This window comes from Magnolia sinica, chromosome 7, assembly GCF_029962835.1.
Source record: "Magnolia sinica isolate HGM2019 chromosome 7, MsV1, whole genome shotgun sequence".
Lineage (NCBI taxonomy): Eukaryota > Viridiplantae > Streptophyta > Magnoliopsida > Magnoliales > Magnoliaceae > Magnolia > Magnolia sinica.
In genome coordinates, this window is record NC_080579.1 from 84639058 (window position 1) to 84700116 (window position 61059).

The 61059-nt window shown below is 39.8% G+C and overlaps 1 protein-coding gene and 1 long non-coding RNA gene across 4 annotated transcripts; one reads left to right on the top strand and one right to left on the bottom strand.

Annotated features, from left to right (window-relative positions):
* Positions 1–6576: 6576 nt before the first annotated feature.
* Positions 6577–51927, bottom strand: LOC131251587 (nicastrin). Of its 3 annotated transcripts, none has more exons than XM_058252361.1 (16): positions 51473–51927; positions 47750–47863; positions 46961–47078; positions 40699–40790; positions 40521–40597; positions 40297–40374; positions 38307–38378; positions 38101–38174; positions 35738–35870; positions 35500–35571; positions 32560–32679; positions 24442–24513; positions 11936–12076; positions 11135–11219; positions 9898–10336; positions 6577–7157 (listed from the first exon to the last, which is right to left on the bottom strand). In XM_058252361.1, the coding sequence occupies exons 1-16, from the start codon at positions 51792–51794 to the stop codon at positions 6893–6895; spliced, it is 2274 nt and encodes a 757-aa protein (XP_058108344.1). In that variant the 5' UTR covers positions 51795–51927; the 3' UTR covers positions 6577–6892. The 3 variants fall into 3 exon arrangements, with proteins under 3 accessions (XP_058108344.1, XP_058108346.1, XP_058108347.1); XM_058252363.1 differs by having other exon boundaries at positions 40708–40790; positions 51473–51926; XM_058252364.1 differs by lacking the exons at positions 38101–38174; positions 38307–38378 and having other exon boundaries at positions 35738–35875.
* Positions 15909–16239, top strand: LOC131251588 (uncharacterized). The gene is made up of 2 exons (XR_009173975.1): positions 15909–16103; positions 16135–16239. It is a non-coding gene; the product is annotated as an uncharacterized LOC131251588 (long non-coding RNA).
* Positions 51928–61059: the final 9132 nt, after the last annotated feature.

Sequence of the window (61059 nt, forward strand, 5' to 3'; positions counted from 1 at the left end):
ACATATACAAGGTTAACCCAACCTGGTGGATGGATTGGATCTTGCATCCATGTGTCATACTGGCTCAAGTGTACAGGTGCATGCACCAACCAAAGCCTACAATAGCTTATAAAATAAATAAGGGCATGTTTGGTGGACGCCTAACATTCAATTCAGCTCATTTATGTTGATTTCCCCAACAATTTTTTCAAAAATGGTATGTTTGGTTGTCTTTTTTTAGGAAATGTATTTTTCCAAACTTCTAAAATCGGCTTCAAGACATAAAAATAGTGGAAGGACTGTTTTTTAAGGACATTTCTTATTTTGGAATCCCGGATACTCGTGGGGGCCACGGGTTTCGGAGCCGATTAAGTGGGACCCGAGGTGGGTGGGACACCTGACTGTGGGGCCTACTGTGATGTATTTGACCAAATCCATACCACCTATCTGTATTGAAAGCTCATTTTACAGTGTGATCCAAAAAATGAAGCAAATCCAAATTCTCGATGGACCATAGTACAGGAAACATTGGTGATTGACCATTAAAAACTTCTTGTGGGTCACAAAAGCTCTGAATGAATATGATATTTGGGAGCTCCCTTCATCTAGGTGTTTGTGACCTTATTAATGGATTGGAAGGAAAATACACATTTAGGTGGAATCCACCAGGTTTTTAATGGTGAGGAATCAATCACAACTGTTTCCTGTTGTGTGGTCCACCTAAGATTTGAGCAAGCTTTATTTTTGGGATAATACCCAAAAATGAGCTTTCAAAATGGTTGGATGGTGTGGATTTACGGCACATGCATCACTGTGAGCCCCACAGTCAGGAGTCCCATCCACCTAGGTAGATCCGTGGGTCTCACCTAATCCGCTTCCGTACTTACACGCATTGCACGTGTAAACCACTGTACGGCCATGCCCTTGTGATGTCCGTGTGACATTCCATCCATCCATTAGTTTGGCCAGTATACATTAAGACGTCAATCTAAAAATATGGCCGATCCAAAACTCAATTGGGCAAATCACAAGAAAAAGGACTAATTGAACATCCACCGTTCAAACCTTCTTTGAGCCCAATAGGCTGATATTTGCCTTTTCCCTTCGCCTTGGGCGGACTCACCATGCGCCCTTACCGTGGGGCCCACTTTGATGTATGTATTGTATATTCAGGCAGTTCATCTGTTTTGCCAGGTCATTTTAATGGTGGATGTTTATTACTTTTCTTATGATGTGGTCCACTTAAAATTTGAATATGCTTTATTTTTGGGTTTGTGCCCTAAAATGAGTTGGACTAATGGTGTCGATATACAATACATATATTAAGGTGGGCTCTACGGTCAAGGCTGCACAACGGTAGGTGAGGCTGGTAAGGCCCAATCCACTCCCCTTGCCGAATAATATAAAAGATTTTAATAGATGATAATCATTTCTAACACAAGAAAGTAAATCATCAAACATATAGTGTTGAAGAGAATTTTTTCTAACACAAATCCACCTTGTTGGAGATAATAAAAATATAATCATCAAGAGAACAACATTTCTTAAGTATACAAATACATTACTCAAAAATAGATTTTAAGTAACAATTAAAAAATTGACTTCTTTTTTTCACCAATTAGAAATTATACACTAAAAAAATGATTTTTTTCACCTGCACATATTTTGAAAAAGATTATTGAAAAAACAGGTGTTGTGGACGGAACCTTACAAATTCAATAATGGAAAGCTTTTCTTCTGCAAAACCGGTACTCTTATTATTACTCATCTTTTTCTCGCTCTCTATTTCTTAGAATGTTGTAAGAAGACTTTTGTTTTTTTTTTATAAAGATAAAAAGCCAATTTTCTCTCATTTTTCTTTGGTTTTTTTTTTTTTTTTTTTTTAAAGTGTGGGGGGCCCTCACATGTGTGCCTTGTTAGGCCCACATGTATGGGTCCCACCTCCAGATGAGGAAGAAGGCCCAGTGTCTAAATAATATCCTAGGGAAGATATATAATATGAAAAGCATCATCCATAAATATGATTTGCAAAATCTTTTTTCAAGTGTGTCAGCCAAACAGGAACTAAAATAATAATTAAAAATTTTTTAAAAAAAATGGCTGTTATAACAGCTGTTACCATCTTAACGGCTTATAACAGCCAAAAACGAAAGCCAGTTTTCAAAAGCTTTCATCATAGAAATCCACTTGTGCTGTGAGTGGGATTCCATTCATTTATTTATAACACTTTTGGATTATGAATTATGAATCAGGAGAAATGCTCCAGTGCTCTCACACCACACTAAGTTATAAAAGCTCCTTGTTGCATTGGGACCCTTATTGATCCAGACCGTTCATCATATCAGTGCACATTTCATGGGCTACCATGCAAAATCACACCAATCTGAAAAATATTAACCATTTAATATAAGGTCTTTCATATGGGCCCATCATGGATTACTTATGATTCTAAAGAGTTGCTTTTGTTAGACAATCACAACCATACAATCCATGGCTTGGAAAAAGGATGGCTAGAGAAAATAAGGTGAAATTAAGGATGCGTAGGATCATCTGATCAGTGAGATATTTGTATTAAAAGTCCTCTAGGATGCTACTGTACTTATTAAGATATTGGATATTCGCTTATGATTTAAGATTTAAAAAACACGCATGCACTATAAACTTAAAATATTAAAATATTCTAATATTAAATTTTATAGTAGACAAAAAAAAAAAACTTTAACTTTTCTTCAATATATATATATTGTATAGTTTTATGCTATTTTAAATTAAATACACTAAAGAAAACAACCCTTTTACTGTTGTTTTTAATCCATCACGCGCCATTCGAAGCTAAAATTTATATGTAGAATGAACCAAATGTTAAGCTTCTTTGTTATTTGATTATTAGATTGGTGGTTGTTTTTCAGACAATTAAAATTGAAAAAAAATATATACGATAGTCCTATTTCAACGTGTCCACAAATGGGTGGCTAGGATTGTTCAACTAATCTAATTTTTTGGATTATTACTTAAGGACAATGACTTTCACAATTTACTAGGTTTAATTTGATTTATTACTTGTCATATGCTCACATGCGCAATTTCTAAGCTCTTGCATACCAAGCACCATGTATAACCTAAATATCAAATAAATCATTATTTTCTCACGAAACACGTCAAATGTAAATTCTACCTGAAGACTTGATTCGGTAAAAAAATTCTACATGGTCTTTGATGTAGAGCGGGTTGCGGACAGTTTCATGGCTAAGATGGATTAAAAAGGACCGGTCAACGACGAAAGTGATCCGGACCATCAGATTCTGGACCTCGTAATCCAGAATGAATTATCAAGCGTAAAATATATGATTTTGGGATAGAACAAGCTACTTTAGCCACCAAACCTTGCTATGCCAAGTTGCACAAGCCAGATTTATGAAATACCATCCAATCTACTTTCGTTTCCCTATTTTAATTCCATTTTTACTATAAATAATAAGTTTTAATTTGATTATAACTCTTCATCCATTGGAGTTTAGGAGTTGCGCCCAACGTGAAAAGTGCTTAGAATAATTAAGAGAATAGCATGGTAAAACCAAATAGGGCAATTACTATTTTTGGCCGAAAACCTTGCTCACTAGTAGACTTCACGACCATCTATAAATAGTAAGTTTACTATTTATAGTAAGTTGCGAATTCTAGGAGTTTTAGTTGTAGTTTGATTCTAAAATTTCTCTCATTGCTTAGTATCCTTATTTAAAGGGTTGTGAACTCATTTATTTCATTTATTAATTAAACTACGAATTTTATAGAATTTATTTCTATCTTTTTTTGTTTTTTCCTCATGAATTCAAGAAGTCCCTGGAGTCTAGAGAAGCTACATGATTTGGAGTACTTATCCTTGAGGAAGACGGTGATCCACCTCATCACGTTCATCCCTATGTCAGTCCTCCACAATCACCTTATGCGGCCCACATGTCTATGTCAATCTAAAATATAATCTATTATTTATTTATATAATTGGGTTCGTGCGGTTTTGATTTGGAAAAAGCTAGTCTCATGCATTATGCATTGGAGAGTATGTGATAGATTCATGCCTGAATGTCATTCTCCCACACCTAATGGACACAGATTATGGCCTTTTATTCAATAGATATAATTGTCAACCGGCCATACAAAAAAAATAAACTCTCCAATGTATAAAATTTAATGAGGATGAGTTCCACTGATTAGATGGTCAAGATATTAATCAATCAATGGTGGGCTCAACAAAATGCATGGTTCAGATCATCATATACATGTGCCACATGTGTGTTACACTATGGAATTTGGATCTCTTCCCATGAATTCAACACCTTGTTATTTTTTTGTACTAACTAAACTTTGTTTGAGCTCCAATGGATAATATGTCTTATCCATCCATCTATACATTTATGTAACACTTCCCTTTGTTTCATTCAGTATGGGCAAACACATCACGTGCAATTCACGTGGGTGGAAACTGGGCTTGAAAGTAGGCCCAATGCCCAAGCTAGGCAGAGCCCAGGTTAAAAATATTCATTGGGTCCCACTTTATAACATCCCTATTTTCCACTTGAATATTGCCAATCCATCCATTGATCATGTGGGCCATACACGCATAAAGAAGTAAATTACAAGAGGAATGAAATGAACGGTCCATATAATTTTATGGACTGGGCCAGGTCATGCTAAAATCTTAGTCGGAGTCGTCGGGTCTGGTGGGCTACCTGGCCCATTGCTACCGTTAGTAACGTTGAACGGTCCATACAATTTTATGTAACATATATTGTATCCAAGCCCATTGCCAGTCATTGGACGGTCAGGATCATTTATCTAGTGAAATTTAGTGAGGAATATAGGCCATTTTTAACCTTTTGTTAAAGCATGTTGTCTACTTGTAGGAAATTGATGTTGGGCTCATAAGATTTTTATGGTCTAAACTGATGGTGATCGGTGCATTGACCGTGTAGTCCAACCTCACCCAACAAGATGAGGCCCTGACCGTGTAGGGCCTACCTAGACGTTTTTGTAGTAAATCCATGCCGTCCATCCATTATTCTATCTCATTTTAAGGCACCAGACAAAAAATTATGGAGCAGATCCAAGTCTCAATGTAATTTTAAAGGGCCCACAGGCCAAGATATTAATCAATCAGTGGTGGGCCCACAGGCCTCACCATGCTTCGTTTGAAGTATTTGGCGTCCAATGTAATTTTTAAGGGCCATCTGACCCGTCTATTAGATGTGTCATCACATTTTAATCTTAATCTCAAAATTTAGACTGATTCATACCTAATGTGGGCCACGCAAGTGGTGGAAATCGGGACCCTTCATTCAGTAGATCCAATAGTCAACGACCCATACACCATAACTTAAACTCTTCTTATTAGGGCTGTCAACGGGCCGGCCAAAACATTTTGATTTTTAAGCTTGAGCCCGGCCCATTGACACCCCTACTTCCGATGATCCTCACCCTCCAACCGGGCACTAAAAGACATCAATCTCCAACGGATCAACTTTAATGAAGATGAGTTCCACTAAAATACACGTAATTCTGAATGCGGCCTAGAAGGCACTTTCGATGAGACTTCAATTCATGGGGAGAGAGAGAGAGAGAGAGAGAGAGAGAGAGAGAGAGAGATAAATTCCACATGTAATTCTGAAGGCGCGCTTGAAGGCACTCTCGATGAGACTTCAATTCATGGAGAGAGAGAGAGAGAGAGAGAGGTGGAAAATCTTGATTTGTGACCCATCTAATGTGGAGCCCATTGGATAGAGATCCAGACCGTTGACGTAATGGGCCCCGAATGGGTGGACCATGCCTCAAGATATAGTCCGATAAAAGAGCCCATCCATCCATTTCTTGCCCTTCTTTGGTTTACAAACTATGTTTTTGCGCAGCACCGGTAAAAACACCCAAGCTCTTTGGGGCCACCATCTTCTACTTGTGAAATCCAATCCATACATGAACATGTGGAGTGGACCCATATAGAACTGACCGTCAGCATTCCATCTCAACACTTCCAGTGTGGGATGACTAGTCCTAGCCGGACTAGAGCGGTTCGTCTTCTTTTTAGTCGTCCATTTTTCTCCAAATATTCAACATATGACGTGTACTGGTCTGATTTTTCACCGGGCAAGTTATTGCGGGACCCACAATATATGATTAAACCGATCTGGGATGTTCTTGGCCTAAAGAATCTTCCAACGGATCCACCCAAAGTTTGTGCATGTTTCAGTTGAATGTGCTCCGTCCCTGAATCTTTTCTGAACTCTCCTCTTGGATGTAAGATATCCAAAAATCAGGACCGGATAAATTTCAGCATGGTCCATCATTACAGATAAGCAGATCAACGGCTAGTACAGGACCCACTTATATAAACTGAAAAACCAAGTACCTGTTGTGCATACGAATCGCCTCATTCTAGATTGTATATTTCCCCACCCTTGATCCTAGGACAAGCTAACTTAACTCCCTTCAAACAAAAACTACATTTATGAGCTAATCCATAACCCAAGGTGGGGCCCATCAGATTGCAGATTTGGGTCGTGATGCACCAATCAGGACTAATCACACTTTTCTTAATCACCGTCCAACTAAAAAGACAGAAAACAGTCCTCACATTGATATTAGTAGATTTTTTTGCTAAGCTGGTACAAATTTCCATGAATCACCTCAGTACTTTCTTTATGTAACATTGCATTGCAAAGCATTGTACAAAAATTACTCAGCCATGAATGCCCAAATATACCACTCAAATGACGAAACCGTCCCAACTACATCAGCTCAATCCAGTTCAACAAAGGCCAATCAATTTCGCATTTGAGGGGCAAGTTGGTCAACAACATCCTTTCAATATATTGCCCATCAAGAGAATCGTTCCAGTGACTTACCCGAAAAAATAGACGGATATTCAGTCGTGCTTGAGGGCCTTCGTAAAAAATGCTCTAGCGGCTATTATTGCAATGTAAGCAGCAATGGTGACAGCGACTCCCCCAAGAAGGATGAAACGATCGTAAGCTGAGCTCTGCACGGTGTAAACCCGCAGGCTGATGGTATCCCAAAAGCTTTCTGTCCAAATGGGATCAACCATCCCCATTGGATCAGAAGCATTGGCAGGTAATACATGCCAAGACTCAGCTTCAAACTTCAACCGTGTCGAATACGCCGGAACATACCTGCAACGATCCAAACAATGACATTAGAACCTTTGGGCATGACTGCTGTGATAGGTTTTTACGACTTCACAACCATTAAGGCTCATCCGAGTCGCCAGTGTCGTACTAGTTGTTGACTATACAACAGGTGACTTTTTCAGGATCTTGAAGTTCGAAATAAACCCTACAATTGGAGGGTATCAAAAGCAATTGCAATAAGTGGACATTGATATTACTATGTACTTGCGTCATCAAACATATAACCATGGTCAATTCAACACAATTGTTTAATCTTAAAGGCTGTGTTAGATTGGTGAAAAATTAAATTCAACCATGGAAAGGAAATTGATTTCCTCAGATGTGATGTTTTCAATCATTTGTGAAAGCATAAGCAGCTGAGGGAATCGGTTTTCCTTTCCATGGTTTTTTTCAGAGGGTCATTTCATTTGCTCAAGAAAACCTAAACACTTTGTGATTTCCACATTTTTTGAAAGACACCTCTCACTTTCCGACCAATGACCTTTCCATTTTTGCATGGAAATCGTGTATGCAAAACAAACAGGTTATTTGGGATTCTTTTTCACAGAATTCTATTTCCATAAATTTCTTCAGATGTGATGTTTTCCTTTTCAACTACTATTGGATTCCACCAATTTTCTATAGCATCTGCACATAGGGGTTATTTCTTGTCTCCAAACAGTACAGCTAGTTACAACAATGCCTACTCTTCATGAGCATGACCTGAGACCGAGTCTGCATGATGAGGTAAGGCCTTGAAGAAGCCCAGACAGACAAAAGGGCTAGGTTTTTTTTTTTTTTTTGAAGGTCAAAAGGGTTAGTTTTGGTTTTGTCTGTGGTCATTAATAAGAGGTCTCTAGTCCAACCAGTTGGACGGTAAGCTATGGTTCCATCCTTTGATGTGTGCACGACATCCAACTGGTCCAATTGGTTGCCCCCATCATTAGGACAACCTTATGCGAAGATCTGCCATATCCACTCAGAGAGAGGACCACAATTGTATTTTTCTAGTTACGAATGTCTACACATTTTTTCCATGGTGTAGCCCACCTGATGACTGGACAGGATTGATTTTTGCACCAGATGATCCGAATGGTGGGTCCAACCTATTGGAACAGTTGCATGTCACATTCACTTAAAATGACGGAAGTTATCAGCTGGGTGGACCGTACCTCGTGGTCAATTAGTTGGACTTACCTCAGTATATAAATAACACTTGCTAGGAGTCCTAAGCAAACCAAGAAATAGGGCTGAAGAAGAAATCAAGAGAGAAAAAATGCTAGTGGAGGCCTAGAGACGAGACATAGGGCTGAAGAAAGAGTGTCCATCAACATTTAGCCATATCGGCTCGAGTCCCCTACAACATTTAGCCATATCAGCTTGAGTCCCCTACCATGGTTTTGTTATGAGAAGTCAACAGAAGGTACACGGTAGAAACCAAGTTTACAAAAAATATACACACAGGACATAATGATCCTCAACCTAATGATGTGGAAAGTATAATTGGGTTTTCAGTTTCTACAAGTGAGACCCATAGTTCAGCAATCTAGACCATTGGTTTGACATGAATGGACTATCCCAAAAGAGTTTTCCAGATTGGAGATACAGTGCACGCTTTTCAACTGAATGCAGACAACTTTTCTCAACTGTCTATTTGAGGGCCACAAATCAGAAGGTTAGGATGGTCCCATGGTGGGGTGCTTAATACCAATTGTCTGAAACTGCACAATGGGCTTGCAGAAACTGAAATTCCCGCGTATACAGTACAGTATATATCCTCGGGTGGAGGATCATATAACTTAACTCCCCTTTATTGCATGCAATTAGGATTTTTATGGACCCAAACATTTTAAACACCTGACTCGACGAGTTCAATCACACTGTATCTGTCCCATATCTGGGTATAACATGGCCATCATGATCAAAATCAATGCCCTCAAATCTGTTGTATCCATTCCTAAACACCACTTGACCCGGAGAGTCAGAGAAATTCAACCATGACTGAGCCACTGGCACCAAGTCCTAAAGCCTTGACTATCATACCAACAATGCTCAGATACTTCAAAATAGGCAAGGCATCCATGTTTTTTTACTAAGTGGAGCCTATGTGTTGTATCCATCCCATATCCGAATGAATCAGGTCTCAATTTCTAAACTATGGCAAAAAATAAAATAAAATAAAAGAGTTCTAGTTTTCTAATACAAGAACATTGCAATTGACCCCAGTTTGGAGAACAAACAACAAATGCTTCACTTGTACTACCAGAATCAGACATCCAATTTATGCGAATGATACGTGAAATAAGAATACCGAGGTTCTTGAGAAGGCAGACAGTAGGAGTTCTGCAGCACACATGTGCGGGATACCACCCATTCATCAGGTGGACCCTACCATGAACATGCCCTGGGCAATGAATCAGGCTGATAAACTCATCAGGTGGGCCACATCAGCCCATCTACGCAAGTTGAATTTAGAGTGTTGTTCCTTTTTCTTCCCCATCTGTCCATTTTTCTCATACACGTGTCAGCACACTGATGAGGGGACCACCCTGACTTTTGAGGCCACGGCATGTTCACGGTGGGCCCCATCTCATGGATGGCCCAACCTCATGCATGCTTCCATGTGTACTGCAAATCTCCTCTTCAAAGTCTGCCTTCACAAGAATCTCCTCAGAGTTTTTCACATTAGAGGTAAGAATGGCCATAAGATAAGCAGCAGTGAAAATCAAAATAAGACTTGTACCTGGTTGTCGAGATCACACAAATGCCTTTCCCATCCCTTTCTGGCCTTATGCATACTTCACCTGGATTACTGCACTCTCCTGTGCAAGAGCTCGAATTATCGGTCGGGATGGAGGTCCTATCAGCCAGAAAATTCCAAACAAACCGAGATGTGTCATCCACATATGCAGGATACAGCAAGGCTGAAGGTGGTCCAAGGAAAACTCCAACATAATGGTTTGGGCAGATGCTACTCGGTGTAATGAAATCCTTCACTAGGCCACAAGAAAGCCCAGGTTCACAATTCAACAGGCATCCCACCAATTCCTCGACCAAAGAGACATTAATTTTGATAGAGTTAAGAACTGGTGTGCTTGATTGTGAGTCACCGGCCGCAAGAACAAGGAGGGTGCGAGCAACAAGAGATGCGGCCGCAACTATTGATGTAGAATTAACATTCGCTGCAGTGTAGTAATGAAATATATAAATAAATAAAGGAGGAATAATATGAATTGCAAATAGCGATAAGCAGCGTGTGTTGACCCATAGGACTATTTGCAAAATGGTTGGATAATTAGAACCATCCATCTTCTAGGCGTATTTTGAATGTCTTATATTCCAATGATCTGCTGAAAAGATGATCGTTATCATTGATTTGGTGAGTGGAATTTGAATCACTGGGAGTTCTCTTTTCAATTGTCCATATTTATCTACACGTCAATTGTCAGAATCTTCCAGTCAGCAACAGTTTCTCATGGTGGCTCATCTAGAGGAGCACAAATAGTTCTGATCATCCAACCATCTCTACATGTGTGCCCCAGTGGGGTGAGACATGTAGTGATCCTACACCACGACATAGGCAAATGAAGCTCTCTTTTTCTTTCTCCAACCTGACAATGGGATAGGTGGGGCCCACCTTATGGTAACCTAAGATCTTGATCCTGTGGGTAGCATGATGAGATAGGAATGGCCCCAACATCTCGTTATTGAATGACCCCAGCCATCCTTGAAAATTGATGATTCAACCATTAGTTGACATTTAACAAGGCCCAATTGGATGGTTAGGATTACTCAATGGGGAGACTTTTGAGTGCAACTCCCACCCACCATGGGGCCCACCATATGAACGATTTGGATAACCAGAAGTTGGCCCACATGTACAGTACATTGAACCAAGCAAATGCTGAACTGAACATTGCAAGTTTCCTCGAATGAAATTATTTAGTAGTAGTAGATCTGTTCAAGAAACATTGGCTTACATGAATCATCAAGATGGCTGTGGTAGAAGTTGTTCATGAAGGCCGAGTTAAATTCTTCCAAAACAACCCCAGATGCTGACAAATTCTAGAGAGAGAGAGAGAGAGGGAAAAACTCAAATGAGAAACACCAACTGACATCAGGACATGAGGTTAGCACATACCAGAATTGGAAGACACTAAAGGCAAAAGTTTTTTAGTACCAAACCAAAAATGGCATTAATGAGTACAACATTTCAACTTAACACCCACAGACAAACATGCACATGCACACAATGCACAAACGCATGTGCACCAGAGCCCACGCACTCAAGACCTGCAGGCACATCCGTGTGCATGCATAGGCACAAACAAAAGAGAAAGGGAGGGCTGAAACAGGACAGGAATAGAACAGCCAGCTTGAGTTTCCACCTCCTATGATAGGGCACACATACCAAACCAAGCAAAACCTTGGTTGTAAATGCTCATACATTTGGAATGATTACACAGCCTACTTGTGTGAAAATCAAAGTCTCAAACCAATGTCCAGAACTTTCAAAATAAATGGCATCAAGCACATAACATATTCATGATACCACTAGGCAATTACTTTTGAATAACTCAGTATCAAATATCAGTACACAATTTTCTGAGATCCAAAATGGAAATGGCCATGACTACACCGAATGCTGAATCACTCTGTGAAAGTCAGGCTCAATTTAGGTAATATTGAGGATAAAGGATAATCTAGCCATTTCAATACCATCATGAGCATTTGGCTATTTCCTGAAAAATTAACATAAAGTACTATTTACTTTCCCTAACCTTTCTTATAAATGTCATCAATGACGATGGGGGTATGCCAGGATTTGAATTGTTTGCCACTTTGATCTTTATTCTCTCCGAGCCAAGAGAGTCACAGGCACCTTGTAAGGCATTCAACATTTCTTTTGCACCAGATGACTCCTACAATAAACAACTGAAATATTAAGTAAAATTCATAAACTTACTTTTACGAGAAATTTACAGAAAATGAACCATTCTGCATGATAGAAGTTAGGGACAGGCTAAGCGAACAATTTATATTACAAATTTACATTTGTATATGATCTCAAATCATAAATGTGGCACATGTGAGTTGAACGATCGACTGGAAACTGTCGCGCCCCCGCTCGTGTTCTTTGGGAGGCTAACTGCCTTTAAGGGTTGAGGATCTAAAGCCACTGACCTCCACTTCTCTCCCTCCCGGGGGTTTGTTGATGGATTCCGGAATAACTTGAATGAAAAGCTTGCTCCCACCAAAGCCGGGTTGATGGTAGGTGGTGATGGCTTGAGCAGCCTCCTCAGCAGACTCAATTCACACTAAGGCAAAGCCATGACTGGAAGGATGTCCTTTCTTCTTCAGGATGAACACCTCCTTCACCCACCCTGACTTCCTAAAGACTCTGGTAAACTGGTACTCGTTCCAGTCTTCCAAGAAGTTAGTGATGAAGAGAGTAGGGTATTCCCTAAGGGGGACGACTGGGATTTCTTCTTTCTTTGCTAGAGGTCATTGCCTAGAGACCACAGTCCAGTCACCTCCGACAGTGGGCTCAGGGACAAGGCCAACCACCAGAGGCTCCTTCCCACGGTTTATAACTCCAGGGTGAGCTCCCCGGCTGAGAGAGCCATAGCCGGATCTCCTACTTCTTCTGGAAGGGTCTCTACCTTTCAGAGAAACTCTCCTCTCCGAGACTCCAGCAAGAGAAGGCTGGGCATCTCTCGCATCTCGCACAGAGAGAACAGTTCCTCTGAAATAGGGCCTCTCTCCCAACTTATCCTCGAATCTCCCCTTTCATTTTTCCTTCAGCATTAATCTGACAGCCCAAGCTCCTCTAGCTCCTGATCTACCTCGCAGTCGAGAGCATGAAGGCTCCCTCTTCCTTGAGGTTGCACTTGATATTCTCTTGTTGTTGCTTAGCTTTACGTATGGTTTTCTACGATATTTTCAATATTTATGAAAAATGATTTATCCATTTGAATGGTAGTAAGCTCATAATCATGTTATGATTCATTTGAATGACCTGAATAATTAGTAGAATTCTTCTAATGATTGTGGTTTTTTTTTTTTTTTTTTTTGGGGCGGGGAATTTTAATGTAGAATGAGGGAAAAAGAAGAAGATGAAGAAGAAGAAGAAGAAAAGAAGATGATAAGGAGTCATCCAAGAACTACAACGAATTTTTATTTAAAAAAAGAAGAAGAAGAAATAATGAGGTTTGCAAACCATTATCCCAAGGAGGAGTGGGGCTACAAAAATTGGAGGTGATGAATATGGCATTGTTAGGCAAATGGGTGTAGAGATTTGGGGTGGAGCCGTGGAGGAAGGTAGCTTGTGGAGGGAGGTGTTTTTAGAAAATATGGTGTAGAGGAGGGTGGCAGATGGACAAAAGATTCTTCATTGTATAGGGCCTCATCATTATGGAAGTCAGTAAACAAATTAAAGGAGAAGGTTTCGGAAAGTGTGGGGTTGTCACTAAGGAATGGGAAGAGGATTCGATTCTGGGAGGACATGTGGGTGGGAAATCAAAAATTGGGTTTGGTTTTTCCTCACCTAGCTCGTATTGCTACATATCCAAATATCTCGGTTGAGAGGTGTTATTCCATTCATGGTGAGGAATTTTTGTGTCCTCCAAGTAGAAGAAATGTGACTGAGAGGAACCGCCGTTAAGGCTGTTGGATTTTCTCTCGAATTACATCCCATCAGTTTCAGAGGTTGATGCCATGGTGTGGATCATTGAAAAAATTGGTAAATTTTCTCTTAGTTCGTTTTATATTAAATTAGATGGGGTTTTCTCTGAGCAAGTTGCATGTCATACAGCGTATGTTTGGAAATATGGTGCTCCTTCCAAGATGACGGCATTTGCATGATTGGTGGGTAGGAGAAAGGTTCTTACAATTGATAACTTGCATAGGCGCAATATGGTAATCCCTAATATGTGTCTCCTATGTTATAGCGAGGAGGAGTAAGTTGATCATTTGTTCATTCACTGCCTTTTGGCATCAAAGATGTGGGTTAGCTTCTTCAAACTATTCGGAGTCTCATGGGTTCTTCCAGGATTTATCAACCAGTTTTTCTTGGCTTGGCAGTAAGAGTAAGATTGGGAATCACATGTGGTGATTATACTTACTGGTAGGTCTTTGGAGTATTTGGATGGAAAGAAATAGTCATTTCAGATATCAAAAGGAAAGCTTCCTTGAAGTTTTTAATAGGGCGAAAATGTAAGTTATTGAGTGGACAAATGCAGCTAATGTGTTCCCGGCTGCCCAATTTCCAGTTAGCTGGTTAGATTTGTAGGAGGAAACTTTTGTTTTGACTGTTGTATTTTCTTTTCCTTTGTATTCTTTGGCTTTGGCCTTTTTGAATAAAATTTTATTATCATCGTCAAAAAAAAAAAATCTTCCCTTTTACCTCCCCTAAACTGGGGAAGCCCCAAAGGCTCTCCCCCCCCCCCAAAAAAAAAAAAAAAAAAAAAAATTCACCTAGCCCTTAATTCTCAAGAAGACTGCCTCAGGAGATTCCAATTTGTTGTTAAGAGTCTCGTTGTTGTGCTCTTTCACACTAACCAGAGCACATGAACAGGGGAAAGACGCCAAAGAATAGACATCTTTTTAACCCTCATCCCCTAATTCCATGCTTGGACGAAAGTATCAACAGCCCCTAGAGATAGCCACACCATTTCAAATAGGCCAAGGAGCTTGCTCCATCTAACCAGGATGAATTCACGATGTATGAAGAGATGACTTCAGATTTTACATCCTTGAAGCACATTAGACACATTCATGATCATAACATCCCTGTTGTGGAGGTGGTCAATGATTAAGGTTTTTATCTTTTGCCACAAACCAAGTGAACGCGACAACCCTTGGTGGGGCTGGATAATGCCATAATCAAGCCAACATCAATAAATCACTAGTGGCAATGTTGCATAAATTTGAGAACACGATAGAATGATTGCATTGAAATGTTCCCGGCTTCCTGCTGAAGTGCCGATTCGAATTTCCAGCACCGAGAATTTGTTTTGATGAGTCAAGAGTAATAAGATGGATGTGAACCTGCAAACTAGTAAACTCGTCGATTAGCTCATCTAGAAGGTTCCTACAAAATCGAGGAGACCACAACTGAGTTCCCCTTTGCCGAAGATGATAAGGACATCGTGCGCACACCGCGTACACGCACGCCACCCCCCCTACACACGTACATACGCAGAAGGAGGGCCCCACCATCGATCTGGTTCGATGACGACGTCCAAGGAGGGCCTCCTAGCTAAAAGACGAAGTTTTGGTTCAAAAGGGTGGGCCCGATAGTCAAGAAAAGCCCATCATGGGACCTCATGATCATGGCCCACTCGTCGAATTGATGTCATATTTTAAGTTTTACTTATTGTTATTATTTAGAATATCGTGAACGCTTTAGATTTCTTTATTTGGTTTTTATTTTAGTTTACTTCACCGCCAAGTAATAGGTTGCATACATGGTTCGAGTTTTATGGTATAGGATTTTCCCTATAAATAGGCACCCCTTGTAGTTCTTTTCATCATTCAAGCTTAATAAAAAAAAAATTTCTTGCTTTATTTTTCTGCTCTCTTCGTGAGTTGTGGAAGAATTCAAAAGTGGGTGCGAAGCCCTCCCTTTTCGAATGGCTAACTACGTGATGTGAAGTCACATCTATCATCATCCGTCCCTACCCTCTCCCATCCATATACATAATCTTTTATCATCATTATTGCTTTGAAATTCCTAGCCTTTGCAGTTATTCCTCCCCCTACAGCCAGTTTCCATAATCTGGACCTGTATGAGGGTTGAAACTTCGGCGGAGTACTACGCCTCGACCTTACGTCAGATCGTCGTCAAACTTGGAGGGATTGGAGGTCTCCCCTGGCCGACCAAGGCCTAGGTGTCACTTTAGGAAGGCGGGCTTCCATCACACGTGCGGCCAGCCCACCCGCGCACGTGTGTCAGATCCAGGTCACCATCTGCATGCAGGAGCTTTGTCCGGGTCAGGTTTTCCTCTGGTTTTCCTCTTTTCATTCCTATTTCCTAAACCCTAGCCTTAGTTTGCATTAGCCCTAATTTATTTGCCCATTTTTTCACCCTAAGGTTCCTTGAATTGAACTTTGGGAATCCCTTGGATTAGGGACTGATTCTTATGCATGTGTGGTTGATTTCTATTTCCCTTTAACATCGTTTGGCTTATAATTTTTATTGGTCCAGCCCTAGCCTGTGTCGGCCTGGACCCGCATAGATTCCCCTTTCATTGAATGTTTGGACTATCATGTGGGATGTGGAATTTGTGTAATTGTTTCTGAATTGGTATGATCTAAGCCTGAATTCTTGCACATCATACTTGAATTTCATGTCCTGCATCAAATTTGGTATCAGAGCCTAGGGTTCTTGTAGGGGAATATATCACATATCTAGAGTTTTAGTTTGTTGAAGTCTTTCATGCATCCAGTTCATCACATATAGTTGTTTAGAATACCGTAGTCCCTAATATTAGTTGCTGAAATTTCTGGTAGCAGGAAGTTAACAATTTACATTGCTGTAACTTTCTTTTAATCCCTTATTTCGACAACTATATTGCTGGATTTTCCGTACCTCTGCATAGTTCTCTCATATAGAGTCTCATAGGATCATTTAGTCCTATTTAGTTACATATAGTCGTCCTAGAAAGTCCTTAGGTGAAGTTAGCAAGTGTATGCCCACACGTACGGGTCGTGGTTTCGGTTTGCACCCCATACTAAACATGGAGCAACTGCAAGAAACGATGCCCAAATTAGCCCAGCAGGTTGAGTCCTTGAGTAAGCACTTGGAACAACGCATAGATAGACGTCTTGAACAAATAGATGCCTCCTTCAGGACAAACCCCACCACTGGGGAGGATGCCCAATCACAGGCAGTTGGTCAGGATGTTAGACCAAGGAATGGAGGCCGCCAAGGAGCTGGTCATGGGCACGCACCTGTGCACCCACCCCGTGAGGGACATCATGATCAATATGACCCAGATGCACAACTCCTCAAGGGAGTTAGGGTAGATGCCCCTACATTTGATGGCCACTTGGACCCTAAAGCCTTCCTAGACTGGTTGGCGGATATAAACCATTATTTTGAGTAATATGACATGTCGGATGCTCAACAAGTCCGATTGGCCAAGATGAAACTTGTGGGCTACGCAAAGAGGTTTTGGGCGACGGTTAAGCTAAAGAAATAAAGAGCGAGGGAACTCCCAATAATCCATTGGGGAGAAATGAAAGAAACACTTAAAGAAAAGTATCTCCCTTTCTCTTATCGCTTACAGTTGATTAGGAAGTAGCAGTCTCTTCAAAAGGTTTCCATGAGTGTTGCGGACTATATCGAGAAGTTCGAAGAGTACCCAACCCGCTGTGAGGTTGAAGAGGACCCAGTACTCACCCTTGCTGTTTTAAAACGGACCTTCATCCTGATATTAGGAGAATTGCTCGCCAAAGACATAGACACTATTGAATAATTGTACCAAGTAGTGTTAGACATCGAGCAATACCTTAAAGCATCTATGGGAAGGCGGTTTGACTTTCGTGAATCTGGTGTTAAGGCCAACCCCTCAACCTAACACGGGATTTCAAAACAAACCTTCCACTAATATTCAGTCCAGGCCCAAGGATGATAAGGGTAAAGAGATTGTCAAGTCTAGTTCGTGTGGAAGCGGGGCCACTAGGTGTTTTAGGTGTCAGGGGTTTGGTCATTTTGCTCACCAGTGCGGCACGAGAGAGGGCACCAAAATACTCCTTATTGATGGGCAAGTATAAGTAATGCCCCCAGAGAGTGATCGTGAGGAGGAATACAAGCCAGTCGAAACCCCTAGTGATGAGGAAGAGGGAACGCAAGAGTCTGCGACTCTCGCGATTATGCGTTGCGCTTTGGCTCAAGCCAAGAGCACCGATGACTGGCGCTGCAACACGATCTTCTACACTAATGCAAAATGTGGGGAAAAGAGCTATAAGATGATTGTGGATAGTGGTAGCTGTGCCAACGTGGCATCAACTAGCACTGTGAGTCGTTTGGGTTTGAAGCTGGAAGCCCATCCTCAACCCTACAGTCTCTTGGGTTAATGAAACATCCATTCCAGTCTCGCACCGTTGTCTTGTCCCTATTTAGTTTGGATTATATAAAGACACAATTTGTGTGATGTTGTTCCTATAGATGTGACCCATATTATTTTGGGTAGATCGTGGCTCTATGACAAGGACGTCACCATATTTGGTCATTCAAATATGTGTACGTTCTGGTTTGAGGGCAAGAAAGTCAAGTTAAATCCTTTGTCACCCAAGAATACGACTGGAAAAGAGTCCACTACACAAAGAAGTGCGAGCTGCCCAAAAGAAGTGGAGTCGAAGTCCAAGTCCAAACCGCTCCATATTTTGAATGTCAAAGACTTTGAGCGAGAAATGGAGGCGGACTCGACGATATACGCCCTCGTGGCTAGGCAGAGTTTACCAGAGACTAACGTAGAGTTACCCACTGAGGCCATTCAGGTAGTACATGAGTTTCGTGATGTTTTTCCTGATGATCTACCGAATGAGCTTCTCCTTATGAGGGATATACAGCATGCTATTGATTTAATCCCTGGGGCGACTCTACCAAACCTCTCGCATTACAGAATGAACCCAAAGGAGCACGCTGAGTTAAAGAGGCAGATTGATGAACTCATAACTACGGGTTTCATTCGAGAGAGCATGAGTCTGTGTGCTATGTCCGTCCTTCTTACACCTAAGAAGGATGGCACATGGAGGATGTGTGTTGATAGTAAGGCCATTAACAAAATGACAGTCAAGTATCGGTCTCCCATACCGCGTCTTGATGACATGCTAGATATGATGGCCAATACTACTATCTTCTCAAAATTTGACCTCAAAAGTGAGTATTACAAAATCCGTATACGCCCTGGTGATGAGTGGAAGACGGCCTTCAAGACGAAGGATGGGCTATATGAGTAGCTAGTTATGCCTTTTGGGTTAACTAACGCCCCAAGCACTTTCATACGTGTGATAACCCAAGTGTTGAGGCCCTTCATGGGAAAGTTCCTGGTTGTATACTTTGATGATATCTTGATTTATAGCATGACCAAGGAGCAACACCTCAACCATTTGAGGCAGGTTTGTGGGATCCTTAGGGCCGAGAAATTGTACGCCAACCTAAAGAAGTGCGCGTTCTTGTCTAGTAGTGTGATCTTCTTAGGATTTATTGTGTCAGCTGAGGGCGTATCGGCGGATCCCGAGAAGGTCAAGGCCATCGTCAATTGGCCTGAACCCTGCAATATTCATGAGGTGCGCAGCTTTCACGGCTTAACCACCTTTTATAGGCAGCTCATTCAAGGCTTCAGTTCCATTATGGCTCCCATCACGGATTGTATAAAAAAGGGAGAGTTTCAATGGACAAAGGCAGCTTCAAAGGCCTTCAAGGAAATAAAGGTCAAGATGACCGAAGCTCCAGTCACGTGACTTCCAGATTTTTCAAAAGCTTTTAAAGTTGCATGTGACGCGTCAGGTGTCGGCATAGGAGTACTTAGTCAGGAAGGGCACCCTATCACCTTTTTTAGTGAGAAACTGAATGAGGCGAAACCAAGATATTCCACCTATGACAAGGAATTCTACGCGGTAGTGCAATCACTACGCTATTGGCGTCATTACCTATTACCGCAAGAATTCGTCTTGTTCTCAGATCACGAGGCCTTGAGATACTTGAACTCTCAGAAGAAATTAAGCCCCAGGCATGCCAAGTGGGTTCAATTCCTTCAAGAGTACACTTTCGTGCTTAAGCATAAGGCCGGTGTAGAGAATAAGTCTGCCAACGCGTTGAGTCGTCGAGTCGCATTACTCAACTCCATGAGCGTTGAAGTTACAGGCCTTGAACGCATCAAAGAAGAGTATTCTGCATGTCCAGATTTCGGAGTTGTGTACGCGTCGTTGTTAGAGAGTCCGTCAGGAGCTAACAGTGAATATTTGATTTTGGACGGATATTTGTTTAGGAGTGACCACTTGTGCATACCACACACCTCCCTCTGCGATTTTCTTGTCTAGGAATTACATTCAGGAGGGGTCACAAGTCATTTCGGTCGTGACAAGACCATTGCCCTAGTGGAGGATAGGTTTTATTGGCCAAGCCTCAAGCGAGACGTGGCCAAAATTATAGGGCAATGTCGTACTTGTCAACTGGCAAAGCAAATGAAACAGAATACAGGATTATACACACCTTTGTCAATCCCATTCATCCCTTGCCAGGACATCAATATGGACTTCGTGCTTGAACTTCCCAAGACTATTCGGAAACAAGATTCCATATTTGTTGTCGTGGACCGTTTCTCTAAAATGGCCCACTTCATTCCTTGTTCTAAGACCTCCGATGCATCTCATGTTGTTAAGTTGTTCTTTAGTAAGGTCGTCAAACTGCATGGGTTACCAAAAACCATAGTGTCTGACCGCGACGTGTGCTTTATGAGTTACCTTTGGAAGACACTATGGCACATGATGAATACTAGACTCCAATTTTCTTCTGCCTACCACCCTCAGACCGATGGCCAGACTGAGGTGGTTAATAGGAGCCTAGGGAATTTACTTCAATGTTTAGTAGGGAAGCATACCAGAAGATGGGACACCGTACTACCCATAGACGAGTTTGCATACAATAGTTCTGTCAATAAGTCCACATGTCTAAGTCTTTTTGAAGTCGTTACTGGTTACAAGGCTAGGAAGCCTATTGATCTTATCCCCATGTCAGTCTCATAGGCCATCAGAGTGCAGAGTCTTCCGCGCATCACATACATTCATTGCATCAAGAAATCAGGTGAAAGATCACTACTAGTAATGAACATTATAAATCTTCTGCAGACCAACATAAACGTTTCAAAGGGTTCAATATTGGGGACTCTGTGATGGTCCACATTAGGCCCGAGCGGTACCCTACAGGGGCCATTGGTAAGTTACACGCGCGTAGCGCTGGGCCCTTCAAAATTATAAAGCGAAACGATCTCAATGCGTATGAGGTAGATCTTCCACCTTCCATGGGAATTAGTTCCACATTCAATTTGGAGGATCTAGTTACTTTTCAGGGATCCACTGATACTTTGTCTAGCCCTTCGCCCACCCATCCTGATTCTCCAGATTTACCCCTTGATCCATGGCCTTTTCCCGACCTTTCATCTCAGTCTCTGCCTCCCATACCTAGCCTTCACACACCCAGAGAAGAAATTGAGGACAGCCTAAACCATGAGATAGTTTCCACTTCGGATGGCGGATTTCAGAAGTACCTAGTTAAATGGAAGTCACGCCCAGCTTCAGACAGCACGTGGCTCACTGAGGAGGAGCTTTAGAGACTTGATCCTGACACCCTGGAGCAGTTCAAGAGTTTTATTTCGCCAGTGGCAAAATCTTCGCAGCCGGGGAGATTTGATGAGGACATCGTGCTCACACACGGCACCCCCCTACACATGTACGTACGCAGGACCCCACCATCGATCTGGTTCGATAACGACGTCCAGGGAGGGCCTCCTAGCTAAAAGACGAAGTTTTGGTTCAAAAGGGTGGGCCCGATAGTCAAGAAAAACCCATCATGGGACCTCATGATCGTGGCCCACTCATCGGATTGATGTCATATTTTAGGTTTTGTTTATTGTTATTATTTAGAACATCGTGAATGCTTTTAATTTCTGTTTGGTTTTTATTTTAGTTTACTTCACCGCCAAGTAATAATTTGCACACATGGTGCGAGTTTTGGGGTATAGAATTTTCCCTATAAATAGGCACCCCTTGTAGTTCTTTTCATTCATTCAAGCTTAATTAAAAAAAATCTTGCTTTATTTTTCTGCTCTCTTCGTGAATTGTAGAAGAATTCAAAAGTGGGTGCAAAACTCTCCCTTTTCGAAGAGCTAACTACGTAGTGTGAAGCCACATCTATCCCCATCCGTCCCTACCCTCTCCCATCCATATACCTCATCTTTTATCATCATTATTGCTTTGAAATTCCCAGCCTTTGCAACTATTCATCCCCCTACAGCCAATTTCCATAATATGGACCTGTAGGAGGGTTGAAACTTCAGCGGAGCACTACGCCTCAACCTTACGTCAGATCGTCGTCAAACTTTAAGGGATTGGAGGTCTCCCCTGGCCGACCAAGGCCTAGGTGTCACTTTGGGGAGGCAGGCTTCCATCACACGTGCGGCCAGCCCACCCAGGCACGTGCGTCAGCTCCGGGTCACCATTTGCATGCAGGAGCTTTCTCTAGGTCAGGTTTTCCTCTTTTCAATTCTATTTCCTAAACTCTAGCCTTAGTTTGCATTAGCCCTAATTTATTTGCCCCTTTTTTTCACCCTAGGGTTCCTTAAATTGAAATTAGGGAATCCCTTGAATTAGGGACTGATTCTTATGCATATGTGAATGATTTCTATTTCCCTTTAACATCATTTGGCTTATAATTTTTATTGGTCCAGCCCTAGCCTGTGTCAGCCTAGACGCGCATAGATTCCCCTTTCATTGAATGTTTGGACTATCATGTGGGATGTGGAATTTGTGTAATTGTTTCTGAATTGGTATAATCTAAGCCAGAATTCTTGCACATCATACTTGAATTTCCTGCATCAGAAGAAGTACTATGAAATGAATTTCCCCTATGGAGACACTGAAAACATCCATATAAACATCTTGAACTGGGGTATTGGCACGCTACAAGTCCTCCAAAATTTTGATACAAGTTTCGTCCCCCACCACATGCAATCCCTTAAATGAACTCCTCATATTCATGTATTTTACACTCCAAATCCCTACTTGCAGACCATAACATTTTCCAAATGCTTACATTTCCATCCCGTGTCGCTAGAGCCATTTTCCGAGAAGCACCCTGTTCATGGATCTTGAATCTTTAATGCCAATGGTAGATTTTTATTTTTATTTTTCTTCTCATCCAATCCTTGATGCAAATAGAATGTGAATGGTTTTTATTGGAATAATGACTTGATTTTATGGAATCTTTGAGTGGATGTGATTTTCAGGAATTAGTGTCTACCAATCCAAGTATATAATACATACAATAATTTTAAAGTGAGTGTTAATTTCTTAGTGTTATAATTAGTTCAAGAGCTAAAATTATTAAAAATCAATACGTAGCTATATATCATGTGTGGTATAAAATACATTAAAAAGAATATTCCTAGAGCCTCCGGGCATGCACCCAGAAGTCGCCTAGCACCTCAAGCATTGCCCCCCCGGGGGGGGGGAGCTCCTTTCACCAACTGTGGGAACCAACAGCTCGCTTGATAACCAGTTGGATTGCAGGGCCCACTAGTCTAATCATACACTTTTATAAGGCCTGTCTACAAATTGCAGGCGCCTTTAGAGGGTTTGGCCAAACTATATACCCAAAACAGTCATACGGTTCATGTGTATAGAGGCATAGATTGCATCGTCTCATTTCTCAGTTGGATTGGACCTTAGTTCCCCTTACTTTAAGTATTCTTTGTTATTGCAACTTGAGTGGGGTTAGAATATTCTAGAGATCCCTTTCTAGATTATTCTAGATTGTATTTGTAGCATTTTAGAGGCAAGAGATCCATATGTATGGAAAATATTACGTGATTATATGACTGAGTGGATAAAGTTATTGTTTAGTTTCCTGCAATTGATTCTAGCCTAGGAGAGTGATTCTTCTAGAACATAGCACAGTAATGCCTATAGATCCCTCTGGTGTGACTCCTTGGGTTTTCCTTGTGGTGTGACGCCACACATATATCCCCTTTCCTCCCTGTATTTTATTTTCTATTCTGCTGCAAGAAGATAGATCATCAATTTCGGGGCAACAATTGGAGGATTGGATCACCTACAAGGGGTACATATTCAATCAATTCAATTATAGTTTGATTTTTCAATTGTGCTACATGAAAATAGCTGTGGGGCTGAAGTCTGCAGGCTTCGATGACTGCCAATTAGGCTGACATTGTTTGTTACGTAAAGGAGATTGGAGAAGAACCAGGTCTGACAGTTCTTCACATTTCCAAACATATTAGAAGTTCATGTAAGTGGACCCTTTGTTGCACTGTCGTGAAATTTGGCACTCCAAAGCGCAGAAATGAGCTTGGGAGAAGTATTCAATGACATAGGATCATTCGTGTAGGAGAATAAACAACAATTCTCTTCGAGGCATAAGCAGGATAATACTCAATGTGAGACATAAACTTCACAATGACGACTCATATGAGTTTAATAAACACACTCAAGCAGGAAATTACGCAGAAACAATGATATGGAATAAGTAATTGCAGTTACTCACCCCTACTACATGAGCAAAAAAATTAGTGGCCCCTTCTCTTGAACCTTTCCCAACAGAACCAATCTCCAAGACCTAGACAAGAACATCCAACAGCATAATCAGAACGAAAATGCTCCAAACGGATTACAATGCATGCAAAGCACAGTACCCACCTCCCCGGCAGCTAGACCTAGGATTATCACCTCAGATATAGTGCCCTGGGATTTTATAGAGCGAGGTGGTTGGCTAGGGTTTTTAAAGCCTGCTCACCTTGGCATTTCCTGGGGCCTAGGCAACCACCTTCATTCCAAGATGGCTGATAGGGAGTATAAAAGTTGTTTATTCCTCTCGAAATGTCACCCCTTGTCATGGGAAGAAAAGAGTTGACATTTCACCTATTTTAATAGTCCAAGCCCCTTTAAACCCTCAAAAAATAGGGCTGTCAATGGGCCGGGCTCGGGCCAGGAAAAATCAAAATTTTGAAAAGGCCCAGCCCAAGCAGTTCAAAATCCAGGCAGAAGCCAACCCCAGGCCCAGCTGTTGAAAACACCTCCTCACTTGTATCTTCCAACACCAATGACAATATTGTTAGTATAATATCTTGGATTACTCATTACTCTTTACATGTTAGTTATTGTGTGTGTGTGTGCACTATCACAGGTTCAGGATTTAATGCTTATGATAGTTTTGTTCAGTGTTTCTTGTATCGCCAATATTATCTGTATCATAGGTCAAAAATATAGATATAGGGGAATTAATAAAAATAAACTGATAATATTGCCGATATCTCACGATATACAAAATATCACAAGACATCAGCATGTGTTCCGTCGTCATGTGTAGAGTATTGATATTGATACTACATGCATAAATACTTCATGCATAAATATAATGTAACAAAATTATATTACATTCCGTCATCATGTGTTCTCTTCCTAGGGCTGTTTCAACAACTCTCGAGTTGTTTGCAAACAATTCTCATATTTGTGGAAGAAATTGCAACTCAAGGGTGTCACCCCAAGTTGAGGAAAAGATGAGGAAAATGCAATTTATTAACACATATTAACATGGATTTCATGCAGAAAAAAATATAATTTTGAGTGGTAGAGGAAATCAAGGTATTTAATAACGGTAACAGTGGCCGTTACGGCCACCGCTGTTACCATTATGGAACAAGATATAATGGCCATTTCAGCCCCGTAACGGCCGTTATAGCCCTTTTTAAAAAATGTATATCGCTACAGGCAGTGTTCGCAATATCGATAATATTGGCCAATATTATCGTTATCGCAATCCAGCAATACGAAACCCTTTGGAAGAGACTTAGAAATAATAATAATAATAATAATAAGGAAATACTTGGTATTGATCAATATATCGCTAAATATCGGTCGATATCCCTAAATATCGCACGATATCTCTAAATATCGTGTGATATCGACGATATTATAACTTTTATCAAGATTTTTTCACCGATAACGTTGTACAACACCTACCTAGTCACGATGCTACTGTAGCCACCTACCAAATTTGCCGATAAAAAGGCCGGGATATCGGGATATTCGAGACAGCATAAATATTCAAAAAAAAAAAAAAGGGAAGCTTTCAACAAGGTGGATTTGGTACCTGAAAAAGGGTTGGCTCATATCAAAAGCTTCATTTGGTGGGCCATTTGAATCAAAGCGTTGTGCCATTTGTAGATGAGTGAATCTCCGTCTCGAGCTAACCCAATCGAAGAAAATATCTCGTTCTCTTCCTAGGGCTATTTCAACAACTCTCGAGTTGTTTGTAAACAAATCTCATATTTGTGGAAGAAATTGCAACTCAAGGGTGTCACCCCGAGTTGAGGAAAAGATGAGGAAAATGCAATTTATTAACACATTAACATGGATTTCATGCAGAAAAAAATATAATTTTGAGTGGTAGAGGAAATCAAGGTATTTAATAACGGTAACAGTGGCCGTTATGGCCACCGTTGTTACCATTATGGAACAGGCTATAACAGCCATTATAACCCCGTAACGACCGTTACAGCCCTTTAAAAAAATATATATATCGCTACAGGCAGTGTTCACAAAATCGATAATATCGGCCGATATTATCAGTATCAAAGTCCAGCAATACGAAACCATCTGCAAGGGACTTAAAAATAAATAAATAATAATAATAATAAGGGAATACTTGGTATTGATCGATATATCGCTAAATATCGGTTGATATCCCTAAATATCACACGATATCGCTACATCTCGTGTGATATCGACAATATTATAAGTTTTATTGGGATTTTTTTGCCGATAACATTGTACAACACCTACCCAGTCATGAGGCTACTGCAGCCACCTATCAAATTTGCCGATAAAAGGGTCGCGATATCGGGCGATTCGAGACGGCATAAATATTTTTTTAAAAAAAAGCTTTCAACAGTGTGGATTTGGTACCCAAAAAAGGGTTGGCTCATATTAGAAGCTTCATTTGGTGGGTCATTCAAATTAGAGCGTTGCACCGTTTGTAGGTGAGTGAATCTCCATCTCAAGTAAACCCAATTGAAGAAAATATCCCAAAAAGTTTGGAAAATTTCCGAGATTTGGGTGGGATTTGGGGGTTTTAGGGTTTCGGAATCCCGAACCCCTCTCGCATGGCATCCCAAAATGGGCTTCAGAGCCCTTTTAATGACGCATGCATAGCCGATTTCCGGCGCTGGGATGCTAGGTGGGTTCCACCTTGATGTTTATGAGGAATCCACTCCGTCCATCTGTTTTCCAAGATCATTTTAGGATATGTAACAGAAAATGAGGCGAATCCAAAACTCGAGTGGGCCGCACTAGAGGAAACATTGGGGATTCAGTCACCACCGCTGAAACATTTTTAAGGCCACAAAAGTTTAGTATGGGGCTAAGTGTTTTGTGTTTTCACTTCATCCCAGTGGGAATGACCTTATAAATGGGTTAAATGGCATACAAACATCTAGGTGGAGCCCACAAAGGTTTCAATGGTAGAAAACCCCTTTCCCTAGTTTTCCCTCTCATACGGCCCACTTGATTTTTGGATCCACCTCATTTTCTGGCGCATGTCCTAAAATGATGTCGGGAAACAGATGGACGAGATGGATTACTCACAAACATCAAGTGGGCCATACAAGAGGGAAAACTGGGGAAAGAGTTTTCTACCGTTGAAACCTTCGTGGGCTCCACCTCCATGTTTATATGTCATCCAACTCGTTTATAAGGTCATTCCCACTGGAATGAAGTGAAAACACAAAACACTTAGCCTCATACGAAACTTTTATGGCCTTGAAAATGTTTCAACGGTGGTGACTGAATCCCCACTATTTCCTCTAGTGCGGCCCACTTGAGTTTCAGATTCACCTCACTTTATGTCACAGACGGACAGAGTGGATTTCTCACAAACATCAAGGTGGACCCCACCTAGCATCCCAGCACCGGAAATCCACTACGTGTGTCGTTAAAAGGGCCCCGAAGCCCATTTTAGGAAGCTAGGCGAGAGAAGTTCGGGATTCTGAAACCCTAAAACCCCAAAATCTCAGAAATTTTTCAATTTTTTCAGGATATTTTCTTCAATTGGGTTAGCTCGAGCCGGAGATTCACTCACTTACAAACGGCACAACGCTCTGATTCGAATGGCCCACCAAATGAAGCTCCCGATCAAAGCCAACCCTTTTTCAAGTACCAAATCCACCCTATTGAAAGCCTTTTTCTCCCTTTTTTCTGATTTTTTTGAACATTTACGATGTCTCGAATCTCCCGATATCCCGACCCTTTTATCAACAAATTTGGTAGGTGGCTACAGTAGGCCCAAGACTAGTTAGGTGCTGTACAGCATTATCAGCGAAAAAATCCAAATAAAATTTATAATATCGTCGATATCACACGATATTTAGTGATATCGTGCGTTATTTGGGGATATCGACCGATATTTAGTGATATATCGATCAATACCAAGTATTCCCTTTTTTAAAAATTTCTAAGTCTCTTCCGAAAGGTTTCGCATCATTGGACTGCGATACCGATAATATCAGCCAATATATCGGCCGATATTATCAATATTGCGAACAATGCCTCCACCCAATCTCTTTTGGACCTTCCCCTTGCCCTTTTAGAGCCTTCAACTTGAATCGACTCACTCCTAACTAGTAAAATTCTTGGCCTCCGTTGCTTATAGCCAAACCATTTAAGTCTACTTTCGCTCATCTTATTACCTATTATTACTACGACTAAATTCCCTCAAATATGTTCATTTCTAATTCTATCATTCCTCGTATTGCCACTCATCCATCTCAAATCCTCAACACAGCTACACTCATCCTATGAACTATTCCTTAACTGCCCAACATTCTCTCCCATAAAGCATGGCTAGTTTTAAAGCTATTCCATAAAATCTCCCCCACCGGTGTGAGGTAATCCCAATAAACTCCAGAGGCACATCTCCACTCGATCCACCCATCTCTAATTATACGAGCAACATCCTTCTCAATCTCTCCACTCTCATGAGTTATCAACCCAAGATATCAAAAATGACCGTATTAGGACACTTCTTCCTCAACATTCTTAACTAATTCCTCAATTCCACTCCTATCGTTGCTAAAATTGCATTTCATAAACTTTATTTTAGTCCAACTTATTTAAAACCTTTAGGGGGTGTTTGGCGCATGGCATTGGGAAGGATTAGGTGGGATGGGATTCAAAAAACATAATTATTACACATGGAAGGGATTGTCCCCTATTACCATGGGATAAGCTTAATTTCATGCTATATTTGTAATACGGTGGTACATTGAATGGATATACCCACTATAATTTGAATCTATTGAGAATAGCACATGTTATATCCAAACCGTTCATCTGTTTTGTAACCTCATTTTGTGGCATGGGCCTAAAAATGAGGCAGATCCAAAACTTATGTGCCCCAAAGAAGTTTTCAATGGTAGGTATTCAATCCTCGCTGCTTTCTATGGTGGGGTCCACTTGAGCTTTAGATCTACTTGATTTTTTGGCCCGTGCTCTAAAATGATCTCCAAAAATGGGTGGACGGTGTGGATATAGCCCACACATCATGATGGGACCTACACAACTTGCTAACATTGAGTGGAATTGGCACAGGACCCAATGCAATTCCATCTAATCTAATTCCAAGCATTTCCATTCTTCCCAAACATTGAGTGGAATTGGCACGGGACCAAATGCAATTCCATCCCACCTAATCCCATCTAATACCATGCGCCAAACGCCCCCTTACATTCTAAAACATCCCTTCATGGTTCTAGTTTAGAGTTTACCCTCGTCCTAGTCTCATCTATCAAATGTCATTTGCAAACAAAATACACCACCAAATCTCGTCCTACAAATGCTTGTTAACACATCCATAACTAGCATCATCATCATCTAAGCCTTATCCTAATTAATTGGGGCAACTACACGAATCGTGTTCCGTCATTCCACTCTATCAAGGGCCGGATCTTAGTTAGACCATAGGTATCGAGTCTTTTCTTACTACCTCCATACATGTCCTTTTGGGCCTTCCCCTTGCCCTTTTAGAACCTTCAACTTGTACCAACTCGTTCCTCTTAACTGACACAATTCTTAGTCTCTGTTGCACATGACCAAACAATCCAAGTCTATTATCCCTCATCTTATTACCTATTGGTACTACTAGATTTCCTCAAATGCATTCATTTCTAATTCTATCCTTCCTCGTCTTGCCACTCATCCGCATTTAGGTTACACTCATCCAATGAAAATGTTGTTCTTTAACTGCAAAACATTTTGTCCCATAAAGCATGGCTGGACTTATAGCTATCCTATGAATTTTCCCTTTCAGTTTGAGTGGTACACAAGGATCACATAAAACTACAGAGTCACATCAACATTTCTTCCACCCAGCTTGAATTCCATGGGAAACATTCTTTTCAATCTCTACACTCCCATGAATTATTGACCCAATGTATCAAAAGTGGTCATTTTGGGAACTTCTCGTGAGCGATCTTAATTAATTCCTCGTTTTCACTCCCTATTATTACTAAAATTGCACTCCGCATACTACACTTTAGTCCAAGCAACATTAAAATTATATTCTAAAGCATCCCTCTATAAATCTAGCCTAGTGTCTACATCCTCCCTCATCTTGCCAATCCAAACTATGTCATTTGCAAACAACATGGGCCAAGGGATCTCTTCCTTCGAATACCTCGTTAATTCTTCCATAACCAATGCGAAAAGGTACAAACTCAATGTTGACCCCTAGTGGCCTACAATAATCGGGAACCCAATTATCTCATCACTATCGGTCCTCACATTTGTTACTTTTTTTTTGAGGTAGAAGATCTCACATTTGTTACCACTCCCTTGTGCATATCCTTAACAATGTCAATTTATCCTCTAGATACTCATTTCTTTTCCAACAACCATTAGATTAACTCTCTAGGGACTATCGTATGCTTTCTCTAAGTCAATAAACACCCTATGGAGATCCTTCCTCCTCTCTCTATATTTCTCCATCAATTGTCTAAATGGGAAAATAACTTCAGTTGTAGACCTCCCAACCATGAACACAAAAATATTTTCTGATACATTCGTCTCATGCCTTAGTCTTTGCTCAATCACTCTCTCCTAAAGTTTCATGGTATGGCTCATAAGTTCAATCCCACAATAGTTAGTGAAGCTCTACATGCCTCCTTTGTTATTATAAACCGGAACCACGGTACTTTTTCTCCATTTGTCCCAACATTTTCTTTATCTTACAATCTTGTTGAACAACTTCATCAAGCAAAATAATCTAGTATCTCCCATACACTTCCAAACCTCTATTTGATATGCCATCTAATCCAAATGCCTTTCCTGTTTTCATCTTCTCAAAGCTTCTTTCATTTCAGATGTCCTAATCCTACGAAAGTTAACTATGGTATCTAATGTCATTTGATTTTATTTTATGGTTCTTTCGATCCCTATGCTCTCAGAGTGGTTGCTCTTAGAGTGGTTGTCATTTAACAAGTTCTGAAAATAGCTTCTCCACCTTTCATTGATCTCATTGTCTTTTATTAGTACCAGCTAGTCATTGCTCTTAAGGCATCTAATATTATCTAGGTCCTTAACCTTCCTCTCTCATTTTTGCAAGTTTGAAGATATCTTTCTCACCTTCTCATCCCCAATCTATTGTAAAAATCATAATAAGCCTTACTTTTAGATATGGGATCAATGCCAGCACTTGTTGGAAGCCTACAGTAACTGGAAGCTCACCCTCACACTTGCCACCACTCCCTCATACATATCCTTGATCATGTCAATGTTCTTTATATCTTAATCATGCTTCTCTGAGTCAACAGGGACCTATGAAGATCCTTCCTCCGCTTCCCATATTTCTCCATCAGTTGTCTAAGTAAGAAGATAGCCTCAATGTTTGACCTTTCAAGCATAACTAAATTGATTTTCCGATACATTTGTCCCATGCCTTAATCTTTGCTCTATCATTCTCCCAAAGTTTCATGGTATGACTCATATGTTTAATCTCACAATGGTTAGTGCGGCTCCATATGAATCTTTAATTAAAACTGTCCAATTGTTAAATTGACTTCAAATCAATCAAATCTAAGTTACCTGCAACTCAATCTAAAAAGATTTGGCCACTTTGTAATGATCTAAAAAATAGAAAAAGCATATCTAGAAAATCATCCCCCAAAATCTTTAGAAAATTTTCAAATAAAACAACCGTATCTTCAAAATCAGTACCTCCAATCTTCCAAAAATAATAAGCTGGTGGTTTCTGAAATTTAGCCCCCAAAACTAGCAGAAAACAACCCAAATTTCACAAGAAGTTGCACCCCATGGTAGGCCTTGGGCCTATACATGAATGAGGAACCATGGTGGGCATTGGGTCTCAGATTCATGTTAATTTTTTATGTTGAGTTGGGCCATGGTGGACGTTGGGCCTTGGATTTATGTTAATTTTTTATGTTAAGTTATTATTTCCACATGCATTGCACAAACCAAAATTGCATGTAGTAGACGACTGGTTTCAAGTAAGACAACCAAGAATTACATGAGGAAGACATGGATAAAAGCCAAACCACTCCAATTTAGAAACACCATCTCTGAGGATGAAATTTTGCTAACCAGAGAGAAATACCTGTTCAATTAGTGTGATGTTAAGGCCACTAACAACATCTGAACCCATATCCAGTTCAGCCAGAAACCTCCGGCTCCCCAGATATCCCCATGCTTCTCCAGTGAAAACTACAAAAACAAGCTGCACAATGATACAGTGGAAACATCAGCAAAACATCAAAATACAATAAATGAATAAAGAAACCTCGGAACGGATGAGCCTCTATCATGCCCATTGTAAAGAGCAAGGAACAACGGATGAGCCTCCATCATGCCCATTGTAAAGAGCAAGGAACATAGTCAAACATATATCCGGTGTTTTAAATATCAACGATTTCGGCCGATATATCCCACGATATATCTTGTATACCACCAGTGCGATATGAAACACAAGAGTAGTGTGATATATCCTCCATGTTCGATCTGGTGAGCATTTTCGAATTTCGATCCTTTTATTTTCTGTAAATCATGTTAAATTGGTGTCAAATTGTTACAAATCCATGATTTTTTATGCTTTGCATGAAAAATCATGGATTGAGAGCTTCGATTTTGAGATTCAGAGGAAATGGGCCGCATTGTAGAAAATTGAAAAAAAAAAAAAAAAAATCAAAATTTCCCAATTTCTCGCAAATCGTTTGCAATCTGTGTCTAACATCAAATCAAACATGTGTGTAACCTAATCTAGTGATTCTTCTTTTGCTTTTGAAGTATTCGTTGTGTTTCCACACATCTTCTTACATTTATAAATTATATGAATAGACATTGAATATACTTGCATCAATTCAGTTAGACAATGCTTAGATTAGGAACCCATACAAAGAAAACCTGTTATGTGTACTTGTTTTTTGTAATGTTTTTATTTATAAGTGTGTATTGATGTCTTTTTTAACAATCACTGAAGTTTCATTGAAAAATTCAACCAATTTCCACATGTTTCCAACAACAGCGATACATTACACAATACAACCGATATATCCCATGCGATAACCGATACGTATCCGTATCCCAAGAATGCAATACGTAACGCGATACCGATATTTCGAACACTGCATATATCAATGCACCCATCAATCATGAATTTAAGAGTGCAATAGCAGCTATTGAAAGAAAAGGAATAATCACTAAAAAAGCTCATAAGATGAAACAAACTGCAAGAATGAGTAACTAGATGAAATCTTTTATGATCATAAGCAACTCAGCTGACATAAACTTGGAGTCACTACCATCAAACAGAACATTTTGGGCCCATTGGTCAACTTTCCTAGAAATGACTATCTTTTTGAAAACAAGCAACTGCAGTTATGTGCTTTGAGATGAGAAAGTGGACTGATCTTTTAAGATCACAAGCAACTCAACAGATATAACCTGGAGTCACAAAACACAAGAGTGTCATCAGCATATTGAAGGTGGCTAATTTGCATTCCCACCTCTGACACTCTGAAGCTGCTAATTAAACCAGTCTCCTTCCCTTTATGCATCATCTTAGAAAAGCCTCCCCCAAAAATGATGAAGAGATAAGCTCCTTTGTTACCCTTCCAAAATAAAATAAAATTTGAAGAGAAAAGGCGATAATGGGTCCCCCTGTATGATACCTGTAGATGCCCTAGAAAAGCCTTTCGATGAACCATTTACCAGAGAGAGAGAGAGAGAGAGAGAGAGAACATAGCAGATTGAACACAGGAACTCATCCATCCCCTCCATTTCTGACCACAGCCCAATCACCCAACCATACAGTCAAGAAATTCCCAACCTACATAATCATAAGCATTTTCAATGTCAAGCTTACAAACTAGCCCTTTCTTCCCTTTCTTGTGTATGGAGTCAATACACTCATACACAATAAGAACACTATCCAATATTTGTCTGCCCATCACCCTTTTTCCGACAATCTTTTCCCTTCAACAACTAAGTTGTTACTCCTATTGCCCTAAGCCCTTGCGCTAGCAATACTATGGAAGAAGTGAGTATTCTTATCTCCCTCTTTTAGCCGCAAAGCTCTTGATCTTTGCCTCCATCTGATTTCCTCCTCTTTAACACGGTTACAGTATTTTAAGTTTAAGCCATCTCTTTTCTCCCACTCTTGAACCAACAAATGCCCAACTTCCTCTTTAACATCTGGCTCGTGAATCTCCTTCAATAATACATCAAACTCTACCTCCGAGCCCCAAGAACCTCTTTCTTCCAGGTTTTTAGCTTCCCTTTCAACAACTTGAGCTTTTGGCTTAATCAAATCCAGTGGAGCCTGCGACCTCAAAAGAATACCACTGCTCTATGACCATATGCTCGAACCTAGCAATCTCCATTTTCTCTAACCTAAAATTAGAAATACACCCGAGTGCTTAGTGTCTCTAATAGTACAATGTTTTTTCATGGCTGCAACTGTCTAGCCAATTAAAACACATAATAGAGATTAAACTGGAATATAATAATAATAATAATAATAATAATAAGTTCATGAGCATAAGTCTCAAGATAACATCAAAGATTTATGTGGGTCTCTATGACAACTCCAAATTCCTTGACTAAACTGATGACCTGACCAATGTTTATAGTAAGCTAAGTTGCAAGTTTTTAGATTTTATCACCTTATGACATATTATCATCATAGAATACGTCTAAAAAAGCAATTAATTTAAACATTGAAAGAGCAACAAATGTTTTTTTTGTCTTTTTAATGATACTTTATTCCCCTTTTCTTTCTGATAGATATCTTTTTGAAAATGTTCTACATATGTTACTGCCTAATAAGTCAGTAGTCCACAATAACAGAGCAGATTTAGTAGAGTTCAAAATCATGAGTTTCCCTCCACTCCATAAACCATCCCCCCTATATTGAACATCGGTTAAGTGGTCCAACCTGAGATGATAGCAGGTCTTCATTCGATGGTTTATTTCATATGTTTTAGAGAAGCTACCATCAAATAGAACAAACTGCATCTGTCACAAAGTTAGCATATAGTACCTGTTTCCTAAGCTCATTCACACCATCAATATGAGAAAGAGCATCAACTGCAGCCAGCAATGAAATCATTCCCTGAAAATTTTCCAAATATAAAACACTGATTTGTTATTGAAGAATGTCAAAGGAAAAAAGCTAAATTGTTATTTTTATTTTTATTTTTTTTAAGCAGATTTGAAAATTGTGATTTGGCCACTTGAAATTACAGTTGCCCCTCCAAAAAAAAAGGACTCGAACTTACAGATAAAGGAGAATCGGCACCAAGACTTTTGTCGCGAAAAAATGATGCAGAGTCCAGAGATGTCACTACTAATATGATAGGCTTGGGTGGTTTAAGTGATGAAACATTAATTGGTGGTAGCGACGACCAAACACTGCCCTTCATATGTCAGAAATATGCAATTGAAGGTTAAAGTGAAGAAACCACATGCATAGTTGTCATAAAATTGCATGGCAAAGATAGACTAGCAGTTATTTCGTATCTTTGAAAATACAGGAAGCATTTGTTACAACAGCATATCATTGGCCCAGCAGGGAAAAAAATTTCTGTCAAATCCTGTGTTTGTTTTAAATGCCCCTTTTATTGTGGATAAAAATGTCCCTTTTCTTGTGGATAGGAATAGAATTGTGCACATGATGGCTGAAAGTGGTGGTAGTGGTGGTTGACATAGACACGTAGTAGTAGCAGCAGCAGCAGCGATAATAGTGGTAATTATTATAAGATGGTGACAAAGCTTTTCATAAACTCATCTTTTTAATGCAAGAAAAGCTATTGCCTTGTTGAAAATGCAACCTCATAAAGCATAAAGTCATATACTTCAACCTCCCTCCACTACTTAACATGGAATACAAGAATATGATTAGCTAGAAAATTTAGTACATGTCGATTCTACATTCCCAAACCTTGGCAAACTACAAAGCTATTTAAAGCATAGTTTTGAATATCAATATTGTATCAACTGATACAGCCATATCGTATCCATATTGGTCTGCAATGATACACAACACAGGGTCGAATTGGCCCACGCTAGAAGAAATGGGTCATATAGACTGAAATGGGAGGCTTCTTTTTATGATTTCAACTGTAAAGGAAGCTTAAAAAGTCGTTCTAGACTAGATCTAGGCTATCTTTAGGATCAAAACAAAAGATTTAAGTAGGATTCAAAGAATCAAAGTAGAATGGACCATTATAGGAAAATTAGAAAAAATGGTAAACCATCTCTTTTTTGTGCATTTTCATCTTCTTCTTCTTTTTATCTCAATGTAATGGGCCCTAATTCACCAAATAGTTGCTTGATTTGTGCTCAATTAGACCCATTTGGTTGACTTTCAACGAGCCATGCCAACATACAACATATAATCAAATAGTGGTCTGATATGCCAATATATACATGTCCAAAAAACCCAAAAGAGAGAGAGAGAGAGAGAGAGAGAGAGAGAGGAAATTATACATTCTTGAATATCTCATTTGGTACCTTGTTCTGCCATTTTTCCTTAATTCTTTGACCATAAAAAATTTCAACCGATCGGTGTTTTGAAAAACAATTGCACATCCAGTAACTGTCAACCCCCATTACGCGTTATGGGGGTGAATAGGTCCAATCTGTAAATTTTGTGTAACACCGGCCGTATCGGCCAATGAAGGTGTATCAGCAACATAACAGGGTCACGTATCAGTTCCAGACCCATATGTAAATATCAACCCAAATTTGAGTTGCAGTTTTTTTTTTTTTTTCCATTTTTCTTATGCATTTGACTTTTGGAGAGTTGTGGAGGGTTTCTAACCAAGTTTTGACCAAATCCTACCCATTTTTTAAGATGAAAGCATGAAAAACTCATAGATCCATCCAATGAATCGAAGTTCCGGTGACCATTTTGTGGAAAATCAAAGAATACGTAAAATATCAGGGTTTTTTTTTTCTTTCTTGTGCTTTTGTGTTATTTAAACATAATTAGACCAACTCATGCTTGATTTGTGTTCGATTTCAGCATGTTTTTGTTATTTTTTCTGATTTTCACTTTGTGGAAAAAAAATAGGTAAAATGTCAGTTTTTTTTTTCTTTCTTGCTGCTTTTGTGTGATTTGAACATAATAAGACCAACTCATGCTTGATTTGTGTTTGATTTGAGCATTTGAGCATGTTTTGTTAATTTTTCTGATTCTCATTGTTTTATCATAATTTCCAATGATTTTCTTCTTTTTTTTAAATGTTTCTTGTAATCACACATGCATAAAATGAGGGTAGCCTTGATCTACAGTTTCATGCATTCAATCAGTTGTTTTAAACATTTTTATTTTATTTATTTACGTATTGGTAGTTTTGGCCATTTTTGGGCCATTTTTTACAATTAAAAATGTTATAATAAAAAAAGTAAAAACCAAAAATACATCATCCCATGGTAGACAATTGGTTAGCGTAATCTATTTGTCTAGGTTTCTGCATATGAAAGAAAGGCAAATGCCATTTTGCACTTATCTTGAAGAGAATAGGAGAGATTAGTGGCACTGCTGATCATTGACATTTCACGGATCATAAACAAACCATTTATCCAGTGTTATAAGAAAACAACTTAAAGAAGAAAAATTAACAGCATGGAACCTCACCTGTATCCACCTAAGGGCAGACAAGACTGTTCCTTTAGACAGGTTTCTGAATCATGAGTTCCAATTTTGGTTGTCTGAAATCAAGGTTGCCTTTATTAGAAACCATTGGCCAGAGGAAATAAAATAAACTATGTGAAGAATGTTACTATCTCAACACAAACAAAGACATCTTATGAGGAACTCATAGCCCATGGCAAAGCCTGTACCTGCATGACCAGATCAAACTCTGCAACATCTACAGGATACGCTTTATTGCTCTTCTCATTCTTACTGGCAATCTGCACGTACAACAATGAAGCAGCCCATGACCAATGTTTTAAATATTGACGATATCAGCCGATATATCTTGTATCCCACCCGTGCGATACAAAACACACATGTAGTGCCGATATATCCCACATGTTCGATCCGGTAAGCATTGTCAATTTCAGATCCCTTTTTCCTTGTTGAAATTATGTTAAATCTGTGTCAAATGGGTATAAATCCATTGGTTCTTCATGCTTTGCACGAAAAATCATGGAGTTGGAGCTTTGATTTCGATATCCGTTGGTTCTTCAGGTTCTTAATGTTTTTTTTTTGGAAATTTTCCTTAAACCAGTTATCAATTGAGACTAATTTCGAAGTATTTAGGAGTATTTGATGAAATGATTATCACATACACTCTAATTTTGAAATTTGAGTGTAAGTGGTCTGATTTAGGGGAAATTTAGGGAAAATTCTAAATTTCCCCAATTTCTCCCAAATTGCTTGCAATTATGCAAAACTTGAAATCAAGTATGTATGAGGGCTGATCTACTGATTTATTAAGTCCTTGTCAATTATCGAAAATAAAAATCATTTTTTAATTAAAAAATTATTAAAATATTAATTTTGTTTTTCAAAATTTCCCTTCAACCAGCTGTCAATTGAGAAAATATCAACGTATTTAGGAGTGTTTGATGAAATGATCATCACATACACTAAATGTTATGCATTCAATTTTAATATAGCTGCGTTAGTTCAGTCAGATAGTGCATAGCTTAGGACCCTATACAAAGGAAACCTATTATGTGCACTTCTTTTTTAAGATGTTATGATTTAAAAGTGTGTATTAAGGTCTTTTTTAACAATCCCTAAGTTTCATTGAAAAATTCAACCATTTTCCCAATGTTTTCCCATGTTTCCGAAGAAGTGCGATAAATTATCCGATAGAAACGATATATCTCATGCGATAACCAATACATATTTGTATCCCAAAAATGCGTTACGTAACGCGATACCAATATTTCGAACACTGCCCATGACTACAAATGGTAAAATATACAATTAAATGCCTCCATAAACATGGACCTAAAAGCCCGCTGGTGTCTATAACACAACAAGAAATGCATTGGTAAGCAAGAAGTTCTGATTAATTTATTCAGCAAAATATACCACAGCATTTGCAACTTGCAAGACTTAAGGGGCCGTTTGGATCCTTGTGTTTGGAAATGGATTTCCGTTGAATCCAATGCTTGGGAACTACAATAGGGACTGCAATATCTCAGGATTTATAAGTCAATGTAGAATGCCCAAGAGCAGTGTTATTGCAGAATATAGGAACTGACCCCCAACCAAAATCAGAAGTGCCCCTTTGTTTGGTAGTTTTGGTTTCTTTTAGTACTCATCTTCCTTTTATAGTCTGTCAACAAAATAACAAGGCCCAAACCATATTGAAAATACACCTTTTTGTTTGACAGTTTTGGTTTTGTAACCAATTTTTTAGTACTCTTCATTCTACAGTATCAAAAAAATAACAAATTTACAAAAACACAAGATTTATGATTTCAAGTTCAAGATGTCAATCAAACAACCAATCTGTCAATCAAACAACCAATCTGTCAGTTACAAGAGTAACAAATCCACCGTTGACTACTCCCCAGATTCATAATTTCCCCAGAACTACCAATTCCCACCATCCAAATGGCCCCTAAATGACCAATGCAATCAGCAGTACCAGCACTGTCAAGCAAACATTGAAACCATTATATAGTTGCACAAAGCATGAAGCAAAGCAGCAACAAATTCGGGTGCAGGAGCAGGGAAGCATCTCATTTGACATGTAAACAAGTATATGTAGGTGGGAAGTGGGAGCAGAAGCGAGAGTACGAACAATGTATTACTCTTGCAGGATTAGAATTCTACAATAGAAAGCAAAAGTAAAGAACAATGGATTACCTCTTGAATGATTAGAGTACTATTCTTAGAGAGTAAAAATACAGGGAAATTGTAGCGATCCCACATAATGCCAGATCCCTGCAAATATTGACTGGTATTGTTGATTTTGTTTCTTTAACAGTAGTTGCAAAACCATAAATGCAAGTCAGTTCATTACTTAATTCATCAATTGGGTGGTCTCATTCAGAAATACACCTTCCATGTTGTACCATTTAGTGACTTACAGCAGGATTCCATTCATAACTGGGTTTCTGGTATGGTGCAAATTCAGCTTGTGGAAATTTTTCAACCGGTGAAAATCCTGCAAGGAACAAAAGATTTACCATGGTTATTGATTTTTAGTGTCAATGACCTCATCTCCTTGGGTCAAAGTGCAGTCATAAATGATGAGCAAGAAAGTACTTTGCAAACCTGGTAAATCATTTTGAACTACAGCCTTTGATTCAACTAAAACTCCAGCTACTTTTTGTGCAAAATTCAGATCTTTTGATACCCTGGACAAAAGAATTGAGTAAAAGGACCACTCTTCGTTAATGATTATATGCTAGAAATTTTGCAAATGTACATCATATCTCAGAATAAAAAAATATATCAACAAGCATCACTCTTTATGACATACCAAGATGATCTAAGCAAAACAACATGCAGATAAAGGTTAGCTCTAGCAATGACTATGATTTGGTTCAAGAAAATGCATGAAAATGACTTGTGGCAACCATATAATGATGAGGGCTACATCATTTTCTTATGCTTGATAGCCTAGTATAATGATGGCAATCAAGGAGGATTGCTTCACATAATATAGAACAGTTCAAGCTCATAACCCTGCCTTGCCCATGGGGCTGTCTATGGGTCCCCTGACATGTTGATACCCAATTTATCCAATCCAATTTAATTGGATTTGGGTCAAGCCTTCCAATGATTCCAATACAATAACAAATCAGGTCAGGTCAGGTGCCTAATATATGATTATTTTGGTTTTATCCTTATCTAATTATAGTTATCATTTAAGGTCGCGCACACAACTAACTGATGATAGTGTTAGTGTCCAATTGGCACCTAAATGTAGACGTGTAAAGTGTGTACCATGTCCAACACATCCAAAAGGTTGCCCACCATGAAAGCAACCTCGTGCAAGAATCATGTCAATCAACTGATCAGGTGGGCTGCACCATAGAACCACCTGATGAGAGGTTTGACCCATATTTTGCAACAGGTGACCTTCATAATGGGGCTAACCTGTAGGCCAGGTTGGATCCTACACATATTTGATACATTAATATTTAGCCACTAACCCAGACGATGACACTGTGATCCAACCAGTTGTATGTGAGCATCCTCTTATCTAATAAACATACAAAATATTTGCACTATGATCCAAATCCAAACCTAAATCCCAATTAAGGATCCAAACTTATGCAGGGCCATCCGATCATCAAAAAGAGTCCAAAAATGAATCCTAGTGCTAGCCTATTGAAGATCAGGCCCAAATCAAGGATCTAATTCTCTATGGAGCCCACATGACCAATCAGATGGCCAAAAATAACAACTAATAGGTTTTTGGAGCCCACAAGCCCATTTGAGAGTTCTTTTGAAGGGTGTATTTTCTTTTTCTTTTGAAGATAGAAATATTTGAGAGTTCTTTTCGAAGGATGTATGTACAAACCATGTGAGTAAAAGGGGTTTTCATACAAACTGTAGAGGCCCTACATGAATAGTTTAGTACTAGCAGAACTCATTTAATTGTTTATTTTTGTTTGGTTTATGATGCAGGACAATTAACCACTTGCTCTAAAAGCTCGAACTGTTAGAGTATGGCGAATTAATCCCTTTTATCTCATAACCCAGGCCCCACATCTCATGGGTTAGGACCTCGGCCGAACCCCTTTTGTGGGCCCCAAATCACATGGGTCGTCCACCCTGAGTGTGTCCCCGCATCCCACGAGCTACCCCACTCGAGCCCGGTGTGAAATGCGCATTACTCACCCCTAATAAGGAGTCTCGAACATGAGACCTCCCCCGTAGGCCCCAAATCGCATAGGTCACCCACCCCGAGTGTGTCCCTGCATCCAACAAGCGACCCCACTCGAGCCCAGTGTGAAAATACCCCTGCATTAATCACCCCCGGTGAAGAGTCTCGAACATGAGACCTCCCGCTCTGATACCAATTTGATGCAAGACAATTAACCACTTGCTCTAAAAGCTCGAACTGTTAGAGTATGGCGAATTAATCCCTTTATCTCATAGCTCAGGCCCCACATCTCATGGGTTAGGACCTCGGCCGAATCCCCTTCGTGGGCCCCAAATCACATGGGTCGTCCACTCCAAGTTTGTCCCCGCATCCCACGGGCTACCCCACTCGAGCTCGGTGTGAAATGCGCATTACTCACCCCTGGTAAGGAGTCTCAAACACAAGACCTCCCCCGTGGGCCCCAAATCGCATGGGTCACCCACCCCGAGTGTGCCCCTGCATCCAACAGGAGACCCCACTCGAGCCCAGTGTGAAAATGCCCCTGCATTAGTTTACTCCTATTACAAGCATACTTGGGGGAAAAAAAATTTCTAAAAAAAATTAAGGACCAACAGGACATAAGTTGAGGTTTAATTTTAATTGAGTTTCTTGAAGATAATACTTTATATACATAGACATATGCATGGAATAGACACTGAACAATTCGATTGAATGAAAATCCCTTTCTTATGTTTTATGAGATTGGAGATACCTCTACAAGTGTCTTTTCTTAAAATCCTAGAGGTGAGACACCCTTACAGCCTGTTTGATAAGCAGGAATCCTAAACAGAAGAAAAGGAAATCTGTTTGACAAAACATTTTCACCCGTTTGATTTGCAAAGAAAACCATGGATTCTAACGAGTAATGATCATTAGCCTTTACCATAATTGCATTTCTCAGGTACAAGAAACAAGGTAACTCTTGTTTCATGTATTTGAGATTTCCACTTGTAAAACAAACCCCTAAAAGTGGAATCCACTTCTTTCCTATAAAATCGCCTGGTGGTGGAAATCATTGTTAAATTTTCCTTTCTTTTCCTTAGGATTCCTACTTATCAAATAGAACCTTAGGTTATCTTAGAGGTGAGACTACACAATTCTATCCTTGCTTATGTCTTCTTCTATATTTTCTCCATGTTTTCTGGTGCAAGAGGTGATTTTCAAGTTCGAACTTCAAAAGCAACTAAAGGTGAGGAAACTAAGCCCTAATCAGTACAATCAATAACCCTACACCTGCAACTTAATTTATTTTCCAATCAAAAACTGCATTATGAATCCTATTCATGCCCAAAAATTGGACCCCATCAGCCTGGTAGGCATACCCATATCCCATCAGATTCTTATCAAGTACCTTGTTATGGTGGCCATATCCGAACCTGATAGGACCTGAACCCAATTCCCCTAGGTACACCAATATCCAACCTGAACACAACCCATCTGCTCAGCCTACAGTTAGTAATGAAGGAGATCCTTTGAAATCACACAGATTTTTTTGAGGTAATCAAGCAGAGATATTTTACAAGTATCTTTGAGGAATGATGCAACATATGTGAGAAGAAAAAGAAGAGGAGAACAAATTTTGCACAAACCACAAAATTCAAGAGGTTGATTTTTTTAGGTTTTCTCCCTTTGAACATTTTCTCCATAAACTCAAATTACTTTTATTCATATTTTTCATCAATTATTTCCATACATATGGCCTTAGAGGTTTTATGAAGGCCACACTACAAAAGATACAGATCCAAAGAAATCTCACAAAGATAGAGATCCAAAGAGGTGGGTCTTATCTCTGGTTTTTGTGGGTCAAGGACTGAAGAAAGAATCCCTCACCTCCAATTTGTGAATGACACGTTACTTTTTTCAGAAGCTGGAGCAGCTATCATAGATAATCTCAGAAAATTTTTGGGTTGCTTCGAAGAAATGTCTGACCTCAAGATCAATATTCACAAAAGTGAGATGATCGGCATTGGTCTCTCTCATGAAGAGACTTCTCTTGTTGCCAATATATTTGGCTGCGAAGTGCACACTTTTCCATCAACCTACTTGGGTCTCCCTTTTATGTGTGGGCACTCCTCCGAAGCATTTGTGGAATCGGGTGATCGAGAAATTTGAGTGGAGACTGTCCATGTGGAAAAGGAGACATTTAACTATGGTTGCTCATGTTACTCTCATCGGGGCGACTCTCTCAAATCTTCCTATCTAATTCATGTTGTTATACAAGTGTCCGAAATCTGTTTTGCTGAGACTGGACAAACTTTGCTATGGCAAGGACCGTATAACAATCACAAGTTCCATCTTCTCAAATGGGAAGAAGTTTGCAAGCCAATCCATGAGGGAGGCATAGGTATGAGGGACTTGGAATCCATGAACAAGGCTCTTCTTGCAAAGTCGCTATGGCAGGTTGGAGTTGAAAAAGGATATTTCTGGAGAAAAGTCTTACAATCCAATACGGTGTTGAAGTGGGGTGCTGGGAGACAAAGATCCTCGCTCTATCGTGCTTTGGGTACTTGGAAAGCAGCATCGTCGGTAGGCCACCTAGTCAAACCCAGCGTTTCTTTTGCTCTTGGGTGTGGCAACCGTATTCACTTCTGAGTGGACTATTGGTGCAGTGAAGGCCCTTTGGAGTTGTTCCCTTTTTGGCAAGCTTGTCTCCTGCCAAGAATATAGCGGTAGCTAGTAGGGCTCTAGATGATGATGAGGCGGATGATTTTGTAAGGCTTATGACGCGTCTACACAACATCTCCCCATCCCCTTCTTCCTCAAATACCCTGACGTGGAGCACCTCCCCTTCTAAGAAGTTTTTGGTTAAAACCCTCTATCAATCAATTTGCCCTGCATCAAACGCAAGTGGGGGTGATATCTTTTATGCCTTTTGGTCATATGGGGCTCCACCCAAGTTGGCTTTGGCTTCCTTTGCATGGTTAGTGGGTTGAAAGCGCATATTCAGAAGCTAGCCATGAAGCTCCCAAATGTCTGTCTTATGTGCATGAGAGACGCGGAGTCCACTGACTATCTAGTATTCATTGCGATTTCGCCCACAAAATTTGGTCTCCTTTGTTCATGGTCTTCGATTCAGCCTGGGTCATGCCGTCATCAATTCATCATCTGTTTAGGATGCGGCATGCCATGCAGCTCCCTAAGCCTTTTCTTTGGAACATTTGGGGGGAACGAAATGCTAGATGTTTCCACAGCAAAGAATGCCCGTGGGAAGAGGTTATTTGGAAAATCAAGAGGGATGTTTTGGAATGGGCAATTTCATCTGCCAAAGTGGATTCTTTAGTTGCGCATTCTTTTCTTCAGTTTAGCTAGTTGTTTGCTGCCCTTTTTTTTTCCTCAGCTTCTTTTTCAAGCTGGTTTTTAATAAAATCATTTATTACTCTCTTTTTTTTTTTTTTTTTTTTTAAAAGAAAGAAAAGAAAAGAAAGAAAAGAAAAGAAAAGAAGAGAAGAAGAAGAAACCCTCACAAATATAGACTTTACCATCTTTAGGTATAAATCATATGATTCATATCCTAATCGTTCAAATTCAAAAGGGGAATAATAACTCCTAAAAAGATTATAGATCTTGAAATATCTTCCAAACTAACCAAAATGTCATGCTCGTGATAGTATGCGTAGCCAAGTGGACTTGTGTGGCCCACCAAGAGTGTCAAAGGTCTTGTGATTTGGGCCTAATCACACAACTGGCCATGTCGACGTTTAATCTGACGGTTGGGTGCCCTAGTTGCACCAATTCCCATGGGCTTGGAGAAAACTTGTCCTGAAGTTTGGAGTGGGCATTGATCCATCACCATGGTCCGCCTTTGTTTTAACTTCACTGCTTTGTGGGTTTTAATAGGAGCTAGTGATGGAAGCCACCATATCCGCCATGAAGTTCCTTCACTGGTGGATCGGTTCGTGTCCTTCAGGATATGACCTGCATCTCTTGTTGATAGAATTGATTGTCTGAGATGCTGGATTGATGATTATGCTTTCCTCCCCGACTCTTGATCAAGGTTTAAAATCAACATATCGTAATATCATTCACCACCGATATGACCCTGTCTCACCCCGTTGCCCTGTATTGAGCAGTTTCAGGCCGATACAGACCGATACGGCCATATCATTTTGAAGGATACCAATACATAACAGGTAATAAATATCGATTTCAGACATCAAGTTGTGTTCCCATCCACAGCGATTTTAGCTTTTGATAAGATCCCTCTCCTTGTGGCTCGGTAGCTTTCAAGTTACCAAGTCGAACAGCTTACTGTTTTTTATAGCGCCATCTTTCAGTTACACAGATAAGAGCCTCTCACTATAGAGAGACCCCAACCCTGAAAGGAGCACATTTAAGCTTGTTGTCATTTGACGTCGGCGTTTCACTCTGGCTACTAGGCCTCAATTAGATGACCGGGTGGCCTAGGTGCATTAGGAAATGATCATGCACTAGTTCAACCACAAACTTAATCATGCTATGCATTGGTGCTTGCGTGGTAAACAGAATTACATACCCAACAATAGACTTCATATAAAGCATTGGAAGATGCAAGGATAGTAAAAAAAAGAAAAATAATAATAATAATGCACCAATATCTTAGAAAATCCTACACAATCCATGCCTAAAATAGCAAGAAAATAAAGATTAAGCAATAAATCAAGAGATCTTTCATGCCTGAGAAAGAAATTCTTCATTTCATCTAATGATACCAAAACTGCAGAAGAACGTGCCAACTTCTCATCAGCGTTTTTGAATCTCACGATGGGAGCAACAACCTTTCCACGACCAGGATCTGAAAATATTAATTACAATAGGATTAATAAAGCAACAAGAAGACAAAGAAGCTGTTATCGTTCTCTGATTTGATGAAAATGATGATAACATGAATCTTTTGCATGTGATGATGCAGCTTTGAGAATGCACATGGCATTCCATGCAAGACTTAAGAAATGGATAATTTGGTTGATGATGACCCAATCAAGACTCTATTGTCTATGAACGCTGCTAAGGATACTCACTGGAGTAGGATTGTCAGTCCTCACCAGTGCCAATATGGTATGTGTACGAGATCTAGTCTTTTCAACACATGTGCCATACTTCATACATGTGATGGCCCAACAATCAGGCTGCTCTAGTCATCAGGTTCGCAGTGGGCCACGCATGTACACTGAATGTGGACTGGTTGGTTATTTTTCTAGTCACGCATTTTTCTACATCTGTGGTCCACCAGACCATCGTGATTCTCAGGACACAACATATACACAGTGGGGACCACCTGGTGAATGACTGGATGTCGCAAATAGCAGCGCACTGACACATGTTGATAAAGAATATTATTCTCACTAGTATCCTTGTTATTTTTCATTGCATAACAGAACTAGCAGAAGCTAGACCAGAAAGCATGGCGATCTATATCTAAAATAAATGCTGAGGAAAGGAGGACATCACTAAGCAGAGACTTACTTGCACAACCTATTTCACCAGAAAGATTCAATAGCCTCACACAAGGATAGCCATCAATAGTCAAGTACATTGCCTTCTCAAGATCGGGAACTGACTCTAGAGAGTCAACCTTTCCTGAAATTTTCAATAATATTAGTTACACCTAAACATATGCAATTAAAATGGGAATTATATTTTCTTATTTCCACCCTTTATAATTTATATTTCCACCCTGCAGGGGAAATTTGTTACCCATAAGTTTTATTTTCTATGAGTGTTTTAAAATCCTGTAAACAACCAAAATACCCTTGTGGCGCAGAACTATCAACTTTGGGGGTGGAAATATCATTTCCTGAAAAATGTATGAACAAGTGACAAATAGCTTTTCTATGGGCACACAAAAAGGAACAAGAAATGAAATGGGGGAGAAAACAAATATAAGACTTTGCTTGGATGCACTACTGGCTTGAATTGCATTAAGTAGTTAATAAAGTGAAAATAACCAGATTACAATTACGTTAGTAGTCATATCAAGGGACTGAACTCCAAATTATGATTGAGGAATGAGTTTATAATGCTCAATAAATAAATTTAAAAAAAAAAAAAGAACAACATTTCTAGCTCAATCCAGCAATGGAACAAGTGGGGAGCCTTTCAACAACATCAGCCAATGATCTAGTGGCTCGTCATGGGATGGGCCATGACCGATTATATACCTGAACGGATGATCCTAGCCATCCGATGAAAATGAAAAATTACAACCAAGTGTACAACAAGTCCCAGTTGGATATTCCAACAGAGGAGATTTTTAGGGTATATTCCATCCACCATGCGGCACAATATATGGACGAGTTGGAACGCAAGAATGCAGGCCCCGCGTATGTAGTTCATTAGGAAGAGAATGCTCAACGAACGTTCAACATTTACTCATTGCAGTTACATTACTTTTGAGATAGACTTGAAAGGAATGTAAGCGCAATTTGAAGACTACACCAATGAACTCTACGGAACATAATCATAAATACAAGTGTATTCAAAAGGTCTTGGGGCCTCTTTTATTGCACTAATTCCAAAAATCTCGGGCGCGGGCGCGGCTACCTTTAAATATTTCAGACCAATTAGCTTACTAGGAGGACCATATAAAATTTTGGCTAAAGTTATGGCATCTCGTTTGAAGAAGGTAATAGGGAAGATTAATTCTGAAAATCAAAGTGCGCTTATCCTAGGAAGACAAATTCTTGATTGTGCACTCATAGCGAATGAATGCTTGCACTCCAGTCATAAATCCGGATCGAAGGGTATTTTATGCAAGTTGGATATTGAAAAGGCCTACGATCATGTGCTGCGTCGGATCAGCTAACTTTTCCAAATTACTAAACGGATCCTCAAAAAGTTTTTTCAAAAGTTCAAGAGGCTTGCGTCAAGGTGATCCATTATCCCCGTTTCTTTTTCTCATAGTCGGGAGGCTCTATCCAGAATGTTACAAAAAGGCCAAGAAGTTGGCATATTAAGAGGAATTGAAGTGAAAGGAATGTTCATTCCGATCTCTCGTATTCAGTTTGCAGATGATACTTTGTTTTTTAGAGAAGGTGAACAACTTGCATAGTACGATTCAATGTTTTGAAGCCGTCTCAGGGCAGAGAGTTAATATGGCAGAGTCTAAGATGTTTGGGGTCAATATGAAGGAAGAAGAGATAAGGAAATATGCAGAATATTTCGATTGCTCAACGGATAGTTTTCTGACCACCTTTGTTGATCTCCCTTTGTGTATGGGTAGGCCCCCTGAGTACTTATGAGATAAGGTCATAGACAGGTTTAAAAAGTATCTCGCAAGATGGAAATGTAGATATTTATCGCTGGGAGGTCGTCTCACCCTTAAGCCTTATCAAGGCTGCTCTTTCAAATTTGTCACTATGCTACATGTCTTTATTCAGATGCCCAGCTTCGGTTTTGGTTACTCTAGAAAAATTAAGACGGGATTTCTTATGGCATGGTGAGGAGAAAAATAAATTCCATCTGGTAGAATAGAAAGAGGTGTGCAAGCATTTTCAAGAAGGCGGAGCAAGGGTAAAGGATCTCAAGAAAATGAATCGGGCTCTCATAGGAAAGTGGATCCGGAGATTAGAGACTGAAGGTGGGAGTCTTTCGAACAAGTTAATCAAAAGTAAATACGGCAGTTCAAAGGGAGGATGGTGGACCAATGATTCTTCCTATTATAGGGCTTCAGCCCTTTGAAGGGGTATTTTATCCATGAAAAAGGAGGTGATCAAAGGTGTTGGTTTCGAGATTGGGAAGGGAGATAACATTCGATTTTGGGAAGATTTATGGGTGGGAGAGGTGCCCTTGAAAGAAGAATTCCCGAATATATTTCTCCTCACCCCTAATCAAGCAATTTCTGTAGCTAGTTGCTATGCTATATTTGGTGGGAAAATAGGGTGGAATTTGGTTTGCAGAAGGAATCTTCGAGATTGGGAGATCAACGAGTATGTCGCCCTTCTTGATCGCATTTACAGAACTATGCCAGATCAGCCAAGTGCAGACAGATTAATCTGGAGGCTGGATAAATCCAGTATATTTTCGGTTAAATCGTTTTTCAAACAGATGGACAACAATCCTTATCCCAGAGATGAATTTCTGACAAATCACATATGGAAATATTCTGTCTCTCCTAAGATTGCTTCTTTTGGATGGTTGGTTGGTAAGAAGAAGATTCTCACGGTTGACAATCTGAGAAAAAGGGGGATGATTATAGTTAATGTTTGTCTTTGTTGTATGTTAGATGAAGAATTGGTTGACCATCTTCTCGTTCACTGTCCTTTTATCACCCGTATTTGGTTAAAATTCTTAACTTGATTCAGAATCAGCTGGTGCCTCCCTGGTTCGGCGGGTCAACTCCTAAAAGCCTAGCATGGGGTCAATTTAGGCAAGCAAAGGACTCGGTTATGGAGAATGTCTATTCTCACAGTTTGGTGGTCCATTTGGTAATAAAGAAATGGGAGATGCTTTAGGAATGTCTCAAATTTTGTAGAGTCTGTAGCTAGTAAGGCTAAGCGTCTAATGATATAATGGGTTGTTCATGTAGACTGCCTCAAGGGCTGTGATTTCCTTTTTCTTGGAGTTTAGTTGGGTCTGCTTTCTCAGCGGCCTTTCTATCCCTTTTCTGTAATTGTTTTTCCGTTCCCTTTTAATACAATTATCGTGATCGTTCAAAAAAATTACGAGTGTATTCCACCATCTCTTACTTGCCAATGACTCATCCACCATGCATGTGGCATACACATGTCGAGCCACAATGCGCAACTTGTGGACCCCACTGTGGATGGATCATAGCCCAATAATCACACTGATCAGATGATCCAAACCATCTAACACTGGCGACTAAATTTGGACCGCTAGATTTTTTTGTCTAACCATCCATTTAACTTCCACCGATCGGACCATTGCGATCATCCGAGCAGTGCAATTTTCAAGATGTTGCTCTGCTCTTCGTGCGGTTTTGCCTGACAAACCTTCACGCCACGCTTTAGGAACAGCGGGAAACGCATGCAGTATCTTACCTTTTGGTCATAGTATCTCTAATTATTACAATTCAATTCAATTCAAAAGTGCATCCAAACGCGGCAAAATTTTCAGAACGCGGTAATTCCAATGCTTTTTTCAGCTCCGATCGATCAATTCGTGAGGAAAATGAAGCAAGTACAACAGTGGTTGAGGCGAAATGTAGAGAGACGTTAGAGAACTCACCGGCCATGATGGAAAATAGAGAGGAGGCAATGATGGCGAGGATGAGGAGGTGATTAATTTCCATGGCGTGGAGATGAAGGAGACGATGCTGTGAAGAAACGAGCAGAAACCCAAACCCTGACCCTAGACCATTACTGTCTTTCCAGCTGAGGAAGGAGAAGATGGAGAAGAGCTCGCCCTTTTCTTGTACACGGCTCGTTGACGGACTAGACTCATTTGAGAGGGACGCGACTTGCCTGTGCGCCTTCGCCACATGAAGTTCCTGTGGTTGGAAGCTATGTAGGGCCCGCAGATGTACCCGTGACAAATCTACTCCGTTCATCAGTTCCTCAAGATCACAGCAGGACAATAGTACAAAAATCAGGAAGATTCAAAACTCAGGTGGGCCACACTACATGCAGCAGCGGGATTGAATGCCCGCCATTGGAAACTTTGTGGTGGCCACGTGAGTTTTGTATGTGCATACAGCTTATCTGAATGGTAATAACCCTCTATGGTTTGGATGGCACGTAAACATCGTGGTCGGCTCCAGGAAGTTTTCAACGGTCTACATCATCTCCGTTCTCATTGTTTCACCTGGTGCGGCCCAATTGAGCTTTGGAATTATCTGATTTTCAGAATCCATCTCATTGCGGTCATAAGAAACTAAGGGCCTGTTTGGGAGCGTGGATTTGGAACACCTGGATTCGAAACCCCTGGATTTGCAATCCTGGCAGTGCATGTGTTTGGCACCCTGGTGGAGTATGGCACGACTTTGATCCAAGAGTACTTGGCCATTGTATATTTACAGGGGTTTGAATTGAATTACCAAATCAACTTTAATATCTTTAATTAGTGAGATACGTAATTTTTTATGCGATGGTTGTGATAAGCCCGTTGAAATATATGTTTTGCCCAAAAATGATGAAATTTCAAGTCTTGGATGGGCCATGAGCACAAGATCATGTCTGAGTGACTAACTAACAATTTTTAATCGTTAATTTACATGGACAATGTTTGGACGGTGCTGATTTACATGGAAAATGTTTGGATGGTGCTGATCATCATTAGTGGGTCATGTGCCCGATAGAATGATAGTATATAGTGACAAGCATGTTACACCTGCAGCTAATTAAATGATTTTAAGCATAATCCAAGCTCTTACCGTGGATTACAAACCCCCTCAATGAGGGGATTAAAAACTGCCGGTTACTTTACGCTACCAAACAACCAATGAATTTGAAACCCCTTACAAACACTTCCAATCCACGGCATCAATCCCCTCCAATCCACAATGCCAAACGACCCCTAATGTTCATAGTGGATTTGTCCTAAGAATCTCTTCGGCTACCCGTAGCTTTAGATAGTTGATTTGAGAGGTGGGCAAATTAGGTGAGACCCTAAACTATTTTTTTGTGTCAGGGTCGGTTAAAATGGGGTGTGATCTTATCCACTCCAATCCACGGTGCCAAACGACTCCTAATGTTCAAAGTGGATTTGTCCTGAGTATCTCTTCGGCCACCCATAGCTTTAAACAGTTGATTTGAGAGGTAGGTGAATTAGGTGAGACCTTCGACTATTTCTTTATGTTAGGGTCGGTTAAAATGGGGTGTGATCTTATTCAATATGATAAAGAGAGCTGTAAATTAAGTTGGGTTTGACCACACATGAAATGGGTTATTTATTGACGAGTCAGATAGGCATAATATAGCATTGACAAGGTGGATAATAAGATCTATTTTACTCTCTTGGTTATGCGCACATTGGGCAGCAGGTCAGCAGTGAAGTATACTAGACCTTGGTAATGTTTAAGACACGAGTTATCGTTATGTGTGGGTTAATTGATTATTTGCATGCTTGCATTACATCTCTAGTATATGGCACTTGGCCATGTATGCATTTGTATTGCATAGCATTGATGTGGTTGATCACATTCATGTACTTGGCATTTAGCCTTCCTTTTCACATATTTTTTGTACATGTATACTTGTCATATGCATTGCACATGTACACACATATATACTCTACTAAGCTTCTTAGAAAGCCTGTGCATGTTTGCTTACATTGCAAGTTATGCTAATACGTATCAAAGGCATGAAGCTGGAACACTTGCCTAATCTTTTTGAGTTTTTAATATATCTTACATTCTTCTTTTCTACTGTCATACAAATATTTTACATTGTAAATATGTAATTATGTTTTAATTTTTGTTACACCTGTGGTTACGTTGCTTTATAATAATAACAATAAAATACTCATAAATCTTCTCTATGAGATTCCGCTTTTGGAACTCGGCATATGTGAGTTAGAGGCCAAGATCAGAATGCTACGGGAGGTTGTTATCGTTCAATCTATAGCTCGATAATTACATGAGCCCATTTACCAATTTTGAGATGTGAAATGATGTTTACAACTACTGCAGGTATATATAAGTTACACGTTAGTCCTTAACTCACATGTCAACTTAAGAAATCTCATTATAGACTAAAGTAGGCACATGCGGTCTGATAAATTTTGCAACATCATTATGTATATTGGTTTTAGGCAGAGATACGATAATTATTCAATTTTCCTACATCATGGTTCACCCCATATTATTATTCGTTAGTTCATAGTGATGACAATATCACCTCTTGCGATGATCTTATTAGTATAGTTGCACTCGATCGACTTCTTCAGTCTCATTTTTTGAATAAAATTGAATATCCACTCACTTATTTCTCAGAACCGAAATTTATTCATTAATTGATCGCAATTAGTCTATCTTTTATTTTGTCGCGTTCTATTAGGATTTTCATGTTTTTCATGACCATTATTTTAACTTACTGAGATAAGATAATCATCCCTTTTTATTATATTAGTTTTTAGCAAATTGTTAGTGTAAATCAACAAATATCGTAGTTGAAAATTGACAGCAGTGATTTTGGGTTTCACTATACATAATTGTAGACTTAGATTTTTCCGCAATGGAATTGACAATGTCTTGAAACTAGTGAGTCTTGGGGGCATTTTCTTAATTAAATATCATTAACCTGCTTGTGGATAAGTAGATTCTTGTCCGTATAATGTCCATCGTGATTTGACTTTTATTGAAACCGTCCAATTGTGACAATCAAATATTCTCCAAAAAGCAATCAAGATTGTTCATTGGTTAAAATAAATAAATAAATAAATAAAATATTGCATGACTAGTGTATGTTGCACTTCAAAATAAAATTAATTCATTGGGCATTGTCAGCAATGCAAGGTTACTTGGCAAATGCATGTAAATGGGTAATGATTATTTATCATGTGAAATTCATGTAAGTGAGGGTTTTATATATATATATTTTAATATATACATTGTTAGTTTCACAATAATCAACACAGGGGAAGAATAAAATACGTAAAATCAATGGGAGCTTAACGTGATGTGTGTTGCTGATTGAGGCTATCCATCCATGTTATCAATTAATTTTAAGGCAGGTATTTTCAAAATGCATGTGGACTACACTGCACACTACAAGGGAATTAAATACTTACCGTTGAAAACTTTGTAAGGGCTAAAAAAGTTGTGGATGAAGTTGGTATCCATGTTCATGATTCATTAATGTGTCCTGGCATTGCAGATGATTTGGATGATAGATACACATCCCTATGAGCTCTGCACAAATTTTTGTTTTTGACTATGATTGTTATTATTATTTCTTTCCCCACAACGTGGTCTACACGAGCTTACAATCTATCTCATTTTAGGGCTTATGTAACATTCTTGATTTTCACTGTTTTGGATTCCCAAAAATCCATCAATTTTTATTTTTATTTTTATTTTATTTAATTAACCTAAATATTACTTAATGACCATTAGCACTCGGAAAGATGGAGGTGCTACCCTGTACTTGTGAAGAACTCGTCACGGACTCAGTCATTCATGGACGCGACTTGCCTGCGCCTTCGCCACTGAAGTTCCTCTCGTAGGATTTGCCACAGGATCGTTCATTTAAAACTACTCATGGTTTGATGCCATAAGTAAATTAAGTTAGGTTTGTCAAAGTTAGTAAAAAATCGAGGTTAAAATCAGGTGAGTGCGGCTCAATCAAATTGCCATTTACCCGCCATTGGAAACTTGGGTGCCACGCGATTGGTATGTCGATACATTATAAAAATTGAGGGGAGCATAGATCTCACGGGCTTTGAGTCCATCGCGAAACCAGCGGCCCGAAGTTTTCCGGTCTACGTAATCCGACACTTCTGATTTGCACCTCAATGCCAAAATTAGATCCCGTGTAAATTAAAAATTGAAATGTAAGACATTTTGCCATCTGATTTCTTCATAATTTACGATGAGGGTCTAATGAACTTCGACCCCGCCCACAAGGATTTGGTACCGATCGTGGCACGTGACCGTTGATCGCAAATTAGACCCGTGACCAAACCCCATATCCGATCATCCCCAACTTACGGCCCTTCATCGGGCCATGAAGCACCTTATCCTATAACTTCCATGCATAGAGGCCACGAAAATTGCCTTATTATCTTAATAAGCTCTTAATCGTAGTGGTGACCACTAGTTCGAATTAGAATAATGCCTAATTAGGTTTTGCGTCCAAAACGGAAATTTCACTTGGTACTGCCCATAACCGGTCAACTTGAGCCAAAAGACGAGTGCATAAAATTGCAAATACCCTAAAGGAAGGAATTGGAACTTAAGTGAATTGAGTCGTCATTCTTATGCAAAGTTGAGGATTTCGGGATCATCGGTTTGCGACCAAACTTTACCCATGGACTAAGAATATTTCCCTTCTCATATCCGCATTGCCACGGCCTGTTCGACTATCGGTTAGGTTGAATCCATACTTACCATGGATTACAAACGGCGCATCCAAATGGCGGGCGATCGTATTCATACATAGATCACCATTAGGGCTAGCTATCCTACGGTGTTTATTGACTTGTACACCCCATAGTGGGCCATAGAGCTTCGAAAGACCCTCTCATAGGTCAAGTGTATAGTGAAAACCCATCCCTTAGGGCCATTTACACCACTTTTGGCACCATATAAAGGCCTCATTTGGGGCAACCCTCTCCCCATACGAATTTGCCTAAAAATTTTAGGAGGTTGTTGGATAGAGAGAAAATAGAGACAGCTTTTGAGTGTTTAACCTTAGATAATATACCCAAAGTGGTAGGAGGTCCAAGGAAGCTCAACCTTGCAATTCTCTACCCATTCTCCAATGAAACCTCCACCAAACCCACCCATGCCAAGAAGAGGAGGTAAGAATGGTATATTTCCCTTCAATAGAACAACTTAGTGTAGATTTCTATGCATTAATGTTGTATTTCTTGATTTTGATTTAGGAAAGGTGGTTTTACCCAAATCCCCAAACCCTAAGATCTCAAAGAATAGAAATTTCTTCTTAAGGTGCGGACTATTACTCTTAGGTGGCCTAGCACCAATTTCATTATGAGATTAATGATTTTGATTGCTTGGTTGATGTTTTTAGAGAATATAGAGAAAAACCTAGGATTTTATGTATATTGAGTGGTGTGGAATTATATGTTTTAATTGATTTCCTCACTTGATGTTTGTTCTTGCTTCTTACATGACTTGGTGTAAATTTGTTGATTACTTGTTGATGTTTTGTTGGATTGTTCTTATGATGTTGCCCTATACCTTGCATGCCTTAATTGTTTCCTATGCAAATTTATTTCCCATGAGTTTTGGGAAATGAGCAACTTCCTCACTAACACACACACCATACATGCACCATCACTCATAAATCATGATGTTCTGCTTAGTAGATAAATTTGAATTGTATGTGGATGTGTGAGAATGTGATGATGTTTTTGCCAGTTCTGATTCATTGAAGTGTTATTGAATACCATCAAATCCCTAAGTTGGTCAGGAAACTGAGGTGGGAGAAGATGGTCTCGTTGGTAGGATCATCCTACGGCTAAACCAGCGGGTTTGGGCAGATGCGAATGGGCGACTGTAGTTGGACTACATGAGTCGCTTGTACTCGATGTCGTTCGTCGCGCACTCGCTTGAACTCGCTTGGTCTAGTCCACTTACTGAACAACCATGTTTGTTAACCATGTTTGCTCATGCCTGTATGGAACCTGGAACACCCTTCAATCACTGAAGCCTATTGATAGTCATTTGAAATCGATCCACAGACTCGAGAGCCGGGCATGGTGGAATGAGACACTGTGTCCGAGTTGTCGGCCTACGCTGTGGTGACGAGCCTCCCCGTAGTGACTGCGAGCGATCCCTCTTCTCAGCACTCCCCATGTTCTTGAAATTGGGGATGAGGAACCTGATGGGATCAAGGATCGCGGGGTCTTGGCCTTGCAACCAGTTGAGGACAATGATACGTGGGGTGTACTAGTTTCCCCAATCTGCTGGATGAACAGAATTAACTAAATACTCGGCTAACACGATCGCATTGTATCTCACTATTTAGCGATTAGGGAGTCGAGGTCGCACTGAGGGAGTGTAGGCATTGGCGATCGTTAGATGTTGCACAAAGAGAGCGTTGAATGAGGGATGCATTATCATACCATACATGCGCATTAAGAATTTACTTAGATGTATGTGATTGTATACTTTTCATTAAAACTATATTTAAATTAATGCATATGATAACTTGAGATTAATAGCCCCACTGCCGAGTTGAGCACTCACTCCCACTTGAGACGGTGTTTTAAAACACCAACCGTAGATGCAGGTGACGCAGATCATAAATGAATCTGGTTTGCTGCTTTTTTTTATTGCATGACTAGTATATGATGCACTTCAAAATAAAAACAATTTACTGGGCATTGCCGGTAATGCAAGGTTACTTGGCAAATACATGTAAATGGGTAATGATTATTTATCATATGAAATTCATATAAGTGAGGGTGTTTTTTTTTTTTATTATTTATAAATAAATATTTAAATTGATAGTTTCACAATAATCATCACGGGGGAAGAATAAAATACGTAAAATCAATGGGAGCTTAACGTGATGTGTGTTGCTGATCGTGGCTATCCATCCATGTTATCAATTAATTTTAAGGTAGGTATTTTCAAAATGCAAGTGAACTACACTGCACACTACAGGGGAATTGAATACTTACCGTTGAAAACTTTTTAAGAGCTAAAAAAGTTGTGGATGAAGTTGGTATCCATGTTCATGATTCATTATTGTGTCTTGGCATTGCGGATGATTTGGATGATAGATACGCATCCTTATGAGCTCTGCACAAATTCCTGTTTTTAACGATGATTAATATTATTATTTCTTTTCCTACAACGTGGTCTACATGAGCTTACAATCTATCTCATTTTATTGCTTGCGCCCTAAGAATAATTGGTGAAACAAAGGGACCAACATAGATACGTGAATTCCATCTCTCTCTAAGCATGCATCCGTCAACTTGCCATGAGTAGGAAAATATTGTTTTCCCGCATCTAGATTGGCCAAAATCACCATTGACACTATAAGCACTATTACATAAAATGCAACTTGTGATTATGTGACTCAATTAGATTGCAACAAGTAAGATTTCCCTACTTGTGGCAAGGATCCAAATTATTCCAAAATAAAAGCAATAATTATCCATTTACCCGCACCTACCGCGATAAATGGTTAAACAAACATGCTCTGATAATTTTTTTCGAAATTATATAAAAAATTATAATTTCTTAGGTCACCAACCATTAAAACTGCATCATAAATCACTCAAAATTAGACTCACAAGGGTAGAGGTCATTGTTGAGGTCAAAATCCGGACGACCCTCCACTCATTGCTGCGAACTCGGAACAAACCCTGGACCTGCATAAAAAAAGTGAGCAAAGGAGACCATGGTTTAAACATGGGACCCTCTGATGCCTAAGTCAGGCTAGGGAATCTGAGTTTGAGTTACGTAATGTAGAGAGAGGGTGCGAGATATTTGCGTACCTGCTGCAATGGGGGTCCCTTGGTATTTATACCGGTGGGTCGGGTGGATCGTGTCCGTCAATTTCAGTGTGATTTACTCAATTAAGCGGATATTGCAATCATGAAAATATCCTCCACAATCTTTGGATCACGCATCGCATCGTGTCTTGATGGGGTGTTTCATTGGGCGTGATCTTCGGCCCATGTTCATACTTTGGGCTGATTTCCCAGCTTGGTACTCTGTGCTCATGGTCAGACGATCTTCATTCGGACTCGGACTCATCTTGTCCAAATCCGTGGCCGAGCACTAGTAGTCGGGGTTCATAGTCGAGGTATTGGGATCGGAGTCTGTTGAATGTGCCCGTCCTCGGCCTCTGGGTCGGAGGTAAGTTCTGCCCAGCTGATTCACAGGCGTAGGTCTTCGGATGAGGATTCCAGCTCAGAGCCACGACTCATAAAGGGAGAGCTCGGTTCAACCAAACATCTCTAACTTAAGGGTCTACTCAGACCCGGAATGATGTTTTCCTTCCGAGGCCTTCCTCCTGAGCTATGAGCTTTCACTAATCGACCTGACTTGTCCGGGTCGGATTTCCCCATAACAGTCATAAAAAATTTATCATTTAGCTAACAATGATAATGATATGAAGTTACCACTGAATTAGGACAATTGATAAATGCTTTTTATAGGCAATTTCATGACTAACCATCTGATGGTTATTAGTGAATTATTGGTTTTATGCGTTAAATGAAACTATGGTTATCACATATAAATCAATATAAACCCATGGCCTCACATCTACTAAGTTTATGGTAGGAAAGGAATAACAATTCATTTATTAATTATTAAAAGTTTGTTTATACGCATACGTCAAGATAAAAGTTTGTTTATACGCATATGTCAAAATAACTTTTATCAGAGGTTAGGCCCACTGTGAATGTATGTGGCTTTTTCATGCCGTCCATTTATTTTTTTTTTTTTTCAGCTCATTTAAGGGGTTAGCTCAAAATTGACGCATATCCGGTGCTCCATGTACCCCACCACAGAAAACAGTTCAGATTAATGACTTCTACCGTTGAAACCTTTTAGGGCCCACAGCGATGTTTATTTGTCATCCACAGCGTTCATACGATCATACACACATGTACATAGGGAAATCACAAATATCAGCTGTCCATTTGATTTGCAATAGCAGGGATATACCTGATGACCTGATTCTTTGGGGGTCCACCTTGATTTTTGCCTTTTACCCATGCTGTCCATTTGATTTGCGGAGGCAAATTGCGTACGGAGTAACTTAGCATGCCATGCGTCCATCTATTTCTCCTGGTGTGGCCCACTTTGAACTTAGGCTATACTTTAATTTAAGGCTCATGTCCTAAAACGAGTTGATAAACAGATAGACGGTGTGGATGAGACACGTACAGCTTGATGGAGCGTGCACGTGTTATAAAATCTGTGTAACCATATGAGCAGGCTGGAGGGCAGGTAATTGGAGAGGATTGGCTGTGTCTGGCTCAAAGAGATGTCTCCGTCTATCTGTTTTGAAAGTCCACAATAGGGTAAGATGCTAAACATCAGGCACATTCAAAGCTCAGGTGGGCTACACCAGAAAAACAGTGGGAACAACAATGTCCACCGTTGAAACTTTCTTGGAGCTGACTATGATGTTTATGTGTCATCCACACCGTTCATAAAATTATTA

Excerpts from the sequence above, each read along its gene's own strand:
- LOC131251587 (XM_058252361.1), bottom strand. The coding sequence starts at position 51,794 with ATGAACGGAGTAGATTTGTCACGGGTACATCTGCGGGCCCTACATAGC. Across the intron at positions 38,379-40,296 it reads GTACTCTAATCATTCAAGAG|ATTGCCAGTAAGAATGAGAA; the intron begins GTAATCCATTGT and ends TTGTACGTGCAG. Across the intron at positions 38,175-38,306 it reads AGTTTGATCTGGTCATGCAG|ACAACCAAAATTGGAACTCA; the intron begins GTACAGGCTTTG and ends CCTTGATTTCAG.